At 41.8% G+C, this 72089-nt stretch overlaps 1 protein-coding gene across 1 annotated transcript; it reads right to left on the bottom strand.

Annotated features, from left to right (window-relative positions):
• Window positions 1-396: 396 nt before the first annotated feature.
• Window positions 397-45684, bottom strand: LOC134354205 (vitamin D 25-hydroxylase). The gene is made up of 5 exons (XM_063063097.1): window positions 45454-45684; window positions 29296-29437; window positions 2996-3628; window positions 1714-2043; window positions 397-572 (listed from the first exon to the last, which is right to left on the bottom strand). The coding sequence occupies exons 1-5, from the start codon at window positions 45682-45684 to the stop codon at window positions 397-399; spliced, it is 1512 nt and encodes a 503-aa protein (XP_062919167.1).
• Between the last annotated feature and the right edge of the window lie 26405 nt (window positions 45685-72089).

Genomic DNA, 72089 nt, shown 5'->3' on the forward strand with positions numbered 1-72089 from the left:
TCATTGGAACATGAGGGGAGAATTGATAGTATACACAATTCTGAGGGGTATAGACAGGGTAAATGCAACCACCTTTTTCCACTGAGGTTGAGTGAGATTACAACTAGGTGTCATGGATTAAGAGTGAAAGGTGAAAAGCTTAAGGTGAGCATGAGGAGCAACTTCACTTAGAGGATCATGAGAGTGTGGAACAAGCTGCCAGCACAAGTGATACATGTGAATCGATATCAACATTTGAGATAAGTTTGGATAGATACATGGATGACAGAGGTATGAAGGGCTATGGTCCGGGTGTGAGTCAATGGGACTAGGTAGCTTAAATGGTTCAGCATGAATTAAATGGGCCAAAGGGCCCGTTTCTATGCTGTACTTTTCTATGACCCTAGTATTCTCTTATCAGCGTCTTTCTGCTGAAATAAGATATGGATGAGGTTGTAATGTCATTCCCAATTTAGGCTTCAGATTTGGAATAGTTCCTGGTGGAAAATGAATATGAAATCTTTGTAACAGCATGGTGAAAAACAGAAATAGCTCCATTCTTGCAAGTTGTTCTCCAAGACAGTGTCTTCGACCTATAAAATATAAAATTGAAGACAATTTATCCAACTTCGTTTTTAAAAGTGAAACTTGTTAATTGTGTATTAACACTACTTCTTCTCCAAAGAGATATTATAAAATTACTTCTACTCATATACCACTAAAATCTTGAAAAACCTTGTTCATTACATGGCAGATTTTGTTGTGAAAGTAATGACAGTGGTTGCTATGATTTATGCTTTAATCTAGCAGCATCCTCTGTTAAGAAAACATACAATCACATTCAGCAGCTGATCCCACAAATGTACTGCTGCAACATAAGCTACATATTTTTCTGCTACCCATTTGAATACAATGAACAATGTAACATGTTACTGATATCATAGATATGGATTAAGCTTGCCACAGAACAGCCCTTTAATGGCATTGTAAGTCTTAGTTATTAATAAATAATCTCTCCAGCATGGAAAATCAACTCTTGCAAGTTAACTCTTACAAGAGGCGCCACGGTAGTGCAGTGATTAGCATGATGCTGTTTCACTCGGGGCATCTGAATTTAGAGTTCAATTCTGATGTCCTCTGTAAAGAATCTTTTTAGGTCCTCCCCATGGAACATCTGGGATTCCTCCTACAGTCTGAAGGCGTACCGAGTAGGTTATTTAGTCATTCTAAATTGTCCTGTGATTAGATTAAAGTTAAATCATGATTAACTAGGGTTGTCGGGGGTTGCTGGGATAGGGTGGCGTAGCTCAAAGGGCTGAACATGCCTTTTCTGTGCTGTATCTCTAAGTGAAAATGAAGTCAGGTGTCTTGCTCTTTTGACTTTTGATTTTCATTTTTTTCCTGTTTAAGTAAGTTGCTCAAAAGTAAAAGTCAAATCTTTGGAGTAATACCTAAGAGGTAGTGACCAGAAGTAATTAGTGACTGAATTTTTACTTGCAAGCTATATGCTATAGTATTCTAGTTAGTTATGTCTAAGACCTCTGGGCTATGGTAGAGTGCCCCTGAAGCACACCCTAACATGTTTCTTACTCCAGACTGAATCTTCTGCATTTTTTTCCCATCACAGTGTCAGTTCAACTGACAGAAAAAAATCTGCATTTTGGAACAGTCTATATTGATGTCTCTTGCTGAAGCAAGAAAATTTAATATTGCTAAATATGTCACACAACTTACCAATAGAAAATGGAACAAATGCTTCTTTCTTCACAAATTGCCCATTTTTGTCTAGGAATCTTTCAGGACAAAACAGATGAGGAGAATTCCAATATTTTTCATCAAAATGTACAGAATAAAGATTCGTTATAACTGTGGTTCCCTTTGGAATGGAATAGCCTCGAACAATAGTATTCTTGGAAGTTGCACGGAAAATACCAAGTGGTGCTATGTTGCAGTATCTCAGAACTTCATGCAGTACTGCCTCTGTGTATGGCATCTGTGACTTGTTTTCCAGGGAAGGTATTTGGTTTTTACCCACAATAATGTCAATTTCCTGATGGACTTTTTCTGTAAAGTAAAAGAAATAAGAATCTTAAGGATTTTGTTTCAGCAATTAATTAAATTGGAAATTATTTTTGTTCTGGTAGCACTTTAGAATTGCTACATAAACACTAGGGACTGTGGAAATAAATAAGGCAGCAATGGTCAGAATGTATATTAGATGTTTCCCCATTGTCTAAGCCTTAAATAAACTATTTTCCCTTTCCTGTTTTCCATCAATTCATCTGTTATTTAATATTACTATAAATGATGGCAACTTCTGATTTGGTGTCATATTTTATCCTCATTCCCTTGTGGCAATGATGAAAATGAGAACTCAAGATTCCCTATACCAGATAGGAATAAATATTATACAGCTTTTAATTTACAATGACTTTTATATATCTGTCATAAACTAAGTTTGCATAGGCTTAAGTGTTGTTTCAATGCAAAATCTATATTTTTTATGCCGTGCTGATATGAATGATTGTTTTTACTTCTAGGAAATTTGAGTTAAAATTAACAATGTACAGATGTTTTCTAGTAAATTAAATCAAGTGAGCCTTGGATTTTAATGGTTTGAATTTAGGTTGACAGTCATAGTCTCTTCAGCTCAAAATCCACACCAAACAGTAACCACCCATTTAAACTAATCCAGCTTCCTCTCTATACTGCTGATCATCTACACATTGCAAGATGTGACTAGCAACCTGTACCACTTTGGGATATGGGAGGAAACCACAGGAAATCTCTTACAATCACAAGGAGAATGAGCATTCTCCACACAGATGGCACCAAGGCCAGGATTGCACCTGGGTCTCTGGTGCTACAGGGCAGTAGCTAGCTCTACCAATATACGATAGGGATAAAACTTTCTCAGAGGGAAGAAAATAGTTAAAGTTCACAACAAAATTAGTAACAAAATAGTCCAACTTCCTATAATTTCTCTGAGTTATCTATTTGAATACCGTGTTCTCACCTTGAATGTTTGGATACAGTGCCATGTACAAGATTGCCCATCTAAGTGCATTAGTTGTAGTCTCTGTTCCAGCTATAATGAGTTCTCCAACAGTAAAAATTAAGTTTTCTTTTGAAAAGGAAGATTCAGGATCATTAATATTCTTTTCTAGTTCATCCAGATATGAATCAATGAGATGCCGAGGTTTTTGAGGGGTTCTGTTTTGGGAAAAACGGTGTATTATCTTCAGCAAAAAGTTGTAAACTTCAGCTGCATTTTTGAACAAACGTTGATGTTTTCCAAATGGTAGTAGCCCAATCCAAGGGAAAGCATTGTACAGAAATGTCCAAACACTGGCAGCCAATTCAATATTTTCACTAAATATCTCAATCATATGCTGATAATCAGTGTCATCATATGTGAACCGCTCTCCAAAAATGATCAAGTTTGTGATGTTGGAAACTGCATTAGTTACAAGGCACTTAGCATCAAATGGCTCTCCTTTGTAGGTGTCAATAGCATCCAAAAAAATCATACATTCCTCAGAAATTTTGTTTTCAAAGCTCTTTTTACCCGGTCCAAAGCAGCGAAAGCAATTCACAGTGACCTTACGATGATCAGTCCAACCACGACCATATTTGGAGTTCAAAAGCCCTAGGAAGTTTCCAAAATTAACAACATAATATACGTAAATTAATATACAAGTTAGTAATATTGATTTGCATAGACTTTTTTTCCTCTCCAATCAAACAGTTTCAAAGGTGTTAATTTTTTGGGGAATGACGTGAGTAATGTTCATTTACCCACAACTGAAATCTCATTCACTGGCTTCATACAGTTTGTTATATCACTGTTATTTTATTGTACTGGACATCACACTCCTGACGAGTGAATGTTGAACTTGAGTGCTACTCCATTAGGCATTTTTACTATTTTCTATTGCCATCCATGGCATTTTAATATTCTACATGCAATACAGTGGATCAAACTCTAAGCACATTTAGGTCACCACTCTTAGCTTCTTGACTGTTATTTTCCATTTTAGTACCCGAGTTTACCCGTACTGAAATTCATTAGCTCATTTACTCAATTAGTATCTCTCATAATTTAATGCTGCTTTTCACAATGCACCCCGAAAATTGCAGAGATCCCAGCATCTCTGAAGATCTAACCTGGGCTCAACATATTGATGCAATTACAAAGGCACAACAGTGGCTATATTTCATTTGGAGTTTGAGGAGATTTGATATTTCAAAAGTAAAGAGATAGTATACTGTAAAGGGCAAGACACTTAACAGTGCTGATGAGCAAAGATCTTGGGGTCTAAGTTCATAACTCCTTGAAACTGGCTACATAGGTTGAGAGGGTGATTAAAAAGGTATATGACATGCTTGGCTTTATTAGTTGAGGCAATGAGTTCAAAAGTCAGGAAGTTATGATGTAGCTTCATAAAACTCTATTTAGGCCACATCTGGAGTAATGCATACAGTTCTGGTTGCCCCATTATAGGAAGGTTGTTGAGGCTTTGGACAGGGTGCAGAAGAGGTTTACCAGGAAGCTGACTGGATGAGAGGGCACGTGTTATAATGAAAGGTTGGACAATTTGGGTTGTTTTCTTTGGAGTGGCGAAGGCTGAAGGGACACTGACAGAGGTTTATAAGGTTACATGAGGCACAGGTAGAATGGACAAACAGCATCTTTTTCCCCAGGGTTTGAAGATCTAATACTGGAGGGCATGCATTTAAGGTGAGAAGGGTTAATTTTAAGAGGTGTCGGGGCAAGTTGTTTTTTTTAAAAATAGAGAGTAGTGGGTGTCTGGAATGCATCACCTGGGTTGGTGCTAGAGGCAGATACATTAGAGGTTTTTAAGAGATGTTTGGATAGGCCCACGAATGTGAGGTAAATGGAAGGATATAGACATTATGCAGGCAGAATGGATGAGTTTAGATGGCCATTTGATTACTTGACTGGTTCATCACAACATTGTGGGTGAAGTGCTTGTGGCTGTGCTGTATTATTCTATGTTCTATGTCACCAAAGACTCCAGCAAATTTCTACAGATGAACCATGGAAAGCATTCTCACTGGTTGCATCACCATCTGGTATGGAGGGGCTACTGCACAAAATTTGAATAAGCTGCATAAGCTTGTAAACTCAGCCAGCTCCATCGTAGGCAGTAGCCTCCCCAGCTTAAAAACATCTTCGAAAGGTGATGCTGCAAAGATGCAGTGCCCATCATTAAGAACCCCTATCACCCAGGATGTGCCTTCTTCTCATTGCTACCATCAGGGAGGAAGTACAGGAGCCTGAAGACACATGCTCGTCATTTTAGGAAGAGCTTCTTCCCCTCCACCATCAGATTTCTGAATGGACAGTGAATGAATTCATGAACACTCGCTCACGTTTTTTGCACCACTTATTTAATTTTTTGTATGTTTGTAGTAATTTATTTTATGTATTGCACTATACTGCTGTCACAAAACAACAAACTTCACAACATGCCAGTGATATTAAACCTGATTCTGATTCTCTAGGTCAGTGCTTCTAAGAGTCGTATCATTTAAAGTACATTTTCCTCTTATAACTGGCTTCCTAAAGTGCAGAACTCACAGGTGTCTGGATTAAACTCCCTCTGCTATTTCTCTGCTACACTTTCCGATTGCTCTACATCCCGTTGAATCCTTTGACCACCTTCCTTGCTCTCCACAACTCAGCCCATTTTTATGACACCTGCAAACTTGCTAATCAGCTCACTTACATTTTCACTTAAATCATTTATATAACTACAGAGGTGTCAGTACTGAACCCTAGGGAATACTGCTGGTCACAGAACTTCAGTCTGAATAACACTCCTCGTCAAAAGCTTTAAAAGTCCATATATAACTCAAAAATTATGCAACCAAATTTGTAGGACATGACCTCCTCAGCAAAACGCCATGCTGATTACGTTTTTCCAGATGTTAGTAGATCCTATCCCTAAGAATTGTCTCCAATAATTTCCCCACCTCTGATGTAAAATTCACCAGCTTTTAATTTCCTGGTTTCTCACTTCTGTCCTTCTTATGGAGAAACATTAGCTATTCTCCAGGACCTCACCTGTGACTAAAGAGGGTACAAAGAAATCTGTTGAGGCCCCTGCAATCTCTTCTTTTGATTGTCTCAATAACCTGGGACGGACCTGGCCCTGGGGACATTAATGTTTTTGAAGATCCCCATACTGCCTCCTCACTGATAGCTGCATGCTCTAGAATACCAGCATAACCCTCCACGACCTCATTAGCTCAGCCATGTTGATACATCTTGGTGGTCCACTTAGTTTTGTCCACAATGAGGATGAGCTTGCTGGGAAATGTCAACAGTTCTGTATTTACTTCCCTGTAAATGTCAAATAATTTGGGTCTTCCCCATAAAATGATATTGTGAACTTGTTGGTCAAGCTCTGCGAATAATTTCAGTGACACTGAATTCCTGTAATGAAACACAAATGCTGCAACTATACAGAATTTATTGCTGGGAAATTCACCTACTGAATCCTCCCGAGATTAGACTTGAATGGGATCAGAATACACAGGAGTAACTGTGAGGGAGAAGGCATGTACATGGTAATCAACACTTTCTAATATTCTAATTTAATGATTTTTTTTAATGAGTAGTTAGTTTATTTAATTTTTACAAATTTAAAATTTTATACATACTTCACAATTTTTAATGGTCATTGAATCAACGAGAGATGCTCAACAGCTGTGGCAGGGCTTGAATGCTATCACTTCTTGCAAAGTTAAATCAAACAACATGGGAGACAGCAGGGCTTCGCTTCCAGGTGAACTCAATACCTTTTATGGTTTCTTTGACCATTAGAATATGGAGAAAAAATTGCAAACCCCCACATCCCCCATGATCCTATGTCTCTGAAGCTGATGATGCGGACTGCCTTCATGAGTGTGAATCCACGGAAAGCATCCGGACCGGATGGTGTACCTGGCCATGTACTAAAGACCTGTGCTGACCAACTGGCTGGAGTGTTCACTGAGATATTTAACCTCTTGCTTCGGCAGTGTGTGATACCATCCTGCTTCAAGCAGGCTTCGATTACACTAGTGCCCAAGCAGAATGTGATGATCTGCCTCAAAGGCCCAGTTGCACTTACATCCATAATGATGAAATGTTTTGAGAAAGTTAGTGATGAAAGAAATCAGCTCCTGCCTGAGAGACGACATGGATTCACTCCAATTTGCCTACTGGAGCAACAGGGTCACAACAGATGCCATCTCATTGGCTCTTCACTCAATCCTGGAACATCTGGACAGCAAAAACCATATGTCAAGATACTCTTTATTGGCTACAGCTCAACATTCAATACCATCAACCCTTCAAAATTAATCAATAAACTCCAAGACCTTGACCTCAATATCTGTTTGTGCAATTGAATCCTGGATTTCCTTACTGGTAGAACCCTGTGAGTTCAGATTGGTACCAGCATCTTCTCAACGATCTCCATCTGTACAGGTGCACCACAGGGCTGTCTGCCTAGCCCCCTGCTCTACTCACTTTACACCAATGATTGTGTGGCTAAGCACAGCTCCAATACCATATTTAAGTTTGCTGAATTCACCACTGCTGTGGGCCGAATCAAAGGTGGTGATGAATCAGCAGGCAGGAGGGAGACTGAAAATTTGGCTGAGTGGTGTCATAATGACAACCTCTCACTCAATGTCAGCAAGACCAAGGAACTGATTGTAGACTTCAAGACAGGGAAACCAGAAATCTATGAGCCAGTAATCATTGGAAGTTCAGAGGCAGGGAAGGTTAGCAACTTTAAGTTCCTGGGTGTTACTATTTCAGAGGACCTATCCTGGACACAGCACATAAATGCAACGTGAAGGAAGCATGGCAACACCTCTACTTCCTTAGGAGTCTGCAGAGATTTGGCACAAAATCTAAAACATTGACAAATTTCTATATATGTGTAGTGGAGAATATATTGACTGGCTGCATCACAGCCTGGTATGGAAACACAAATGCCTTTGAACAGAAAATCCTACAAAAAAATGTAGTGGATTTGGCTCAGTACATCATGGGTAATGCCCTCCCAACCATTGAGCACATCTGTATGAAACACTGTCACAGGAAAGCAGCATCAATATTCAGAGATCTCCACCATCCAGGTCATGCTCTCTTCTTGCTGCTGTCATCAGGTAGAAGGTACAAGATCCTCAGGACTTGCAGCACCAATTTCAAGAATAGTTACTACCCCTCAACCATCAGGCTCTTAATAAAACGAGATAACTACACTCACTTGCCCCAGCATTGAAATGTTGTCACAACCAATAATCTCACTTTAAGGACTCTTTATCTCATTATCTCATGTTCTCGTTATTTATTGCTAATTATTTATATTTGCATTTGCACAGTTGTTGCCTTCTGCACTCTGATCTTTCATTGATCCTGTTATAGTTACGATTCTATAGATCTGCTGAATATGCCTGCAGAAAAAAGAATCTCAGGGTTGTATATAGTGATATATATGCACTTTGATAATTAAATTTACGTTGAATTCGTTAGAATGTTACAGACATTCACAAGTTTGAAGTCTCCAACAGCTTAAACAGGTAGCTCAATCAGAGATGCAGCCTGGCCTAAGTATTTCCAGCATTTTCTGTTTTCATTACTGGCAGATTCATACTAGGCTTTTCAATTTCATTTGCAGAATATAAATTATTCACTGTAGTGAGATGTGAATTCGCATTCCCCTCCAAGTTCCACACACTTCTGATTTGTCAGTCCTTTGTTGTTACTGTGTCTAACTCGAGACCCAGCATCACTGTGGGGAAAGCCTTCACTAAAAGGTCTGCAATGGGTTAAGCTGGCAGCCTACCATCATTTTCTCAACGACTTTTGAAAATGGGCAACAAAAACTGTCTGTGCCAGTAATGCTCATTCTGAGCATGAATACCTAAAGGAATCATTGGTCACAGGCTTTAGGTTATTAGTCCAGTTCGAAAAACAGTTCAGCACACTTCATTTTTTATCTCCGTGACTATAACACTGCAGCCCTCCAAGATTGCTTCAGCTATTCTGCAGTTGAAATGCTTGTTCATGCTTTTACTAGCCCTAAACTTGATTCATTCAACAGGCTCCTAATTGGACGCTGTAATCTTGAGCAAAAGACAAATGCTGGAGGGACTTGGGGTGTCAAGCAGCATTCCTGTCTGTTTTCTCTTGTTCTAAGCTCTATAAACTAGAGACCATTTTCAACTTCTGAAGTCCTTATCCTAACATATACCTTCATCCACTCACGTGTCTCATTTGGCTTCAGATTTTAAAAACCAACTGGACTTTAAAATTCTCACCATTTGTTTTCAGATCCTTCTGTTCTCATCCCCACCCTCCTCATCTTAATAATCTCGCTGCCTAGCATCACTGTGGGAAATCCTTCACCCAAAAATAAAATGCTCCTCCAATTCTGGCCCTTTAATTATTCTCAAATTTAATCATTCCTTTATTGTGAAAGGTACATTCCGCTGTCAGGCTCCTAAATTCCATAATTTTCTTTCAAAATTTCTTGCCTCTTCATTCCTCTTTCAAGATGTTCATCAGTACTTCCTCCAGCCACAATTTCAATCATCTATTCATTGGTCTTTATGAATTTCATTGTCAATATTTTTAATAACTCTCTTGGGAACTTACTTGGTACTTGCCATATACAGTGCCTATAAAAAGTATTCACCCTCCCTTGGAACACTTCATATTTTATTGTTTTACAACGTTGAATCACAGTGGATTTAATTTGGCTCTTTTGACTCTGATCAACAGAAAAAGACTCTTGTGTCAAAGTGAAAATAGATCGCTACAAAGTGATCGAAATTAATTACAAATATAAAACACAAAATAATTGATTGCATAAGTATTCACACCCTTGAAGTCAGTATTTAGTAATTACAGCCTTGAATTTGTGTGGATAGGTCTCTATCAACTTTGCACATCTGGACACTGCAATTTTTTCCCATTCATCTTTACAAAACTGCTCAAGCTTTGTCAGATTGCAAACCCAGCAACAAATTCTCAATTGGATTGAGGTCTGGTCTCTGACTTGTCCACTCCAGGTCATTAACTTTGTTGTTTTTAAGCCATTCCTGTGTAACTTTGGCTTTAGGCTTGAGGTCACTGTCTTGCTGGAAAACAAATCTCCCATATTACAGTTCTCTTGCAGACTGCACCAGGATTTCCTCCAGGATTTCCCTGCTTTTGCTGCATTCATTTTACCCTCTACCTTCACATGCCTTGTAGGACCTGCCGCAGTGAAGTATCCCCACAGCATGATGCAGCTGCCATCATGCTTCACAGAAGGGATGGTGTGTCTTTGATGATGTGCGGTGTTTGGCTTATGCCAAACATAGAATTTAGTCTGATGGCCAAAAAGCTCAATTTTGGTTTCATCAGACTATAGAATCTTCTTTCAGCTGACTTCAGAGCCTCCCACATGCCTCCTGGCAAACCCTAGCCAAGATTTCATGTGAGAATTTTTCCAACAATGGTTTTCTCTTTGCCATTCTCCCATAAAGCTATGACTGGTGAAGCACTTGGGCAACAGTTATATGTACAGTCTCTCGCATCTCAGCCACTGAAGCTTATAATCCCTCCAAAGTTGTAATAGGTCTCATGGTGGCCTCCCTCACTAGTCCCTTCTTGCACGGTCACTCAGTTTTTGAGAATGGCCTGCTATAAGCAGATTTACAGCTGTGCCATATTCTTTCCGTTAATGATTGACTTAACTGTACTCCGAATTATTCTGTGGCTTAGCACTTTTTTGGTATCTATCTCCTGACTTAGGCTTTTCAATAACCTTTTTGCAGAGTTGCTTGGAGTGTTCTTTTGTCCTTTGTGGTGTAGTTTTTGCCAGGATACTGACTCACCAGCATTTGGACCTTCCAGAAACAGATGTATTGTTACTATAATCAATTGAAACACCTCGACTGCATACTGGTTGTTCTCCATTTAACTAATTATGTGACCTAAAACCAGTTGGCTGCACCAGTGATGGTTTGGTATGTCATTTTAAAGGTGGGGAAAATACTTGTGTAATCAATTATTTTGTGTTTTATATTTGTAATTAATTTAGATCACTTTATTTTTCACTTAGACACAAATGAGTCTTTTTCTGTTGATCAGTGTCAAATATAAAGCCAACTTAAATCCACTGCGATTCAATGCTGTAAAACAATAAAACATGAAAACTTCCGGGGGGGGTGGGGTGAATACTTTTTATAGGCACTATACAAATCACTGTTAATCCTGAAAAATGAAAAAACAAACTGCACCAATCTACATGTTAGCTTTTGTTCCCTGATAAGTAACTCTGGTTCAGCAACATCTATCTTTCATCATTTCTAAACTTCTTGTCTCAGCAAAAACACATCATATATTTCTGCTTTCGTATAAAGCACCCTTTATTGCAACCCTGTGTTTCTTTTCTCCTCTGTTCATGAAGAGATCAAAACTTACCGGCACAGTTGTTGATCATCTGCAAAAGATAATGAATTGAACATGGAACATAGTACGGCACAGTACAGGCCCTTTGGTCCACAACGTTGTGCCAATCTTTTGCCCTACTCCAACCCTTCCCTTCCACCTAGCCCTCCATTTTTCCTTTATCCGTGTGCCTACCTAAGGGTCTATTAAATGTCCCTAATGCGCCTCCACCACCACCCCAGACAGTGCACTCTATGCAAATATTACTCTCCGTGTTTAAAAAAAACACCTATTCCCCCCCCATACTTTCTTTCAACCACCTTAAAATTATGCCCTCAGAATACTGATCATTGTTTCCCTGGAAAAAATGGCACTGGCTGGCTACTCATTCATCTTATACACCTCTATTGTCTTTTCCCATTCTCCCTTGCTCCAAAAAGAAAAGCCTTGCTTGCTCAACCTTTCCTCATAAAACGTCATCTCTAATCCAGATAACTGACAGCTTTTGATGAATAACATCCACAAACCATACGAACCATCATTCCTTTTGCAGGGGAATATTTACAGTTAACAGCATTCACATACTTTAATGCATCATAGTCCAGCACTAATGATACATTTCTTTATCAAAGCTTTCACTTAGGCAGGTAGAAGTTGGATCTGACCTGCTCAGCAGCAGCAGGCTGAGCAATTGAAGATGTGTGCCAATCCATGATATTGTGGTTCACTCCAGTTTTCATAATCCTACAATAACATGTTGATTCAGTTTAGTTCAGGGACATAATTGTATCATATTAAGGATTAAATTTAGTCACCATATAAATGTATTATGATTTTGCTGTGGTGTGTTGGCACAATATGCAACAAAAACAACAACATTCAACAATTATAAAGAAAAAATAATTCATTAAAAATGTTAGACATACCAGCATGTATTTACAATGTAAACAGCATTATAAAGAATGGCTTAAAGTGTTTATAGTACCGTGCAGTGACTGAAGTAATCAATAAATGGGCTTGGGGCCAACTAGAATAGTTGATTGGATTAACTGCTTACAGGAAGAAACTTTCAAGGTGGCATGAAATTTTTGTTTCACTCGCCCCGTAGCACTTGTCGGAAGGGAGCATTAGGAAACGGCAGTTTGCTGGATGGTTGGGTCATGTCCACACTTTATTCTTTGTGGACATTATTGGCAAGGGGACCAATGAAGAGTTAGCCATGCTGGTGCATATTCTAGAGTTATAGACCAGACCATTTAATAATGCCAAATTGGGATATAAATGAAATTGGATGTTTATTTCCAGCAATCTGATAGTTTGATAGTCACCATGGGGTCTTTTAATTACAGATTTATTTGATTATTTGAGTTTAATTCCCACAGAGGTTACTTTACAACTCTGCTACTGCATTCAGATCAAAGGGAAGTATGATGCAGATGTATAATTCCTATTTTTGATTAAAATTATAGTTACGTTTAGATATATTTCTTGTTAAGTGATAGATGTTATGGAAAAAGTCAAGAGTATGATGAAATATTCTTCACTTGGGCAGATTCAAGTTAATCACCATCCAGGACAAATCAGTCCACTTGTTTGACACGACTGTAACTATTTGAGGCCTAAGTGGACTCATTCAGGCTACTTTGATGGTATCTCCCAAACCTACTAATTCTACGAACACGAAAGTCAAGGGAGGCATGTGGAGCATCACCACCAGCACATGGTTTTTCACCTTGTTTACTCGGAAATTGTTAACTGGTCTTTTATTGTTGCTGGGTCTAAGTCCAACAGCACTGTGGGAGCACCTTCATATGAAGAATAGCAGAAGTTCAGGGTGGCAGTTCGCCACCACATTTTCAAGTGGAGCAAAGAGCATGAGGAGGAAATACTCCCGTAGGGCAGCCACAGCAGTCAAACAGCAGCAACGCACACTACCAAGGAGACAAGGACACTTAATGCAGAGGAAGAGAAATCCTTTGTTGATTTGTCAAAGTATTGCTCAAGAAAAGCAGCTCTCATGCATTCCATAAACCCATCTATCACTTACTGATAAACTTATACACCATTTATTTCTCAATTTACATTATGCCCTGCATTATCATTACTTTTCAGAGGCCCGTTGACAACTTTCACAAATGTTTTCATCACCTGCTTTTTCTCGGCTTCACCTAAACTGTTTTTAATTTATTTTCTGAGCTGCTGCCTTCATCCTGTTGCTTCGTGCTACCCAATTTCTTTATCATTTTGCTTATTTATCTAAAGGTTTTGTATTCTGCAATATTTAATTCCCACCTTGATTATTTTACAACTAAAGTACGTCTCCACAACGGCCAGAGTAGTCCATGATTCCAAGTGTGTGATCCAGTTTTGAGATGGATAGAATTTTATCTAGAAAGCATTGGTATGATATACTCAGGATTTATTACATTTTTGCATGATTAACATGTAGAAAACATCTTCTAATTTCTCAGCAATAGTTGATAAGATTCAGTACAGGTCAAGTGATGTTATACATTCGAAAGCCAGAAAGAATATACAGCAACAGAGAAATATCAGGTGTATGAAACCAAGTTTTTTTTTGAAGGTGGCAGGAGGTCATCGGATGAGTTAACGAAGGACATGGGATGTCAAGCTTTATAAATGGAGATAGGGTATAGGTTGCAGTAAATTACGCTGAATTTCATTCTCATTTTTTGTTATTATAATTTAGAAAGGATATGAGGGCAACCAGAACTTCAGAAGAGATTTACTACAATAATTCCAGGGATGATGGATTATAATTCCATATATATTCTAGAAACATTCGAGTTGCTTTTCTCAGAACAGTGTTTAAGAGATCTGATAAGTGTTTGAAATCATTTATAAAAGAAAATGGTTCCAAATGTTAATGAACAATAACCAGAAGGCATAGATTTAAGAGAATATACTTTATAAGTGATTAGACTTTATAATATACTGCCTCCTAGGTAGGGTAGGGGATTAATTTTTAGCAATTATTAAGGGGTAGTGGAGGTATAATTTGTCCATTTGTGCTGATCACCCCATCCTTGACTAAGCTGTTCCACCATAAACATGATCTGTTATGAGTCAATATGATGCTTTCAGATCAGGTCATGCATAGCACATACCTCCGCCGCACCACTCAGGTGTGTTTCTGGGGTACAGGGGCTATTTTACAAACCAGTTGCTCAAAATTATAGCAAATGGTGCACATTGTTGCAATTTTACTAGTGCACCACTGGAGGGAACTATATTCAAAGGAATTCACTTTATGGAATTTGCCTCTGCAATATCTTCCTCCTCCTGAACAATGGTTTTTCATCAACATTGTCAACAAAGCCTTTGACAGTATCTCTTCCATTACCAATGCCTCTGTTCTCAGCCCCTCACCACTGGATCAGAAGGATGGAGTTCCCCTGCTCCTCACCTTCCAACCTAGTATATTATATGTATTCAATACATCATGACATCATGGAATATTGGTTGGTAAAACGGGGAAGGAAGAGGGGAGCGAGCAGGAAGCACCACAGACATTCTATAATGATCAAAAAGCCAATTGTTTGCAATCCAACGATCTTGCCTGGTGTCTCTGGGCTGGATGTGTCTGCACCCACACCACTCGCCCCCACCCTGGTATTCCTTCTCTGCCACCTGTCCCACATCTCTCCTGTAGCACTCTCCCCTCACCACTCCCAACAGCCTTTGCTCCTGCCAGATTCACAAACTTGCTCTCTGCTCCATGCGGACAAATACAGTACTGTGCAAATGTCTTAGGCATCCTAGCTACAAGACTTTTCCACAGTACTGTACAATGTCAGATAATTTGACTTATCTGTCTGTATTAGTTGCCACATGTGATATCACTTCAGATTTACCCTCTCCCTTTTCTTGTTTTATTCCTCGAGCAGTGAAGGACATGTCCAGCCAAACTTGTCAGGCACGTTTTCCTTCTCTGCATGTTGCCACTACCACATTCTTTTGTCTGCTTTTCGTCTACACTCTTGCTCTCTTACTGTTCCCATGCACTCATTTACACCTTACCACCACAGTCACCCCAGAAACTACATTTGATCTTAGCCAAAAGGCCAAGAAGTAAAAAAAAGTTACCCCAGTTTCACCTCATCAGAGACACCTCACTTCATCCCATCCTTCCTACGTCTTAACAAGCTTCTTTTGTCTCCCTCCCAGCTGCGACTGTGATGGGAGAGGATGTTTAAACTAAAACGTTAACTGTGTCTTTTTGTGCTGGTGTGGCCCGACTTGCCAATTATTCGCAGCATTTTCTCATCTTTGGGGATGGCACAGTAGTGAGGAGTTTAGCATAATACTACTACAGTACTAGTGACCCGGGTTCAATTCTGCCACTGTCTGTATGGAGTTTGTACAATTCTTCCCATGACTGCGCGGGTTTCCTCCACGTACCCCAGTTTCCTCCCACATTTTAAAGGCATATGGGTTAGTAGGTTACATGGTGTAAGTGGGCAGTGTGGCCTCTTTGGGTCAGAGGGCCTGTTAGCATCCTGTTTCTCTACGATATATAAAATCGCTTTCCCCAGAATAGATGCAGCAAAAGTTTCCTTCCCCAACTATTCTTGACAAAAGAAAACTACCTGAGAGATGTACATGGTTACAATTACAAAGCAAGAAAACTGATACTTGAGCAGTGCATACATTTATTATAGAATATAGTAATCTCTTTGGCAAATTGTGTTGCAATATCTACAAACAGTATGCCATAGTGTGATAGAATATGAGAGTATATACACTGCATGATGCCCAAAATGGGTATGAATACTCAAAAGGTGTTTTGGTAATAACAAGTGGTAGGTAGATTTGAACCCACTTAGGGAAGAGAGAACAATCTATAGATTCTCGACATAGATTTTCAGATTCTACACGGAAGATCTTAGTGGAGTGTTGGAAAGGAGGAGACTTGCATTCTATTAAGGATAGTAGGTGACCCAACAGCAACATGATGACAAGACAATGGTATCAGATTCAGGCATATTACTAGCATATGTTGAGAAATTTATTACTATGTAGCAGCAGTACAATCCAATACATAATAATAAAAAAACTATAAATGATAAAAAAAATACATAAAACATTAAATTAATTAAGTAGTACAAGAGCAAAAGAGTGAGGTTGCATACATTGTTCATTGTCCATTAAGCAATCTGATGGCGGAGGGGAAGAAGCTGTTCCTGAAACACTGAGTATGTGTCCTCAGGCTCCGATAACTCCTCAGTGATGATGGAAGGGCATGTTCTGGGTAATGGGGATCCTTAATATTTACTTACTGCCTTTTTGAGACATTGCCTTTTGAAGGTGTCCAGGATGCTGGGGAGGCCGATGCCCATGATAGAGCTGGCTGAGTTTACAACTTTCTGCAGCTTTTTCCAATCCTGTGCAGTGGCCCCTCCATACCAGATGGTACTGCAACCAGTTAGAATGCTCTCCCCGATACAACTGTAGACATTTGAGAGTCCTTGGTGACATACCAACAATCCTCAGAGTCCTAGTCAAATATAGCTGCTGTTGTACCTTCTATGTAATGTTGGGCCAGGACAGACCTTCAGAGGTGCTGACACCCATGAACTTGACACTGCTCACCCTTTACACTGCTAATCCGTCGATGAAGATTGGTGTGTTTTCCCTCGACTTCCCCTTCCTGAAGTTCACAATCAATTCCTTGTTCTTATTGACATTGAGTACAAGGATGTTGTTGCGACACCACTCAACCAACTGATCCATCTTGCTCCTACAGGCCTCCTTGTCATCATCTGAAATTCTGCCAATAATAGTTTTGTCATTGGCAAATTTATAGTTGGTGTTTGAGCCATGCTTAGCTGCATAGTCATGTGTGTAGAAAGAGTAGAGCAGTGGGCTAAGCAAGCTTTCTTGACATGTGTTTGTATTGATTATCAGCTAGGAGGTGTTATTTCCAATCTGCTCTGACTGTGGTCTCCTGATGAGAAAGTCAGGTATCCAGTTGCAGAGGGAGGTACAGAAGCCCAGGTTTTGGAACTTGTTGATTAGAACAGAGGGTATAATTGTGTTGAACGCTAAGCTACAATCAATAAATAGCAGCCTGACATACAGTAAGTATTGCTGTTGTCCTAGTGATCCAAGGCTGTAGATCCATTGTGGTGATAGGCAAGTTGCAGCAGGTCTGGGAGCTTGCTTAAGCAGGAGTTGATTCAGGCAATGACCAATCTCTCAAAACACTTTACAGACCATAAGACACAGGAGCAGAATTAGGCCATTGGCCCATCGAGTCTGCTCCACCATTCAATCATGGCTGATCCTTTTCTCCCCTTCTCAGCTCCACTCCCTGGCCTTCTCCCAGTAACCTTTGATGCTGTGGCCAGTCAACAACCGATCAATCTCTGCCTTAAATACACCCAACAACCTGGACTCCACAGATGCCTGTAGTAACAAATTCCACAAGTTCACCACCCTCTGGCTACAGAAATTTCTTTGCATCTGTTTTAAATGGACACCCCCTATCCTGAGGCTGTGCCCTCTTTTCCTAGACTCCCCCACCATGGAAAACATCCTTTCCACATCTACTGTCGACTCAATACTCTTGAGTAGAAAATGAATTTTTAGCCAACCTTTCTTGAAAAAAAAACAGGTTGTTAAAGTTTAGCTTACCTTTCTTGAAATTAATCTCTTTTCCTTTCATAAATTTTAAAACTCATAAGGCAAACATAATACATTTCTGTTACATAACTGGCTTAAACCAAAATGGATTTTAATTTTTCTAAAGGTAGGCTCGGAAGATTTAATTTAAATAAAGGTTGTAATTTTAATTAATGCCATTTACAACATGAAAATTTGTTGACATTGTTGAATAGTTAAAGTTACTAAAACCATAAGCCAAATCAATTTGAATGAAAATATAGCCCAAGACACAATTTTACACAAGACTTTGAAAAAACATTTTCTTACTAAGTGACATGATCAGGCTCAAATATAGGCATCGCATGTGAAACCTGTGCTTGCTTTTTGCTGCACAAATACTCAAATTTGGGTCTTATTTTGAGATAAGTACACACAGATTTCACCTTCAACTGAAATGAGATGACCTCCATCCTTGTTCTTGATGCTTCTTAAACAAGAAAAAGCTTACTCACACATGTAAGAAGTTGAAAACTGCAGCAAAGTGTTCATTCTTTCCTATAAATGGCAGAATACTCTTTCACAGAAATCTAGAACTTGCCCAGAGGCAGGTCAGTAAATCTCATCTTGAGCGCACGATTGAACTGCATCTCAAAGTTCTTCCTCTTCTCTCAAAGTCAAGTTCTTAGACTAAGCCAAAGATTCAGAGAAAGGATCCCTCACCCAGTCATACACTTGTGTTGAAAGGGAGGAAAAGTACTGTTCAGTTTTGTTCTGCAGTTCTTCCAGGTGCTTTTCAATAAGACTTGAAACTTTCTAATCCTTCTTCACTCTGAAGTCCAAGCAGCAGTGGAAACATTTCAAAATTTCCTTACTCTGAAGCCCAAGCAGCAGTGGAAACATTTCAAGATTTCCTTTTGCAACACGATTTTCGCAAATATTCAGTTTCCTTTTAAATCCAAGAATTTTGTCACTTGAAGTCAAAACATTTTCTCCAGGGCCTAGCAGAGACTTGTTCAACTGGTTAATATGGTAAAAAAAAATGTCTGCTAAGTAGGCTAGTTTCTGTAGTCATTCTTCATCTTCAAAGCACTCAGCAAAATCTGGCCTACTATTTTCTTGCAAGTATTCTCACAATTCACCTTTCAGCTCAAACACCCTATTGAGAACTCTTTGCTAAGCCACCGGATTTCTGTATGTAGCAGGAGATTGGTGTGCTCTTTGTCCAGGTTTTCTCTTTTTCTTTATAAACATTCTCGAGTAAACTGGTCTTTGTTTAATAAAGTTAACCATTTTTGTAGCATCATCCAGAACTTCTTTTTTTATTTCATCTCCAAGAGTTTTTGACATCAGCACCTCTCTGTGAAGAAAGCAGTGTGTTGTGACACCATCAGGATTTTCTTTTTTTTAAACAGGAGAAACAAAACCTCTTATGGAGCCAACCATTGACGGGGCACCATTAGTACTGATGACAACACAGTTCCTCCAAGACAGACCTTTTGTTTCCAGATCTGAAGACTGAACATTAAACGTATCTTGGCCTTTGCTTTTTTCGGGCAGCTGTTTGCAACAGAAAAAGTTTTCTTGAATTTCACCATCATTTACAAATCATTGAAATGCTACAATATGATAGTTATTGGTGAAATCTGTTGACTCATCAACTTGGATAGAGAAGCTGTTGTCTTTCAGTTTATCACACACAATCTCTTCAGCATCATGTGACACGTCATCAGTATGTCGTCTTATCATACTGTTTGAGAGTAGCCGCCTTCTCGCACGAACAAAATCCATGCAAGAGCCCATCCTTGAGCTACTATATGCAGATGACTGTGCTCTTCTCACGCACACAGAGGATGCACTACAGGCTGCAGTCACAGTTTGCCAAGGCTGCAATGGCTTTTGGGCTAACAGTCCGTCTGAAGATAACAATGATGTTCCATCAGAAGACCCTCATGGTGTTTACAATTCACCTTGGATCACCATTGATGATCACCCTCTCACCATTGTTGAGCAGTTCACCTCCTTGGAGAGCATCATCTCCAGTAATGCTACAGTAGTAAGAATCGTTGACAATTGAATTGTTAGAGCCAGCAGTACCTTTGGGCGGCTCCAGAAACATGTGTGGAAGAACCACCAGCTGTGCCTATCCACAAAAACCCAGGTGTACAAGGATGCCATTGTCACAACACTGCTGTACGGCTCTGAAGGCTGGGTCTTGTTCTGCAAGCAAATCCGCTTGAGTGCTTCCATCAACACTGCCCCCACCCCATCATGGGTATCAGCTGGTGGGATCGTGTTTGCAACAAGGTCCTGGAAAAAGCTCAGCTTCCAAACATTGAAGCCACTTTGCCGCTCAGGCCGCTCCTGCTGGCCAGGCCACGTGTCTCACATGGACAACTGCAGGTTACCGAAAGCAGTTCTCTAGGGAGAACTCTCTCAGGGCAAGGGAGATTGTGGTGCACCATGCAAAAGGTACAAAGACCAACTTAAGCAGCAGCTGTCAGGCAAGTATCGAGGCCAATAAGTGGCAGGACCTGGCTTGTGACAGAGACTGGTGGAGAACGCAGATCCACGGCGCAGCCAAGAATTTTGAGGAATCCAAAAGAGCAACTGCTGAAGAGGCGACTGACTGAGAAGAAGAGACGCAGGAAGGATCTTATTACCCAAACGCAATGCCAGCCACTGTGAGTGCCAGAATTAAGCGTTGCGTGAAGTTCAAAAACAAAATTTCTTAAAATCACGATCTCTCGCAGAACCCCGAGCAACCTCTAGCAGAACGCTAGGGTTCTAGTAACCCCGGTTGAGAAACCCTTGTCTAGGCCTTTCAACATTTGAAAGGTTTCAATGAGAACCCCCACTCATCCTTCTAAATTCCAGCGAGTTCAGGCCCAGAGCCATCAAACGTTCCTCATATGATAATCCTTTCATTCCCAGAATCATCCTTGTGAACCTCCTCTGAACCCTCTCCAATGCCAGCAAACCTTTTCTTGGATGAGGAGACCAAAACTGTTCATAATACTGAAGGTGAAGCCTCACCAGTGCCTTTTAAAGCCTCAGCAACACATCCCGGCTCTTATATTCTAAACCACTTGAAATGAATGCTAACATTGCATTTGCCCTTCTCACCACTGACCTTTAGGGTGACTTCTGCAAGTTAACCTTTAGGGTGTTCTGCACAAGGACTTCCAAGTCCCTTCACATCTCAGATTTTTGGATTTTCTCCCCATTTAGAAAATAGTCTGCACATTTATTTCTTCTATCAAAGTACATGACTATGCATTTTCTAACACTGTACTTCATTTGCCACTTTCTTGCCCATTCTCCTAATCGAAGTCCTTCTGCAGCCTACCTGTTTCCTCAACACTATCTGCCCCTCCAATCTTCATGTCATCTGCAAACTTGGCAACAAAGCCATCTATTCCATTAAGTAAATCACTGATATGCAGCATCAAAAGCAGTCCCAACAGCGACGCCTGTGGAACACCAGTAGTCACTGACAGCCAACCAGAAAAGGATCCTTTTATTTCTATTTGCTGCCTCCTACCAATTAGCCAATGCTCTAACCATGCCAATAACTTTCCTGTAGTACCATGGGCTCTTAACTTGGTAAGCAGCCTCATGTGTGGCACCTTGTCAATAGTCTTCTGAAAATCCAAATATACAACATCCCCTATATTTATCCTATGTGTAATCTCCTCAAAGAATTCCAACAGGTTCATCAGGCAAGACTTTCCTTTAAGGAAACCATGCTGACATTGTCCTTTCTTGTCCTGTGTCACCAAGTATTCCTTAACCACATCTTTAACAATTGACGCTAACATCTTCCCAATCACTGAGGTCAGGCTAACTGGTTTATAATTTCCTTTCTGCTGCCTCCCTCCTTTCTTAAAGAGTGGAGTGATATTTGCAATTTCCAGTCCTCTGGAACCATGCCAATGATGGTCCAATGATTCTTGAAAGATCATTACTAGTGCCTCCACAATCTCTACCGCGACCTCTTTTAGAACCCTAGGGTGTAGTTCATCTGATCTGGGTAACTTGTGTATCTTTAGGCCTTTCAGCTTCATCACAATGATGTGAGTGCACCTGGGTGATAGCCATAGAGTTAGTTCACTCTGCTCTTCTGAGGCACTGGTATGATTTTGAAGCAAGTGGGAAACTCCAAATACAGTAATGAGAGTTTGAAGATGTTCTTAAACACCCCTGTGAGTTGGTTGGCACAGGTAACAGAGCACTATTAGGTACACCATCATGGCCTGACACCTTGTGAGCGTTCATCCATTTGAATGATATTCTGATGTCAGACTCCCACACAGAGATCACAGGGTCACCTGAGGCTGCAGGGATTCACACTGGTGTACTTTAATTCTCTCTTTCAAAGTGTGCATAAAGGTATTGAACTCAACTGAGAGCAATTCATCACTACCATTCATTATACCATAAGACATAGGAGCAGAATTAGGCCATTTGGCCCATTGAGACTGGCTGCCATTTCATCATGGCTGATCCAATTTTCCTCTCAGCCCCAATCTCCTGCCTTCTTCCCATATCCCTTCATACCCTGACCAATAAAGAATCATCAACTTCTGCCTAAATATACATAAAGAATTGGCCTCCACAGCTGCCTGTGGTGAAGAATTCCAAAGATTCCCCATTCTCTGGATAAAGACATTCCTCCTCATCTTTGTTTTAAAAAGATGCCTCTCTATTCTCAGGTTGTGTCCTCTGGTCTTAGACTCTCCCACCATAGGAAACATCCTTACCACATCCACTCTGTCAGGGCTTTTCAGTATTCAATAGGTTTCAATTAGCTCACTGTTCACTCTTCTGAATTCTAGTGAATACAGGCCCAGAGCCTTCAAATGCTCTTCATACAATAAGCCATTTTTGTGAATCTCCCTTGAACCCTCGCCAGTTTCATCTCATCCTTTCTAAGGGGCCCAAAATGGCTCGTAATACTCTGGGTGAGGCCTCACTAGTGGTTTATAAAGTCTTAGCATTACATTCCTGCTTTTATATTCTAGTCCTCTTGAAATTAATGGCAACATCGCATTTGACTTCCTCACCACGGACTCAACCTGCAAATCAACCTTTAGGGAATCCTGCACAAGAACTCCCAAGTCCCTTTGCACCTCAGTTTTTAAAATTTTCTCTTCATTCAGAAAATAGTCAACCCTTTCATTTCTTCTACCAAAGTGCCTGACCATACACTTCCCGACAGTATATTCCATCTACCGCTTCTTTGCCCATTCTCTGAATCTGTCTCCGTCTGTCTGTAGCCTCTCTACTTCCTCAAAACTACCTGTCCCTCCACCTATCTTCATATTGTCTGCAAATTTTGCAACAAAGCCATCAATTCCATCATCCAAATCATTGACATGTAATGTAAAAAGAATCTGTCTTAACACAGACCCCCGTGGAACACCACTTGTCACTTGCAACGGACCAGAAAAGTCTCCCTAATTCCCACTCTTTGCCTCCTGTCAATCAGCCACTGCTTTATTCATGTTAGAATTTTTCCTGTAATACCATGGGCTTGTAGCCTGTTAAGTAGCTTCATGTATAGCAACTTGTCAAAGGTCTTATGAAAATCCAAGTATGTAACATCAATCATTTCTCTTTTATCTATCCTGTTATTTCTTCAAAGCATTCCAATATATTTGTCGGGCAATATTTGAGGAAACTATGCTTACTAAGGCCTATTTTATCATGTGCCTCCAAGTACCTTTTCTTCTGTCTCTCTCCCTTCTTGAAGAGTGGAGTGACATTTGCAATTTTCCAGTCTTCTGGAATGATTCCAGAATCTAGTGATTCTTGAAAGATCATTACCACTGCCTCCACAATCTCTTAAGCCTCCTCATCCAGAATCCTGGTCCAGGTGACTTATCTACCTTCAGCCCTTTCAGTTTCCCAAGAACCTTTTCTGGTAATGGTAACTTCACACACTTCATGGCCCCTGACATCTGGAATTTCCACCATACTGCTAGTGTCTTCCACAGTGACAACTCATGCAAAATACTTATTCAGTTCAGTTGCCATTTCCTTGTCCCCTATTACTACCTCTCCAGCATCGTTTGCCTCTGGTCTGATATCCACTCTTGCTTCTCTTTTACACTATGCATTCGAAAAAACTTTTGGTATCCCCTTTAATATTATTGGCTAGCTTACTTTCATATTCCATCTTTACCACTTAATGACTTTTTCCAGTTGCCTTCTGTTGGTTTTTAAAAGCTTCCCAATCCTCTAACTTCCCACTAATTTTTGCTCTATTATATGCCCTCTCTTTGGCTTTTATGTTGGCTTTGACGTCTCTTGTCTGCCACAGTTGTCTTCTTGCCTTTAGAATACTTCTTCCTTTTTGGGATGTATATATCCTGTACCTTCTGAATTCCTCCCAGAAATTTTAGCCATTGCTACTCTGCTGTCATCCCTGCCAGTGTTCTTTTCCAATCAATTCTGGTCACCTTCTCTCGGGTCTCTATAATGCCCTAAAATCCACTGTAATACTGATACATCTGATTTTAGCTTCTCCTTCTCAAATTTCAGGGTGAATTCGATCATAAATATAGATAGACATAGAAACATAGAAATCTGAAGCACATTACAGGCCCTTCAGCCCACCATGTTGTGCTGACTATGTAACCTACTCTAGAAACTGCTCAGAGTTTCCCTACTGCATAGCCCTCTATTTTTCTAAGCACCATGTACCTACCTAAGAGTCTCTTAAAAGACCCTATTATATCAACCTCTATCACCTTTGCTAGCATTGCATTGCATGCACCCACCATTCTGTGTGTGAAATGACCTCTGACATCTCCCTTGTATCTGCTTCCAAGCAGCTTAAAACTATGCCCCCTCGTCTTAGCCATTTCAGCCCTGGGGGAAAAAAGCCTCTGGCTATCCACACAATCAATGCCTCTCTTCATCTTATACACCTATATCAGGTCAGTGTGCAGCTCTATCATATTGTAATCACCTTCCCCCAAGGGTCCTTTTACCTTAAGCTCTCTCATCAATTCTAGTTCGTTGCACAACACCCAATCCAGAATAGCAGATCCCCTAGTCAGCTCAATCAAGAGCTGCTTGAAAAAGCCATCTCATAGGCATTCTAGAAATTTCCCCTCTTGGAATCCAGCATCAACCTGATTTTCCCAATCTATTTGCATATTGAAATCCCCCATGACTATTGTAACATTGCCCTTTTGGCATGCATTTTCTAACTCCCATTGTAGACCACATCTTTACTACCAATATTTAGAATGTTATGTTTTTCCTTGTCGTAAGTTGCGACCTGCACACCATGCCACAGCTGACATACATCTATTTTTTTTCTAGCTCCAAACAGAATTTTTTTTTGCTCTTAAAATAGCCTTCCATAGGTTGTACCTGTACTTCTTGTATACTTCTGGTCTTGAATACCATCAGTCGAGCTCTCAGCAGACTACAAAACTCCTGGTTCATCCATGGCTTTTGGTTTTAGACAAAACACACCCATCCACATGTCTGGATGAAGTCAATGACAATTGTGGCATATTTGTTCAGATTCAAAGGTGACTACCTGAATATAGTCCACTCCACCAACTCAAAGCTGCCCCGTAACCACTCCTTCACCTCCCTTGACCATACCTCCTTGGTCCTTACCACTGGTGCTGTGCCCTTTAGTCTCTGCCTCTACGCTGGGCATAGAAGTACAGCCAGGTGATCGGACTTTCCAAAGTGCAGGCATGGGATCACACATTAAGTATTCTTCATGTTTGTTTAACAGTGGTCAAATGAGTTGGCTCCTCTGGTTCCACTGCTGATATGTTGGAGGTAGCTGTTCAGAGACTTCTTCAAGCTGGCCTGATTGAAATCCCCCACAAGACTGTTTCGTGCCTGCTGATATGGTGCTCAGCAATTCCAGTTCTTGCCCAATGTTGGTCAGGGGTGGAGTGTATACCGCTACCAGGACGATGGTGATACACTTCCTTGACAAATAAAATGGACAACACTTGACAATCAGAATTGTATGCTAGATGTTCCAGGTCTGGTGGATAGAGCTGAGACAGAATCACCATGATGAGTTAATCATAACGAATACTCCGACTCCTTCACCTTTAAGTTACTGAGCTGTCCTGCCTTTTCGGTAGATGGTGAAACAGGTAAATACAGAGGTTCACACTAAATGACAATGCAATCTCAGGGACCAGAAGAAATTTAAACACCTTACACGAGTAGTTAAGGCTAGAGAATATTTTCAAATAACTGTACTAGGAAGCCTCTACACTGCTTAATTCACCAATCTGCTCTTGACCTTCCAAAAGAAAACATTCTACTGACAGTCTTCCCTCTTTTTTCAAGGAGAAAGTCGAGCACAAATGGAGGCAACAGGAACTGGGTAGGTGGGTCTAGATTTTTTTTCAGTACAGATGATCATAGAAAGTCATTGCCAAAAACACAGCCATCAGCGTCAGCCACTAACCTTGAGCATATCCAGATTTCCCCTATTCCGCTCCTTTAATCACATAGACTGAAGTTTATATTTCTTACTTTCTCCCTTATGCACGTCATTACGTATTCTTTCCACAATTCATTTTAGATACCCAAGATCTGTCACATGCCCAGTCAGCACAGGATGAGCAAGATTGGAATAGAAGTGACAACACACAACTGAAAGGACAGGTATGACTATCAGCTCAGACATGAGAATACAGAAGAGATCTCCATGAGTTGAGACATCAAAGACAAATGGACTACAGCCAGGATGGGACAGATCGAATGGAAGGGATAATGGGGATAGGAGGATGTGAGAGGGAGGGCATGCTGCAGGGAGCAGCAGAGCACTACAGTGATGACTTTAGGGGGCTAAGCTCCAGGAGAATGCTAGTAAGTGTATACAGTATATCCAAATTCCTCAATCGCCAGGAAGATTGTTCAGTGGAGGAAATTGTCACCAACCACACAGAGGGGAAGCTCAACCAATCAAATTTGAACTCATCACCTGTGCTGTCAGTCTACGAATCCAGTATTTGCAATGACAGCCAGAAGTAATTCTGTGACAACCCTAAAAGCAGCTCAAGATATGTGTCGGTTCTGCTGATAGGGTGGTGGGGCACAGTTCTTGATGCTGTAGAGCACATAATCAATAACGCGAGAGGGTAGATGTGGTGATGGAACTCCTTAATAAAAATTTTAATGTTAAATCAGTACTTGACTGTCTTATAATCTTTCAGTACACTGGATGAACTCAGCAGGTCGGGCAGCATCAGTCAGAAACGATGAGTTGACGTTTCGGGCCGGAACCCTTCCTCAGGACTGAAGAATGAAAAATGGGAAAGGATTTGAAGAATGCTTGTAGCGTCAGTTGAAAGACCAGTAATTTGAAAGACAAAGGGGTGGGGGAGGGGAAGCATTGACATCATAGCCCTGAAAACAATGGGTGGTAGAAGAAGGAGGCGGAACCATGAGGGAGCTGGGGGAGGGGGTAGAGTGAAACAGGGATAGAGGAAGGGAGGGGGAGGGAATTAGCGGAAGTTGGAGAATTCTATGTTCATACCAAGGGGCTGGAGACTACCTAGACGGTATATGAGGTGTTGCTCCTCCAACCTGAGTTTAGCCTCATCATGGCAGTAGAGGAGGCCATGTATGAACGTATCCGAATGGGAATGTGAAGCAGAGTTGAAGTGGGTGGCTACCGGGAGATCCTGTCTGTTGTGGCGGACAGAATGGAGGTGCTCGACGAAGCGGTCCCCCAATCTGTGTCGGGTTTCACCGATGTAGAGGAGGCCGCACCAGGAGCACCAGCTGCAATAGATGTCCCCGGCAGACTCACAAGTGAAGTGTTGCCTCACTTGGAAGGACTGTTTGGGGCCCTGAATGGTGGCAAGAGAGGAGGTGTAGGGGCAGGTGTAGCACTTATGCTTACAGGGATAAGTGCCGGGTGGGAGATCAGTGGGGATGGACATGTGGATAAGGGAGTCGCGGAGGGACCGATCCCTGCGGAAAGCAGAGAGGGGAGGAGAGGGAAAGATGTGCTTAGTGGTGGGGTCCTGTTGAAGGTGGCGGAAGTTGCGGAGGATAATGTGTTGGATCCGGAGGCTGGTGGGGTGGTAGGTAAGGACAAGGGGAACTCTGCTTCGTCGAGCACCTCCACTCTGTCCACCACAACAGACAGGATCTCCCGATAGCCACCCACTTCAACCCTGCTTCCCATTCCCATTCAGATATGTCCACACATGGCCTCCTCTACTGCCATGATGAGGCTAAACTCAGGTTGGAGAAGCAACACCTCATATACCATCTAGGTTGTCTCCAGCCCCTTGGTATGAACATAGAATTCTCCAACCCCCGGTAATTCCCTCCCCCTCCCTTCCTCTATCCCGATTTCACTCTACCCCCTCCCCCAGCTCCCTCATGGTTCCGCCTCCTACTACCCATTGTTTTCAGGGCTATGACGTCAATGCTTCCCCTCCCCCACCCCTTTGTCTTTCAAATTACTGGTCTTTCAACTGACGCTACAATCATTCTTCAAATCCTTCCCCTTCTTTCACTCTTCAGTCCTGACGAAGGATTCCGGCCCGAAATGTCGACTCATCATTTCTGACTGATGCTGCCCGACCTGCTGAGTTCATCCAGCATACTGAAAGTGTTGCTTTGATCTTTTACAGCATCTGCAGATTATCTTGTTTTATAATCTTCCTGATTTGCACATTTCTGGTGAATGTTAGGTGTGTCGATAATTATTCATTTACCAATTTGCTCTCTTGTCATGTTGAATCAGAATTATGTGCACAGGCATGAACAGCATCTTAAAGCTTAAAGTGGTCTCAGAACAAAGAAAAACAAACATGGAAACTGTTCAGTCCCATTTTACTCAACTTTCCATCTACTCTTTTTGCACCGCTGTGTTCTCATTCACACTCATACCTTTCAAGTGAAGTGCAAAATAAAAAAAAATGGGAAAGGTTGTTTAAGGCCAAATTTCAGATGCAGAAGCTAGTGCATTGTCTGAAAACAAATTTAGTTCCTAAAGTATGCAAACTTCTTTTCTTGTAGTCAGTATGCTGGACTTGATTTTAAAGTACTAATTTGCCACCATTGCAAGCTTTGGTGTTCTTATTTTTATCTGCATTTCTAAACTGTTTTTAAATACATCTCTAATTTAATGCTAGATTTATAAGCTATGAGATAAAGATAGACTACAAGTAATTATACATTAATAGCAAATGGTATTTGTTACATCTGCTTACCTCCCATGTTTGTCAATTTTTTGAAGAGAGGCAGAGATGGCCTATCTGCAAAATTATCACTCTGATGAACAAGGCATTCCTTGATTGCATCATACCCATTGATGATAACAGTTGATATACCACCAAGGTCAAGACTGAAAATCTGTTAAACAAGAAAGTGACATTTTAAGATTAAGTTATCAGTTAAGCATTCAGTCACAAAATAATGCTGAAAGGTACCACTTGCCATTTTAAATATACAGGCAGATTATCTTAGATTAGATTAGATTATGAGGACACGCAGTCCTCTTTTATTGTCATTTGGTAATGTATCATTTCTTAATGCATGCAATGTTCCTCCAGAATGATATCGCAGAAACACAAGACAAAAAAGACTGAAAAATTGACAAAAATCACATAATTATAACATATAGTTACAACAGTGCAAAGCAATACCGTAATTTGATAAGAACAGACCATGGGCACGGTAAAAAAAAGTCTCAAAGTCTCTCGAAAGTCCCATCATCTCACGCAGACGGTAGAAGGAAGGAAAACTCTCCCTGCCGTGAACCTCCAGCGCCACAAACTTGCCGATGCAGCACCCTGGATGTACCTGACCACAGCCAACTCTTGAGTCCGTCCGAAAACTTCGAGCCTCCGACCAGCCCTCCGACACCAAGCACCGAACACCATCCCTGCCGAGTGCTTCGACCCTGGTTCCGGCAACAGGCAATAGGCAAAGCTGAGGATTTGGGGCCTTCCCCTCTGAAGATTCTCAATTGTACAGTAGCAGCGGCAGCGAAGCGGGCATTTCAGAAGTTTCTTCAGATGTTCCTCCATGCTTCTCACGTCTGTCTCCATCAAGTCAGGATTGTGCATGGTACCTACTTACTAATACGATATCATTTCGGAGTGGCCGCGAGAAATTGATATTACCTTTTATTTACATTCAATGCAATTAGAATTTCTCCACAAGTTGATCACTTATTTCTTAATTTTACTCAACAATGGAAGGTTTATTATTCTATACTTTAAACCAAAGACACTGCATTGACCCATTTAGAAATTAAAATGATGCAACACATACCTTTGTCCTTTTTGCTTACTTTTATTGTAATTTGGCACAGGATATAGTTATCAAGGCAAGGGATCTGACATTTGAGTAATGAATGCTTTGTTCTAAGCACTGTAATCCTCAAGTAATGCTTCATAGTTTTTACAGGAAAGGCAGGTATTTGCAGTGAAGGCCCGATCCAGCCCTGTTCGATGCAACTCTGATTCCAATGACAAAGAAACTAAATATGTAAATATGAATCAAAAAAGACTTGACGATTTACATTTGAGATGATGAGTGAATCCAAGGGAAAAGCATCAAGAACTCTGTACATAATTTCATAAAACGCCATGGGGTCTAGAATTATATTAAACATAATCTCCTTCAAAGAAAGGCTAGGAATTTTATCTCTCCTGTTGATAAACTAACAGATTGTGAAACAGGATGGAATAATACTAGGGGAATCAAAAGTGCATCGGGAATAATTAGTATAGATTTATGGTATTGTTCTTATCAAACTGGAGAATTGATAAAGTGTAGAAAATAAGATTAATACAAATATTCAGAATTATTTGGCAAGTTGCAGTTACTTGCTATTAATTGGACAGTGTTAGGAATAAGGTCCTTTATCACCCATTGCCCAACCTGCCATTTATCCAACCCCCCCCCATAAAAGTTGACAATATCACCCTTGAAAATGTAGACCACTTCCCTACCTCGGCAGCACCCTCTCCTTAAAAGCAGGCATCGACTCAGAGATCATCCGCTGCCTGAGTAGTACCAGTGGAGCCTATGCAAGATTAAGGAAGAGAGTCTTTGAAGACCATGAACTACAGGTCTAAAACTTTAGGTCTATAGAGCTGTCGCCCTTCCAACATTACAGTACATGGACCACCTACAGTAAGCACTGAAGTCCCCGGAAAATAACTACCAAAGATCCTTACGAAAGATTTTGAGGGTCAGCTGGAAGGACAGATACACTGACACCAACATGAACAGCATTTCCACCATGATAAAGCAACACCAACTCTAATGGATAGGTCATGTAATTTGGATGACTAAATCACATCTCTCCAAACAGACTGTTTACTCCAAGTTGAAGGAGGGTCAGCGAGCCCCTGGCAGGCAAAGGAAACACTTCAAAGATAAAATCAAAAATCAGCCTGAAGAAATTCAAGTTGACATCTAAAAACTGGGAAGACTTTGCACACAATAGATACACCTAGAGGAAATCTGTTCAAGAGGAATCTCCATCACATGAAAACAACATCTGCTGTACTGCAGAGAACAAGTGGCAGCTATGAATGGAAGGACTGAACAACCAAAAGACCTAACCATTGACTACAGCACCATGTACTCCTGCCCACACTGTGTCAGAGTGTGTACTGCCACCAAATGACAACCCCTTCGAAGAACATCATACTGAACTTCAGTGATTGCACTACTACTACCACCACTAATCACATGGTTAAATAATTGATGACAATTAGAAACAGTAGGTTTCTACATCAAGGATAAATATGTGGATTCATCCTTGATGTTTCAAGTCCTCACAAATATATTAAGCTGTATAAATTAATAGTTCATTGTGAATTCCCTGGAAGGTGAATTTGATGGCACCTAGGGTTCACTTTCTATTTTTTAGCAACCCTTTGGAGAGGACGTAGACACACTGGAGATTAAAAAAATCAGGTAATGTGTTTAATTAGCGACCAAGTTGATGTCACTTTTTTTTACATTATCTCCCACTTGCCTGCTGGTGCAAGTTCTGAAACCCACTACAAAATCTGGCTTTGAAAAAATATTAGCTAATATAGTCATTGTTTAGTACAAATTCAGTAAATACAAGTCTTGTCTGACAGTCTTGATTGTGAGATTTGATGCAGACTGATGGGGGTGGAAAGTAGTTATGCAAAGCATTGTAATGATTGATATGATAATCAAGTTTAAAGGGCCCTTGACAATACTCCACATAATAAACTTATTAGCAAAATGAAATCTCATAGAATTAAACAGTGATATTGTGGATAGAAAATTGACTAAACAATGGAAGCAGTAGTGATGAATGATTACATTTCAGATTGAAAGTTCAATGCACAGTGCATAGTAGAGCTACTAGGACTTGATGTTTCAATCCCTATGGTAAGTCGGCACTTTCAATGTTGGCAGCGGGCTTGGAGTGGTGACAAGGAGGGCAGGTACATCATCAGGGTCATCAGGTGGGCACCCTCCTTCTTTGACGTTTCGTTGATAACCCCATGACATCTCCAGAGGGCTCAACGGTGCTACCTGGCGTCCCAGATACACCCCCCTCAGTTCCATACCCTCTTGTCTTCATCTTGCAGCCCAGTTGTTGTCTTTCCTTTTAATCCAAATCCAATTGCTGCTTTCTTCTGCTGCATTTGACAAGGACTTGATTGCTTGTTGGAGGGAGTGACCCCTCACCAAGGTCTTATTAAGACCTTTTTTTGATATTTATTAACCTACTTTATGTATATGGTGGGGACATGTATAAGTTTAGTTCAGAAAGATTTTTGGCACCTATGACCCTTCTCACCCTACTCCAGCAAAATCATCATCTGAACATAAAAAGGATGGACACACCTGCATGCATTGGACTCATAATGTAAAGGATGAAGGCAACTTCAAATTTCTACACACAACCCTGCTTTAAAATTTCTAAACTTAAAAATTCAACGAAATGACAGAATAGACAAGGTAGTATGTTTGCCAATCAGCAAGGCAATTTATAGCTGACTGCAAGTTCTGGGTCATTGTATTTATTCTGTGCTCTGCTGGAAGAATTAAGGAGATGCAGAAGGGATCTACTCAAATGCTACCATGGCTGTTGAACTGGAAATATATGGAGAGACTGAAATACTGGTGTCAGTGTACTTTGAGCAAAGCAGGTTAAAAAGATGCAAGAAATTCAAAACAAGACCTGAATATGCTGTAAATAGACAACAGGTCAGGCATCATCTAATGAAATTGAAACATACTTAACATTTCATTTTGAAGACTAGTCATCAGAACTAGGAAAGAGTGAACACCCTAGTTTTAAGTTACTGAGAGGGCAGAGTGAGTTTGGATGAAATAAGGACTATCTCTGCACAAATCAGTAAAAAGGACTTAAGCTTGGGGATCAGCATTTCATCTTCTCTGTGGGAATACCAAAGAACCTAGGACCAAATATTGGATTCAAAAGCTTCAGGGAACTCAGTTTTACTGTTTAAATCATAACTGGCCATTTTGTATCAGTTTTTCTTCACTTCATTAACCTGGACTGTCTTGTTGGGTAATTCCAAAGTCCCTGCAATTCACAGCTCTCATCTTGGTTTTTGTTCTCATTCTCCCCTCATTATCTATCAACCAGATTACTAGAACAACAGTTTTGCATAATGACAACTCTGGTCTCACCCTATAAGATATTTCCAATCCGTATATCTATAAGACCATAAGAAATAGGAGCAGAATTAGGCTATTCAGACCATCGAGTTAGCTCCACCCTTTCAATCATGCCTGATTTATTATCCCTCTCAATCCCATTCTCCTGCCTTCTCTCTGTAACCTTCGATGCCCTTGCTAATCAAGAACCTATCAACCTCTGCTTTAAGTATACCTAACGACTTGACCTCCATAGTCAACTGCGGCAACGAATTCCACAGATTCATCACACTCTGGCTAAAGAAATTCCTCATCTCTGTTCAAATGGGACATCCTTGTATTCTGAGTCTGTGTCATCTGGTCCTAGACTCTCCCACTATTGGAAACATTCTCTCCACATTCACTATATCCAGACCTTTCAATAGTCAAAAAGTTTTAATGGGTAAACTCCAGTGAGTACAGGCCCAGAACCACCAGACAGTCCTCATACATCAATCCTTTTCATTCCCAGGATAATTCTCATGAAACTGCTCTGGAGCCTCTCCATTGCCAACACAACCTTTCAAAGATAAGGAGCCTAAAATACTAAAATACTCCAAGTGTGGTATGACCAATGCCTAATGAAGCCTCAGCATTACATCCTCGCTTTTATATTCGAGTCCTCTCAAAATGAATGCTAACATTGCATTTGTCTTCCTTAATACCAATTTAACCTGCAAATTAACCATTACAGCATCCTGCAATAGGTCTTCCAAGTCCATTTGCATCCCTGATTTCTGAATTCAATCCTTCTTAGAAAATAGTCTATGCCTTAATTCCTTCTGTCAAACTGAATGACCATACACTTTCCTGCACTGTATTCCATCTGCCACTTCTTTGCACACTCTTCTAATCTGTCCTTCTGCAGCCTCCCTGCTTCCTCACCTATCTTTGTAATATCTGCACACTTCACCTCAAATCTATCAATTCCATCATCCAAATCATTTACAATATAGTTCAAGTTTCATTGTCATTCAGCTATACACATGAACACAGTAAAAAAAAAATTCCTCTAGAGCCAAGATGCAAAACAGTACCAACAGTCACACACAGCACATATAATTATGATAGTGGAAAAACATACAGCCCCAAAAAATATAGCCCAAGTCCCCGAGTGTCATGGCCTGTAGATTGAAGGTGCATTGGATGTTGTCCTGGAGCCATGTTTCTCAATGACCAAGCCCACAGCAGTACTGATCACATGCTAGGGCAACTGTAGATGAATGTAATCCAGCTCGTCTTCCACTAAGTGACCACAGGAGGGCAGCACTGACAGCAGGGGTCGGCCCCCACCTCACACAGAATCCAGTGACGCCTCTGCTCTCTCTGCCACACTGCCTCTGGCATGACCTTTCTTGGGCAGCTGCAACAGGTAACGCCGTGAGATGACAGCATGGTCTGTGCAACAACTGAAGACATGCAGCTCCCCTGCTGTTGGTTTTACCAATGAACTAGTGAATTGGACTTGAGTATTCTACATTACCAATGTCCAATAGGGTCTTGCGATCATAAGAAAAACGTCCTAGGCAATCATTTACACTATTTGTTGGACCATGCATCAGCACTGATACCTTCTTCCTTGGCTGGCTGTAGTAGGCAGCAACATGGTACGTCACAAATCCAGCTCCACCGCTATCAAGCAACTCGCTAGTGGGGTAGACCTGCAGTATGTGATGTTATAAATATCCAGCAATGCCTTGCAATCATAAAAAAAGAACGTAAAGGAGGAACAATATAATGTGAAAAGAAGTGGTCCCAACATAGACCCCTGCAGAGTACCGGTATTCACTGGCAGACAGCCAGAAGAGAGTCCCTTTAGTCTCACACTTTGCCTCCTGCTAGTCAGTCAATCCTATGTTCATGCTAGTATTGTTCCTGTAACACCATAGGCTCTTATATTATTTAGCAGCTTAATGTGCAGCACCTTGTCTAAGGCCTTCTGAATATCCAAGTAAACAACATCCACTGACTCCCTTGTCTATCCTGCCTGCAATTTCCTCAGAAAATTACAACAGTATTTGTCAGGCAAGATTTCCCATTAAGGAAATCATGCTGACTTTGCCTATTTTATCGTGTGCCTCCAGGTACCCCAAAACCTCATCCTTAATAATGGACTCTAACCCCTTGCCAACCACTGAAGTCAAGCTAACTGGCTTATAGTTTCCTGTCTTTTGCCTCCCTCCCTTCTTAAAAGAATGGAGGGACATTTGCAATTTTCCATTCATCTGGAACCACACCAGAATCTAATGATTCTTGAAAGGTAACAATTTCTTCAGCAACCTCTTTCAGAACCCTGGGGCATAGTCCATCTTGTCCAGGTGATTTACCTATCTTCAGACCTTTCAGCTTCCCAAGCACCTTCTCCTTAGTAATTGCAACTACACTCACTTCTGCCCCTTGACACTCTCAAATTTCTGGCATACAGCTAGTGTCTTCCATAGTGAAAACTGAGCAAAATACTCATTGAATGTCTGCCATTTGTTTGTCCCCCATTACTACCTCTCCAGCATCATTTTCCAACGGTCCACTGTCCGTTCTTGCCCTTCCTTTACTCATAATATCTGAAAAAAATTGTGGTATCCTCTTTGATATTATTGGTTAGCTTACCTTCATAACTTTTCTCTCCTTATTGTTTTCATTGCCTTCTGTTGGTTTTTAAGAAGCATCCCAATTCTCTAGCTTCCCACTAAATTTTGCTATATTATATGGCCATTCATACTGTATGACCCTTTCCTCTCCAAAATCCTCTGCAATTTAGAACTAATTTGTTTACCAATAAAGTGTCTTCATCTAGAAATACTAACATAGCTTCCCAGAGATGCTGCCAGATGTGCTGAGAATTTCCAGGATTTTCCTTAAGAAACAATTTGATACAGTTTTTTCCAAATCATATGTAGTATATAAGAAAGCTCTTTCCCAAGGCAGAAATGCCAGCAAACAAATGTATACATGGACTTTAGTTAAATGTCTCACAAGATCACTTATAGTGGGCTGATACAGAATTTTAAAGCATGTGGCATCCATGGAGAATGGTACATTGGATTCAAAACTGGTTTGGGCCATAGAAAACAGGGGGTAATGGAGGATTGTTATTCTGACTGGAGGTCTGTAACCAGTGTTGTTTCAAAACAACACTGATCTCCCCACCCACCGATCTCCCTCCTGGCACTTATCCTTGTAAGCAGAACAAGTGCTACACATGCCCTTACACTTCCTCCCTTACCACCATTCAGGGCACCAGCCAGTCCTTCCTTGTGAGGCGACACTTCACCTGTGAGTTGGCTGGGGTGATATACTGCGTCCGGTGCTCCCGATGTGACCTGCTATATATTGGCGAGACCCGACACAGACTGGGAGATCATTTCGTTAAACACCTACGCTCTGTCCGCCAGAGAAAGCAGGATCTCCCAGTGGCAACACATTTTAATTCCACATCTCATTCCCATTCTGGTATGTCTATCCACGGCCTCCTCTACTGTAAAGATGAAGCCACACTCAGGTTGGAGGAACAACACCTTATATTCTGTCTGGGTAGCCTCCAACCTGATGGCATGAACATTGACTTCTCAAACTTCCACTAATGCCCCACCTCCCCCTCGTACCCCATCCATTATTTATTTATATACACACATTCTTTCTCTCTCTCTCTCTCCTTTTTCTCCCTCTGTCCCTCTCACTATACCCCTTGCCCATCCTCTGGGTTTTCCCCCCCTCCCCCTTTTCCTTCTCCCTGGGCCTCCTGTCCCATGATCCTCTCATATCCCTTTTGCCAATCACCTGTCCAGCTCTTGGCTCCATCCCACCCCCTCCTGTCTTCTCCTATCATTTTGGATCTCCCCCTCCCCCTTCCACTTTCAAATCTCTTACTAGCTCTTCTTTCAGTTAGTCCTGATGAAGGGTCTCGGCCCGAAACGTTGACTGTACCTCTTCCTAGAGATGCTGCCTGGCCTGCTGCGTTCACCTGCAACTTTGATGTGTGTTGCTTGAATTTCCAGCATCTGCAGAATTCCTCGTGTTTGCGTTGTTTCAAAATGATCCATGCTGGGACTTCTGTTGTTTGATATGCACGTAATTTGGATGAAACTGTAAATATGGATAATGTGGAAAGGATATAGATCAGTTGGAAGTATGCTCAGAGAATGGTAGATGGAGTTTAATCTGGACCTGTATGAGGTGTTGGACTTTAGGAGGTCAAATGCAAGAAGAAATTGTAGAGTAAATGAAATTATCCTTTGGGTACTGAAATGCAGAAGGATCTTAGGTGAAATTCTATAGCTCTCTGAAAGTGGCAACACAAACAGCTGGGGTGATAAAGGTGACATACAGCATACTTGCCTTCTTTGGTAAAGGTGCTGAGTATAAATCAAGAAGTCATGTTGCAGTTGTAGGAAACTTTGGTTGGGACACATTTGGAGTATTGCTTGCAGTTCTGGTCGCTGTATTACAGGCTGGATGTGGAAGCTTTGGAAAGGATGCACAAAAACTTGCACCAGGATGTAGCTTAGATTAGAGAGCATTAATTAAAAGGACAATTTGGATTGTTTTCTCTGTAGTACTGGGGGCTAAGGAGTGACATGACAGAAATTTGTAAAATTACGAGAGGTACAGACAGAATAAATATTCGGAGTATTTTTTCCAGTAGGAGGGAAGTATCAAATAAGAAGCATAACTTTGAGTTAAGAGGGGTAAAAGGCAAGTTCTTTTTATATAGAGAGAATGGTAGTGCCTGGAACATGCTGCCTGGGGAGGTAGTGAAAACAGTTAGGACAGTAACATTTAAGAGATATTTAAATAGATGGTTAATGGATGGATATATAGTTGGTCATATGCTGGTAGGTGGGATTAGTTAAAATTAGCATGGTCTGTACAGACATTGCAGGTTGCTGGGCGTTTCTGTGCTGTCCTATATTCTACATTAATCAAAGGATACAGTTGTAATATAATTAGAAAATGAGTAAGAGGGAAGATAAAGGATATAAATGGTTGTGAACTGAAATACACTACCTGGAAGGCAGGCTGAAGCAGATTCAACAATGATACAAATTCTCCAGAGAAAAGCAATTAGTTGGGTATCAGAGAAGTGAAATTAATTAATTAATTGAACAGCTCTACAAAAGCAGCAATATGTAATTGATTATATTGTTCAGTGATCTAATATTCTACGGGCGGTGTTCTAATGTATTAATTGATAAATCGATCTAGCATAATTACATTGCATTAAAACATTATTTTCCTTGACATCATTGCTTATGTCTTCCATTTATGAACTGTTGTATCATCTAGTTACGAGAGAAGCAGTATCTTTTTTTAAGATATTCAAGATAGCTTGAGTGTCTCCTTCTGAGCCACCAGATCAAAGAATATGTTTAAGCCTAGATGATGGTTTTGAATAATACAGTACGTCTTTTGCGTAACTATAGCCATGGTGGTGTAGCAGTTAATATGACGTTATTACAGCTTGGGGCGTCAGAGTTCAGAGTTCAATCCCAGTGTCATCTACAACGATCTGTAAAGTTTATACGTTCTTCCCGTGGAATGCGCGCATTTTCTCTGGGTACTCCGGTTTCCTTCCACAGTTCAAGGACATTCTGATTAGTAGGTTAATTGGTCATTGTAACTTGTCCCATGATTAGGGTAGGGGGTTGCTGAGTGGCTCAGATCTCTAAATGAATAGCAGGCATGCTAACTGATTGCCTCTTATCCTCTATGAGGGAGCCATTTATGATCAAAGATTTGATATAACAGAATCAATTTCTAATGTGAGATATGCCTCCATCTTCAATATTTGCAGCTAACAGATGTTGCTACATAAATGCATAATCCAGACAGAGTGGAATAATAAAGCAGGAAGCATATTTCAAGAGTGCAAATATTGGGAGGAGGTTGAGGATTTGTGAGTCGTGTTTGTGGTGGTGTCAGGGACACAAAAGCTCAGAATTTCCTCTCCTTGCCTGGCAGACGTCTCATGCTCTCTCTAAGCCCCTGAAGAATGTTTTTGGATGGTCCTTTACTGGGCTTATGAATGGGTATACTATGAAAATCTGATCTGTCTTTTCAAACAGTAAGCCTCCCAGGATTCTTAACACAAAACTTTTCCCTCAATAAAAATCGAGAATCAGCAGAAAACTGGGCCATTTCAGTTTAACTGCTTCTCTCAGCTCTTATCACAATAATCATGAAGAGTTAAAATCTTCATTTACATCAGAAAATGGGTAATATCTTTATTTCATGTGTAAAATAGAATAAATAAATGTATCAGTATGTTATACTGTTGTTTGTTCATTCATTCAGCCCTGACGAAACGTCGACTCATCGTTTCTAACTGATGCTGCCCGACCTGCTGACTTCATCCAGCGTACTGAAAGTGTTGCTTTAATCACAGCATCTGCGGATTATTTTGTGTTTACTCCTCATTCACTTATACAAGTAATTGTTCCCGATTGATTTATTGTGTAAACAGTTCAGAAAATTCTGCCCATAGACTTTTGAAGAAAGTAGTACCATACAGCACCACAAAATACATCTTATAGCCAATGTTTGGAATAAAGGGTCATAGGGCACATTACCCTGTACAGTGATCATACTTGTGGAGAGTCAAAAGGCTTTACTGTACTGTGTCAAGGAACGCCCATTCTGTCATAAGAATAGGGTTTATACATCTGATCCGGTTACGCCAGATTAATGTTGGTCCACAGAATATGATGTAGGATTTCACAAATAAAATGACATGAGGCATTTTATGTTTAAGAAAAACTGTTAACTCATTTATTGTACTCCAAATACGGAACATCAACAGTACAGTAACAGAACTTCATGCAATACGTCATCATGTCAGACCAGTCTCTTAAAGTGAACCCCATCTCAATGTTGGTGGTTAAGAATTATGTACGATTCCTCTAATTACATTATCCTACAAAGATACTAGAGAACTGTACTGGTAATGGAATTTAAATGTCATGAGAAAAAGGTGAGAATCTTCCTCTTTGGTGAAGGCCACTGCTTTGCACTTAGGTTGCACACATTCATCCACACACATCAGTTCAGATTGTTTATTTCTTGCTGCATTAAGCCTTGAGCAACTGCCTTTTATAAACAGATGCAGATGTAATTAAACATGTATTGAGCTACCAGAGGAAGTGGCAGATATAGCTGCAGTTACAATGTTTAAAAGATACTTGGACAGGGAATGTTCAGAGGAATACAGGCCAAATGCAGCAAAGGAGACGAGCTCAGGAAGACAACACGGCCAGCATGGATGAGTTAGGTCACTGGGCCTGTCTCCATGTCGTACAACCCTGTGAATCAGAATCTAAGCACATTTACTGAAACTGTGATGGAACAAAAGTCATTAACGAAACAACTAAAAACAGTTGGACTACACTAGGGTACTTTGGGTAGGCCAAAAGGTTTGACCTTCAACAACCACAACCTCTCCTTTGTAAATGGCTTGACTGCCATCAGGACTAGACTCCATTGGCTCTGAATCTGGAAGCAGCAATGAAAGAATAAAAGAAAAGATTCAAGATTGTTTAATGTCATTTCCAGTACACAAGTGTAAAGGAGAATTAAATAATTGTTATTTTCGATTCGATGCAGCACAGAAAACTCAATAAAGAACACTATAATAAAACCACAATAAATATAAATACACCAGATAGCTTACTTATATATATATATATATATATATATATCTATATAAGATTGATGGTATGTCCATAAAGTGACACTAGGCACAGGAGTGTCTGTACAGAAGGTGACTCTGACAGGAAATAATAAAGTAGTGGTGGTGGGGAGAGTTAGTGGGTGGAAGTGTTGGTCAGCTTTACCACTTGGGGAATGTAACTGTTCTTGAGGCTAGTGGTCCTAGCGTGGATGCTATGTAGCCTCCTTCCTGACAGGAGTGGGATAAAGAGTTTATGAGCAGGCTGGGTGGGATCCTTTAGGATGTAGCTGGCCTTCTTTCTGGCACCTTTCAGTATACACGTTCTTGATGGTGGGTAGGCTGGTGCCACTGAAGCATTGGACAGTTTTGATTACCCATTGTAGAGCCCATCAGGTTCCCCCTTCTCCAGCCCCTTATCTCTTTCACCAATCAACTTCACAGCTCTTTACTCTACCCCTTCCCCTCTCCCGGTTTCACCTATCACCTACCACCTACCACCTTGTACTTTTTCCTCTCCTCCCCCCACCTCCCTGCTCTAAATTCTCATCTTTTTTTCCCCCATTCCTGATGAAGACTCTGCATCCAAAACATCAACTGTTTAGATGCTGCCTGGCCAGCTGAGTTCCTCCAGCATTTTGTGTGTGATGCTTGGGAGAGAAAAAAGTACTTGATGGTGTCTTGTTCACAAGTAAGGAAATTTAGGACTTCCACGTTCAGGTGCCAGTCCTGAACTTGCTAGCCCAGCTTTTGTTAATAATTTCCTGGCTATGCTCTAATGTTGAGCAATAGAGCATGAACTTGTTGCAGTTCCTCAGCAGACACTTATGGTGAGTAACTCATTCAAAGGATCTACACTGGCTGTAAACAAGCCCATTCATTTGAATGAACTAGAACAGCTGCAGGCAAGAAGTGCAAAATTCTTCACATTGCTTAAAAGTTTTTAAATGCTTTGAGGTGTTATTTAGCCTTTTAATTTTTATGTATGTTCAATAATTTTGAAGATATTTTTGTTTTGATTCTATTTAAAAGGTTTTTCAATGTCAGAACATTCTGAAACATTTGGTTGGTTTATCTAGGCATGACAAAGCCAGCTGTTGAGCAAATTGATGTGCAAGGCTTGATCTGGCGGTAACTTGATATTTATACAGGTTTGCTTCTGCCAGTTAACAGTTGCAGATTTACAAAGAGTAAGTTGTGCTATGTGTAGTATTGGCAGCAAGTTCTACTCAAAGTGTTATTTGTTTTTACACAGAATCCTTCATTTTCTGAAGCGATCATGTTAAGAAATTAGAATACACTGATTTTTTTCAGGACCACATTCTGCTAAGCATGAATTATAGCTTTGTGCAACTTTAGAAACTCATTTGAACCTAATGATTTTTGCATAGTAGGGAAGTAAAGATTCTGGGGAAAAGGTTGGTAGCTGCAGATGAATCCATGGCCAGATCAGCCATGACTTTATTGACTGGCAGAGGAGGTTCAATGGACCAGATGACCTACTCCTGCTCCTACTTCCATTATTCTTATGTTACAAAGCACAGGGTTTCAATTTTTCAAAGCAAGTCTAGATGGCAATCATAGTAGTTTGAGTTCAAGTCAATTCATGTAATTTCCTTTATTTGTGCTGGAGGAGGCTACAAAATGCATAGTATGTGGAAAAGAACAGAATCCAAATGAGAGCAACTTTGACATTTTTTACAGCAAATTACATACGTGCAGAAATGTCACAGTTTCATGGAAAGAATGCTCCATGTATGTGTAACTGAATCACTTTGTGAGGAGAATAACCAGTCTTGGAACACAAATCTTCAAGACTTTGCACTGCCATTTGCTTTCTTCATTTCAAAGTCATGATGTGAATTGAATTGGCTGGATAGGTTTCTCCAAGTTTGGGAAAAAAAATGGAGGCCAAATTGATTAAAGATGCCCGTCAGATATTCAAATTTGCATTTTGCACACACATGCTAGGCTGCAGCCTTATAGTGGAAGGTGATGTTCACAGCAACCTTTTCAGTCTGATACCCATTTAATTATCCAAGTTGGTTTAGGTCAACAAAGCTTGATTTCATCCATTAATTGTGATTATTACTTTATCCATAGCATACTGCTTTGAACTTTTATATGGTTATGTATTGGAGATCCTGGAGAATAACACTTAGCTTTCAGGTACAATATTATTATTCCTGCTGAGCCCTTTTACACTGAACCAGATTTGGTCCTGTTACATGACAGTAATAACCATTAGGGATTGGGCAACTCTGTCAAAGGTTGTGTTACAAACCATTCTTAGTGACAGACATTTAATTCCATTGTTACTCTTAAAGCTTCTTTAAGGTGTTGTTCAGCAGGGTGAAGTACTGAACTAACATTTCAGGGAAGGAAGGAAATGGTAATTCATGTGAAGTTTCCATGTTGGACTGTGACCTAATTGTTTCAGTAACTATTGAGGGCTCCCACATCCAATCTCTCTCTGATGTATATTACTGTATCAATACCTCTGGTGGGCCTGTGCCCTTTACATCCACCCTCTTCCCACTCCCTGTCGGAAAAGATGGACATGGAAGAAATTTTGGATGTTGTAGAAAATTATGATTTTGTGTGACTACTGCATGATCAGTCTGTCAGACAACTCTCTGTTGTTCCTTAAACTTACATTGAGTCTTGATGTAATAGAGCAGGAGGCTACAGGCAGAGAGATCAGAATAGGAGTTGGATGATGAATTAAAATGGCCGCAACTGAAAGACTGTTTTGCAGCCTTTCAGATAATATTGAATTATATAACTTTAGTTAACATGTCCTTCCTTATATATAAAAACTTTTACCACCTACCACTTGTTTTTATTATGCACTCCGTGCCTAGCCTGGCCTTCTGAACACATCCCAGTGTGCCTGAACTCCATCACCAACACGTTGCTTAACCATGGTACAGTGTCCCAACTGCCCGAGTTCATAGGAGAAATTCCTTTGGTTGTGCCATATTTCATCACAACGTCAACTTGCTTCTCCTTCTCAGGTCCGATAAGAGTCTCTCATCTGAAACATGTTTGTCTTTCCACAGATGCTAACTGACCTGTTCAGTTTTACCAGTTTTATTTCCATTTTATGATTTTATATTATATTGGCTCTGTTTTTCTTATCCCACACATTTCAAGCTGCTAGGCTGCACATATAGCCCCTTTGTTCCCTGCATCTCTCACTATCATCACTCCTACTAAAAACTAATTCACAGCTCCATGTCACCTCTCAGTCTCCACCCAGATGAAAGGAATCACCTGCAGTCTATTTAAACCCCGCTCTCACCCATTGAATCAGTCAACCTCAATAAGTTGCTCCTAGCTTTCAGTTACCTTGATGTGTTACATATCTGTCCTCTCTTGTTCTGTAGCCATTTGTGGCTTGTTATTTTGTAGTTTATTAGTAAAATATCATTTACTGCCAAATTGTCTCTAATACTTTGCGTTTGGGACAAGCCTCCTCTACATTTCCAGACACACTCTTTGCAGTTTTGATGAAAGATTGCAAACTTAAAAGTATCCTGGGCTAGAACATATTCATTCCATTGCAAAGTGTTTTAAAAGATTCTACTCTTATTGCCTTCATCTCTTTTGTGTTCCACTTCCAAGGCCTTGAATTTTCAGGAGAACCTTTAATCCTCCAGGTCTTCCATTGCTGATTATTCTGCCCTACCTAATTTCCTTCCTTTCTCCGCCATTCCCCTTTAAAAACTCTACCCAACCTATACCAGTGACTTAAGTTTCAACTACGACTTTTTTTTCCCCATTAAAGGCCCTAAAATACACGAGACTCGACATCACACGGATGCCATGGACTTGATCATCACTTGGCAGCAAGATAAATAAAGTACAAAGGTCCTTCCAGATTTTTCTCCGAAGTTCGCTCTTGCGATCGGACCAAGGGTTCTCAACAGAGGATGAAATCGGCAGTAATAAGGTAACAATTTTGGAACGAGAAATGAATTAGAATGATTAACCTACAGTGACCGAGCACACCTGCAAAAAAGTTCATTTGTTTCAGTACCTGCCCATGAACTTCACTCTGTTTTTTCATGAAGACATGCGGCTCGGTGATGAGGGAGAAGACGCTTCCTATAAGAGGTAGGGCGGCGGGTCCAGGCGGGAAACCCTGGGGTCTCTTCTGCTTCAGCAGATGGCGCATCAACAACAGACTCAGCAGCAACAAGAGCAAGGTACCCAGGACGGAACAGATGTCCGAAAAAGAGGGCGCGCAGCCCGGCCACGGAGCCGACATCACTCAAGCGCGTTCCGCAGGCAACTCGTTTGCAGACAGATGTCGCTTTCGCTCTTCATCTGTCGCTAGTCCCGCCTCCGCGCCTTCATTGGATAAATTCCCAAAGGCTGCGTCTTTCTGATTGATCGACAATTGTTGTCAATCCACCTCGCCGGTGTGTTGGTTTTCATTTGGATTCTCCTCATGGGGAGCTTTCTGCGGGAGTTTGGTCCGCGTGGCCCTGGGAGTCAGTGCGGCAGTCCAGGACTGTTGACCGTTTGTCAGAGTCTTCCTCCTTCTCAGCAGTCAAGCACGATGTCCACTTCTGTCCGAGGTGACTAATGAGCCGAAAGTGGGAACGGAAGACTACTGCAGATGGAGCAGAGGTGGTTGGCGGTGTAAACGGTTGGAGCACCCTTTCTGCCATTTATAGAGGGCTTCTGTGTGCCCTGCATAGACCAAAGTTTCTCAATGCTGTCCCAAATCCCCCTTCTCTAGTAATAGCCAGGAATTCCCAAGAGTCAGTAAGGATGCGATATTTTTTCAAGGAAGCGCCATCCTTCAATCTTTTCGCTATCAACAGCCACTCCCTTTCCATGCCGTGCCAGAGTGCTCACATCTCTTAAACTGCCACCATAAATATCAATCAAGATATAACATAATTCCTGTCGATGAGCTGAGCACTGTTGTCCAGAATCATAGTAAGGGCAAGTTGAACCCATGCTTTCTGTCTGTGCTGCATTAGAAGCAGAGACATAGATCTACAGACACTGCTTGATGAAAGTATTAACGTGGAGCTGTCTATTATTACTGCCTATAAGGAAGAAAGGATGCCAGACCTGTATAACCCTTTGTGGTTGGTTGGATTTGGTAGACCCATGACCTCTTTCATAACAGGCATGCATATGAGGGCAGTGAGAAACAAAACCTGTAAAAGACCATATCCCATCCTGACCAAAGAATTCTAACGGTTATGTGTACTTTTTAACCTCTGTTAGCATAAACTAACATCCAATGTTATAACATGAAATGTTATATCTGATGGTAGCCCTTAACCTGTGACATATGAGCAATTAGGAACACTGTCACAACTTAGTGTTCAATGTCCTGGTTGTCACAACTCATCAAAGGTGGATACAATGGGAGAAATCTGTTGATTTCAATTGTTTAAGTCTTAGAGCATGGGGTCTCCAGAGAATTTTCAATGCAACAAATCTAGTGGAGCTGTCGGGTGCAGTCTAGGTGCACCATGGTAGGGAACTCTAGGACAAGAGGGCATGACTTCAGGATTGATTAGAACAGAGATGTGGAGAAATTACTTTAGTCAGAGGGTGGTGGATCTGTGGAATTTGTTGCCACAAGCAGCTGTGGAGGCCAAATTTCTCTGTGCTTTTAAGGCAGAGATAGATTCTTGATTAACCAGGGCATCAAAAGGTATGGGGAGAAGACAGGGGAGTGGGGATGACTGGAAGAATTGGATCAGCCCATGATTGAATGACAGAGCAGGCACAATGGGCCGAATGGCCTACTTCTGCTCCTATATCTTTTGGTCTTATGGATTCCTGCCGCATTGGCCGTTCCCTTTTATCCCTTCTGCATTTTAGGACAAGATACAAAAGCTTAAAAGCCAGATGATCAAACTCAAGCACAGTTTCTTTCTTCTGAAATAACTACCACTCTTACACCTACGTATTTCCTGGTGGTACTGCCACCTTCTTAAACCTTTTGTGTACCTCTTCTGTTCTTGTCTCTTCAGTACTTCCTTTTACACTACCTCAGTTTGCACCGTTGTTTTGTTTTGTACTCATCGGTGTATTTATTGTTACCATATACAGTGGATTCCGGTTAATTGGGTCATCAGTTAATCAAGGCAGCCATTTATTTGGGACAACTTTTAAAGAACAAGAACTAATCGAGAGAATAGCCAGGATCCCCTTCATTTATTTGGGACTCAATGCCACTTAATTGGGCAGGAGACTGTAGCTGAACAGTTTCTAATTAGCATCAGTCACGTGCAATGTGTGGCCATTAGGCACCACACCATGTTTCGAGTGAACAATATCTAAACAGCATCAGTTTCATTTGTTTATCTTCAAATAGCAGTGAATGTGGTCACTGATATTTAGTGAGAAATAAGCAGTAAGAAAATTCTGAACTGTGTTGCTCACTGCAGTTTCAAGCAGTCAGGTTCAGAGATGCCAGAAAAGGCTAGGAGTGAAAATGAAACAATTTCACTCCTTCAACATGTCAGGGATTACAAAGAATTTGAAGGTATTGACAATCACCTTGAATGTTATAATGAAAATGAAGAGTTGGAGGATGCAATTGTCAAAAGCATTGCATGAAGGCAGTCCATTATCTGTACTAGGTGTCTGTGCTAATTTTCTTCATTCACAGTCAAAAGAATATGATGCGGAGGAATTCCTCCATCTGTAAGTATTAGGAATTAATACATAATTTTATAGTATCATAGTAGTATTGGTAGTGTTCTAATTTGTTCTGTATTTCATTTAAATACATAATTAGTTACTCAGTTTCTCTTTTTGAACTATTTCCATGAAGCTTTAGCTAATTGGGGTAGCTGCCTAATTGGGCCAAAATGTCTCAATTAACCAGAATCTAATGTATAGTATTTAATCTGTGTACTTCATGCAATCAAGGAATGTCATTGCCCACTGGTGTATATAACAATAAATTAATCTGGTTGCATCAGTTGAGTTCTTTAACCATGTAATATACTATCACCAGTGGAAAAGTTATCAGCTCCAGTGATATCAGTCAGTTTTTGCACTTGTAGTAAGTTCTGTCATTAAAGCTGCAAACTAAAATCTAACTTCTTAGAATGATTAACTGTCTATTTTGAGAGAGGAGAGGAGTAATTTATGTGAATCAACAGTACCATTCCTATTTGAGGACCTTATCCTGCCGAGAATGACAGAATTTAATTTACCCTTTGAACGTACAATTCAATTGTTCCCGAAAGGGATTGCACCCAATACCGTGGCATGGCCTAAATTGATACCGAAATCCACATTTGAGATCCTGTCAATTCAGGGTGAAGTATGTTTGTGTATACTTTGACCCAATGTAGATTTTAGATGATGTTATGATAATAGCATGTGCTATCCAAATACTACATTTGTAGTGCCCGTTCACGAACTTACTGTTCAAACAGAGCAACTACTGAAGAAGCTCGTACTAATAATTTCACTAGCATTTGCATTGAACTTGGCCATGATACCAAAGTGACAGTGGACACACTATTTAGTTCCATTAGTCTCCCCTCAAATATGAACAAGACAAAGGCCAATAATTAGGCACATTTTCTGAATTATTCTTCACTTGCACAAGAGAATATCTTGGTAAATCCATTTGAACTGGTTAGCAAGACAAGCCTGATGTCCATCTGAAATCTTTATTAGAACCCACACTCAATAGGACAGATCAAAGCTGAACAGACATTTTGCAGTTTTGTCAAGAAGGAATCTCCGGTCGTTTCCATTACATCTCAGTAGAGATGTCCAGTGATCTCAAGGTGATGACAAGTCATCACAGGTTACATTGACTTTGTATTATATAATTCTGAAGTACACAATGATATGCCAAATGGTTTCTAGCTATTTGTTGGGTTAATTCTCAACAGAATTATCTTCTGTTTTTGTTAACATACTAGATTAGATTAGATTATGAGGACACGCAGTCCTCTTTTATTGTCATTTAGTAATGCATGCATTAAGAAATGATACAATGTTTTTCCAGAATGATATCACAGAAACACATGACAAACTGACTTAAGAACTAACAAAAACCACATAATTATAACATATAGTTACAACAATGCAAAGCAATACCATAATTTGATAAGATCAGACCATGGCACGGTAAAAGTCTCAAAGTCTCTCGAAAGTCCCATCATCTCACGCAGACGGTAAACCTCCAGCACTGCAAACTTGCCGATGCAGCATACTGGAAACATCCGACCACAGTCTGACTCCGAGTCCGTCCAAAAATTCCGAGCCTCCGACCAGCTCTCCGATACCGAGCACCGAGCACCGAGCACCATCTCTGCCGAGCGCTTTGACCCCGGCCCCGGCAACAGGCAATAGGGAACGCCGAGGATTTGGGGCCTTCCCCTCTGGAGATTCTCGATTGCACAGTAGCAGCGGCAGCGAAGCGGGCATTTCAGAAGTTCCTCCAAGTGTTCCTCCGTGCTTCTCATGGCTATCTCCATCAAATCCGGATTGTGCACGGCCCCCTAGTTAACACTATGATATTCATTCGGAACGGCCACGTGTGCTGCGTCGCGCCGCCATCTTCTCCTCCCTCTGCTCAATTTTCTGTATGGATACCTTTGTGGTCTTTTGGAGGTAGCTATGGTAACTGGAGGATGAGACTAAGTTGGGAGCAGTGAGCGGTGACATTGCCCAATCTTACCCTGATGCAGGGTTTCAACTCAAAATGTCAACCAACACTTTGCTTTCATAGATGCAGCTTGGCCCATTGTGTTCTTCCAGCAGATTATTTTTTCCTCTCCATCTTCCAGGCTTCTAAGGCTTATTGCTGCTGATTTAAAAAAAAACTGTTGCTGGTAATGATAAATGCTGTTGGTTGTACAAATGAAAGTTAAAGGAGCCCATTACAAATAAAACTGTAAACAGTTATGCTTTATTTGCTTCTGCTTTGTCTTAACTTCATGAGCCATATAATTCTACAGAGTTTTTGGTATATACCTTGTTCAGAAGATACGCTAAGCACTGAGTTCCAGGAACGAATGGAATTCTATCTTTCCACATATATTTACCTGAGAATCACAGGATTGTGAATGAACAATGGACATTGGAATGAGGCCAGATTGTCCTTAGGCAAGAATTAATTCTATTCATAACCAACCTTTCATCATAATAGATGTGAATGCTAATGGACAATAGTCATTGAGGTAACTCACCCTGCTCTGCTATGGCAGTGGTATGATTGATGCCATTTTGATGAAGGTGGGAACTTCTACCTGCAGCAGTGAGAGACTGAAGCTGTCCTTGAACACTCCAGCCAGCTGGTTGGCACATATTTTCAGTATCCTGCCAGTTACATCATTAGGGCCTGGTGCGGGTGTGTGATGAACTTAGAGCATGAATCAATGTAAGGAACTATGATGTGGGTTGACAGAGGGACAGAAATAGATTGTAAGGCTGAGTACAGGGCTACGGTAGGAAACTTTGTCACATGGTGTGAGCAGAATTATCTGCAGCTTAATGTGAAAAAGACTAAGGAGCTGGTGGTGGACCTGAGGAGGGCTAAGGTACTGGTGACCCCTGTTTCCATCCAGGGGGTCAGTTGGACATGGTGGAGGATTACAAATACCTGGGGGTACGAATTGACAATAAACTGGACTGGTCAAAGAACACTGAGGCTGTCTACAAGAAGGGTCAGAGCCGCCTCTATTTCCTGAGGAGACTGAGGTCCTTTAACATCTGTCAGACGATGCTGAGGATGCTCTACGAGACTCTGGTGGCCAGTGCTATCATGTTTGCTGTTCTGTGCTGGGGCAGCAGGCTGAGGGTAGCAGACACCAACAGAATCAACAAACTCATTTGTAAGGCCAGTGATATCGTGGGGATGGAACTGGACTCTCTGACCGTGGTGTCTGAAAAGAGGATGCTGTCCAAGTTGCATGCTATCTTGGACAATGTCTCCCATCCACTACATAATGTACTGGGTGGGCACAGCAGTACATTCAGCCAGAGACTCATTCCACCGAGATGCAACACTGAGCGTTATAGGAAGTCATTCCTGCCTGTGGCCATCAAACTTTACAAATCCTTCCTTGGAGGGTCAGACACCCTGAGCCAATAGGCTGGTCCTGGACTTACTTCCTGGCATAATTTACATATTATTATTTAATTATTTATGGTTTTATATTGCTATATTTGTACGCTGTTCTTGGTTGGTGCAACTGTAACAAAACCAAACTTCCCTCGGGATCAATAAAGTATGATTATGACTATGACTATGAGATGCTTAAAGTTACAGGGTTTTGATATTTTTGAAAAGGTAGTGGAGGTAAAAATGGTGGTGATGGGGGAGGTGTAATGCAGTATCATAACTGCACTCATAGAGAACATTGTCACAATGGCGGGGGCATTGGGAGCAAGGGTGGACCCAAATGCAAGATACATCTTGTGAGGTTACTTAGATTTAGTTTATTGTTCGATACCAGGAGAGCTAGGCAGGAGCAGGAGTAGCGAACTGGACAAAGACTCAGGACTACTACTAGGCTGGGACTAGGGGTCTGGGCTAGGACTCGGAATTGGATCCCAGAACTAGAGGAGACATGAAGAGGCTAGGGTATGGACTCTGAGCCAGAGACTGGGCAAGGACCCAGTACCTGGGTCTTGCCTCGGGCTCGGACTCCAGAACCAGGCATGGACATGACATGGGCTAGGGGGAGGAGGAACATGGAAAAACAGAGCCTCGGTCTCGGGAGAGCAGGTACATGGAACCATGGACACATACACAGAACACAGAGCCAGGACCCCTCCTTGGAAACAGGACATAGGGCCGGGACTCACACACAGAACAGAGAGCCAGGACCCCTCCTTGGGTACAGGACATAGGGCCAGGACTCGCACACAGAACGGAGAGCCGGGACCCCTCCTTGGGTACAGGACATAGGGCTGGGACTCATGACCCCCCCCGTGGAGCAACGGCAAGATGGCCTGACTTACCCCACGGAGGCAAGGACAAGACACGACAAGGCATGACCCCCCACGGAGTAACGGCAAGACAGCCTGACTTACCCCACGGAGTTGAGGATAAGACAAGACAAACACCAAAGAACAACACAGTTCCTATCTAGCTCCAGCGATAGAACTAGACCGAGATGCAGGCGAGGGCTACAGATGAGGGCTAGAGGCGAGAGGGGCAGGGAAGGGATTCAGACAGGGAGGGTAGGACAGGAATCACAGACTGCCAGGGACAGGACTTGACTAGGTACTCGGATGCCGCCAGGGCCAGGACTTGACTTGGTACTCAGATGCCACCAGGGCCAGGACTTGACTGGGTACTTGGATGCCACCAGGGCCAGGACTTGACTGGATACTCGGATGCCACCAGGGCAAGGATCTGACTGGGTACTCGGATGCCACCAGGGCCAGGACTTGACTTGGTACTCGGATGCCGCCGGAGCCAGGACTTGGACGTGGTACTTGGATGCCACCTGAGCCAGGACGTGGTACTTGGAACCTCTGGGTAGTGGCGAGCTCTAGACTCGGCCCAGGAACGGTAGACAGCGGTGCCTGATTCTCTCCGGCGGGTTAACTGACAGACCCACCTTGATGAGGAAACTTTGCAGGCTGGCTTCGGCGGGGGTAACTGGACAGGGTTGCTCTGGTGAGGAAGGGCGAATTACTGGCACTCGCTTCGGCAGAGACTAGGCTTGCTCCGGCCAGATGACAGCGGCACACCGTACCTTTGATGACTTTGCAGACGCTCCCGCGCCGAACGGCTGAAAGCCGGAGACTATAAACTACCAGTTCAGCCGAGCGTTAATTGCCTCTAATCACCAAAGCCGAGGGACACGGGAAAACAGGCAATCAACGGTCCGGATCGTAACATAAACAAAGTAAATTTAAAGGGAACCCAATCCGGACCATGACTAACATATGGAGGGCTCATCCATTGAGTCTATATGGGTCGAGCTCAAAAATAAGAAAGGTACAATCACTATTTGGGACTATACTACAAACCTCCCAATAGGAACAGATCACTTTGAGGAACATGTTAAGAAGGAGCTGGATTTGGTAGTGCATCCAAGAGGGTTTCTTAAACGAAAATGTAGACAGTGTCACCAGAGAAGTGGCTGTACCGGACTTGATGTTGGGCAATGAGCTGGCCAGGTGAATGAACTTTCAGTGAGAGCATGGGTAGGGAACAGTGACCTAAACTCCTTAAATTTTAAGATAGCTATAGGTAACGATAAGTATAAACATTGTGGGAGAACATTAAATTGGAGCAGGCCAAATTATGAGAGTCGCAAACACGAGGAATTCTGCAGATGCTGGAAATTCGAGCAACGCACATCAAAGTTGCTGGTGAACGCAGCAGGCCAGGCAGCATCTATAGGAAGAGGTGCAGTCGACGTTTCAGGCCGAGACCCTTTGTCAGGACTAACTGAAGGAAGAGCTAGTAAGAGATTAGAAAGTGGGAGGGGGAGGGGGAGATCCAAAATGATAGAAGACAGGAGGGGGAGGGATGGAGCCAAGAACTGGACAGATGATTGGCAAAAGGGATACGAGAGGATCATGGGACAGGAGGCCCAGGGAGAAGGAAAAGCGGGGGAGGGGTGAAACCCAGAGGATGGGCAAGGGGTATAGTCAGAGGGACAGAGGGAGAAAAAGGAGAGTGAGAGAAAGAATGTGTGTATATATAAATAAATAATGGATGGGGTATGAGGGGGAGGTGGGGCATTAGCGGAACTTAGAGAAGTCAATGTTCATGCCATCAGGTTGGAGGCTACCCGGACGGAATATGAGGTGTTGTTCCTCCAACCTGAGTGTGGCCGTGTTACAGTAGAGGAGGCCGTGGATAGACATGTCAGAATGGTAGAGGATTACAAATACCTGGGGATACGAATTGACAATAAACTGGACTGGTCAAAGAACACTGAGGCTGTCTACAAGAAGGGTCAGAGCCATCTCTATTTCCTGAGGAGACTGAGGTCCTTTAACATCTGCTGGACAATGCTGAGGATGCTCTATGAGTCTGTGGTGGCCAGTGCTATCATGTTTGCTGTTGTGTGCTGGGGCAGCAGGCTGAGGGTGGCAGACACCAACAGAATCAACAAACTCATTCGTAAGGCCAATGATGTTGTGGGGATGGAACTGGACTCTCTGACGGTGGTGTCTGAAAAGAGGATGCTGTCTAAGTTGCATGCCATCTTGGTCAATGTCTCCCATCCACTACATAATGTACTGGGTGGGCACAGGAGTACATTCAGCCAGAGACTCATTCCACCGAGATGCAGCACTGAGCGTCATAGGAAGTCATTCCTGCCTGTGGCCATCAAACTTTACAACTCCTCCCTTGGAAGGTCAGACATCCTGAGCCAATAGGCTGGTCCTGGACTTATTTCATAATTTACTGGCATAATTTACATATTACTATTTAATTATTTATGGTTCTATTACTATTTATTATTTATGGAGCAAATGTAACGAAAACCAATTTCCCCCGGGATCAATAAAGTATGACTATGACTATGACTATGACTATGAATGGGAATGGGATGTGGAATTAAAATGTGTGGCCACTGGGAGATCCTGCTTTCTCCGACGGACAGAGCGTAGGTGTTCAGCAAAATGATCTCCCAGTCTGCGTCGGGTCTCGCCAATATATGGAAGGCCATATCGGGAGCACCGATGCAGTATATCACCCCAGCCGACTCACAGGTGAAGTGTCGCCTCACCTGGAAGGACTGTCTGGGACCCTGAATGGTGGTAAGGGAGGAAGTGTAAGGGCACGTGTAGCACTTGTTCCACGTATTTCACGCACATCTGCTCTCCCTCCCACTAGGAATAGGGTTTCCCTAGTCCTCACCTACCACCCCACCAGCCTTCGGGTCCAACATATTATTCTTTGTAACTTCCACCACCTCCAACAGGATCCCACCACTAAGCACATCTTTTCCTCCCCCCCTCTCTCTGCTTTCCGCAGGGATCGCTCCCTACGCGAATTCCTTGTTCATTCGTTCCCCCTCCCCCATCCCTCCCCACTGATCTCCCTCCTGGCACTTATCCTTGTAAGCAGAACAAGTGCTACACATGCCCTTACACTTCCTCCCTTACCACCATTCAGGGTCCCAGACAGTCCTTCCAGGTGAGGCGACACTTCACCTGTGAGTTGGCTGGGGTGATATACTGCGTCCGGTGCTCCCGATATGGCCTTCTATATATTTGCGAGACCCGACGCAGACTGGGAGATCATTTTGCGAAACACTTACGCTCTGTTCATCAGAGAAAGCAGGATCTCCCAGTGGCCACACATTTTAATTCCACATCCCATTCCCATTCTGACATGTCTATCCACGGCCTCCTCTACTGTAAAGATGAAGCCACACTCAGGTTGAAGGAACAACGCCTTATATTCCATCTGGGTAGCCTCCAACCTGATGGCATGAACATTGACTTCTCTAACTTCCACTAATGCCCTACCTCCCCCTCGTACCCCATCCGTTATTTATTTATACATACACAAGTTCTTTCTCTCCTTTTTCTCCCTCTGTCCCTCTGACTATACCCCTCGCCCATCCTCTGGGTTTCCCCCCTCCCCCACTTTTCCTTCACCCTGGGCCTTCTGTCCCATGATCCCTTCATATCCCTTTTACCAATCATCTGTCCAGCTCTTGGCTCCATCCCTCCCCCTCCTGTCTTCTATCATTTTGGATCTCCCCTCCCCCTCCCACTTTCAAATCTCTTACTAGCTCTTCCTTCAGTTAGTCCTGGGTCTCGGCCCAAAACATCGACTGTACCTCTTCCTATAGATGCTGCCTGGCCTGCTACGTTCACCAAATTATGAGAGTATTAGGTGGGAACTAGGGAGAATTAATTGATAACAGCTGTTTTTGGGCATTCCACATCTGGAATGTGGAGGGTGTTTAAGGACCATTTCCACAGAGTACTGGACAGGTACCTTCCTGGAAGAAGGAAGGACAAGGTTGCCAAGGCAAAAGATTTGAGAGAGGTGGTGAATATAGTCAAGAAGAAGATGAAAATGTTTGTAAGATTTATGAAGCTAAAATCAAATCAAGCATTTGAGAACTATAAAGAAGCCAGAAAATAACTCAAGAAGGGAATTAGGAAAACCAGGAGGGACCATAGGAAGTCCTTGGTAAGTAGGACTAAAGCGAATCCCCAAAGTATTCTATGCATATAACAAGAGCAAAAGGATAAGGCGGAAGTGAGTAGGACCACTCAAGTAAAAAGGAGAGAAGTATAAAGGATGTGTTTAGAGGTGGAAGATGTGGGTGAGGTATTAAACGGTACTTTTCATTAAATTTTGCCAAAGAAAATGACATGGAGGATAGGGAGATCATTGTGGAGCTAATTTGCTGAGGCATTTTGAGATAGAGGTTGTGTTGAGTCTCTTAAAGATAATTAAACTGGACATGTCCCAGGGACTGATGAGATATACCCCAGGATATTGAAAGAGGTAAGTGATGCGATTCATGTCCTTTCTAGCCACAGGTGAGATCCCAGTGGATTGGTGAGTGGCACATGTTATTCTATTATTCAAGAAGGAAAATAGGGATAGTCCCGGAAATTATAGAGGTTTTGGAGAGGATGCAGCAGGATGTAATCTGGATCAGAGGGCATTTGTTAAAGGAGAAATTAGACAAACTTGGGTTGGCTTCTCTGGAGTGGCGAAGGCTGAAGTGAGATCTAATAGAGGTTTATAAGATTATGAGAGGAATAGATTGGACCCAATATTTATTTGCCAGGGTTGAAATGTCTCACAATGGAGGGCATACACTGAAGGTGAGCAAGGGCATGTTCCAAGGAGATGCATGTGGCACCTTTTTGCATGGCGCGGTCATTGCCAGGAATGCCCTGCCTGAGGTGGTGATGGAGGCGATGAAGATGCTCCTAGATAAGTATTTACAGTAAATGGATAGGAAATAGAAGAATATGAACATTGCATTGGCAGAAGGGATTAGTTTAGTTGAGTAGTTGATTACTAATTTGATTAGTTTGGCACAACATTGTGGGCCTGTCCTATGCTGTACTGTTCTATCAGTAGCACGTCAAATGACACATTTACTGAATGTGCCTGCTTGTGGAATTTTTTTTTCTCAAAATTCTGAACAATTTCAACATTTCATCAGTTGTCAACAACTTTTGGCAAACTATTGCAAAATACAGGGTATATAATTGCAGATGAAACCCTTGTACTTATTATCTGTTACATCTGTTTTGTTGGAATATTCACAAAGCTATGTACAAAGAGCAAGGACACTATTTGTTGTCAAATTATTGCAGAAATTGTTTTAAATGTGAGTGGTAAAATAAGCTTAAAATGAGCGAAGTTCAGAGCTATTTGACTGAATTGGGTGACTCATAGCATTAATTTTTATCTTTTTGAGATTAGAAATGACTCAGAACTCCAAAACACATTCTAGGCTTTTATTTTACACTTTTTTGTTTTTTCCTTTTATCTGACAACTTTGAAGGGATAAATAAATTTCTTTCCTAGTTGTTTTTTCCTTTGGTTGCTGTTGCAGGAGGTGACCTTCTGACTTTATTATCTCTCTTTTTATTTACTAGTGCCATGGAGTAAGGGATCAAATAATGGACTTGTAGCAAGGTTTACAAACAGAGATGTGTCATTAAAAATGAAAGCTAAAACTTGGCCGAGTCGAGGTAAGGGAGATCATGTCTCAAGAATGTTAATACCATATGTTATGAACAAATGCTGAAAAAAAACAGCAATGCTATGGAGAACAGGCAAAATGAAAGCTACATTTAGTGATCTATATCACACACTACTGAACATCTGCAGTGATGCATCTTCAGACTGTCAAAGAAACTGCTAATGTTGATAACACAGGTTGAGTACGTGTCAGTAAGCCAGTAGTTTGCTCAAAACCATCTTGTGACTTTACAGTTTAAAGTCAAAGTAACATTTATTATCAAAGTACATATAATTTACCATATATAACCTTGATTTATTTTCTTTGCAGCATTTACAGGAAAATAAAGAAATGCAATAGAATTTATGGAAAACAATATATATAGAAACAAAGCCTGATGAAAAACCCCAGGTGCAAAAAATGATGAATTATGCAAATAATAAAAAAACTGAGTATATGAGTGATAAAAAGCCCTTGAAAGTGAGTCTGTACGTTGTAGAATTCACTCAGTTGTGGTAAGTGAAGCTATCCATATGAGTTCAGGACACTGATGGTTGCAGGGTTGTAGGACATAGGACATCCTGCCAGATGACTCTGAGATAAAAATCAAACTCTTGTAGTTTGGATGATGGCAATGCCTCAACAGATCCTTCATATGCAGTCAGAGTCTCAGTATCATGGACTGCTGTTCTTCAGGATACTATGACAGAGAAGAAACCATTAGCCTGGAGTGCCTATTTGCAGAACAGGTCGAAAAAGAAACAATGTTTATTCATGATGTTCATCCCATGAAATCTTGGAAGATAGGAATCTGTGTGAATACTGTGTAAATACTGCCCCCATGTAATCAGCTACTGGCAAGAAATAACAGATACACTGCATACAATTATAAATAAAGTATATTTACACATTTCAGCTTTATTGAACAGCAGACATCCCACCTCTCCCGGAACTTCCGGGAGTCTCCCGCAACTTCCGGGAGTCTCCCACATATGAATAGTGGCTCCCTGATGCCCGCAAATTATATACAATATCATGGAAATCAATTTTTTTGAGAGCAAGTGAGAGAAAAGCAAGAGAGAGCGCTAGAGCAACTACGAGAGAGAGAGTGCGTGTGAGAGAGAAAGTGAGAGTGAGTGAGAGAGAGAGAGAGAGGGAGGGAGGGAGAGAGCGAGAGAGAAAGCAAGCGAGAGTGCTTGAGAGCGTGCGAGCGACCATGAGAGAGTGAGAGAGCGAGAGAGAGTGCGCCATGGCGGAGTGTTCCAAAAAAAATATAAAACGTACGTCACCCCAGACTACACTAAAGTGTACCCCTGCCTAATAGGGGTCAAAATAATGACAGTGTTGCTCGCTGCACTGTTTGCAACAGTGACTTTTCTATTGCCCATGGTGGGTTAAGACTGTAAAAGACATGTTGAGGTGAGTTTAACAGGTGTTATTCATTCATTAGCATAGCTAACGTTATTTAAACTAGCTGGCTAGCTGCTAAGGAGCTACTCTATTGCAGACATCCCGCCTCTCCCGGAAGTCTCCCGCAAATTGATGGTGCTACCTCCCCGAAATGAGTCTTTGCAGGGTGGGATGTCTGGAACAGTTAGTAGGAAAAAGAAAAGAAAAAAAAATAAAAAGGGCCCATTCCAATTAATCCAGTCCAAATGTGCACATAAGTTGGAGCTCATCTTGAATTTGTCTTTAATTCATACACTGGACCCACAGTCTGCATGAAAGCACACACCACCTTCTGAATGTTGCTCGAAATCCATCTTGAACAAATGGGCTCCCCCATGGGAATATTGGCCCTTCCTCCTTGAAGCCATTTATCTGCACAAAGCACCTTGTGCAACAGGGATGGCATCCTCAGCCATCTTTCATAGAACATAGAAAATAGAAATCTACAGCACATTATAGGCCCTTTGACCTACAATATTGTGCCGACTACGTATCCTACTCTAGAAACTGCCTGTAGTTGTTGCATAGCTCTCTATTTTTCTAAGCTGTATGTACCTACCTAAGAGGCTCTTAAAAGACCCTGTTGTATCCACTTCCACCACCACCGCCGGCTGTGCATTCCGCGCACCCACCACACTGTGTGAAAAACTTACCCTGACATCCCCTCGGAACCTATTTCCAAGAATCATAAAACTACGCCCCCTCATGTTAGCTACTTCAGCCCTGGGAAAAAGCCTCTGGCTATCCGCATGATCAATCCCCCTCATCATCTTATACACCTCTATCAGGTAACCTCTTATCTTCCGTCGCTCCAAGGAGAAAAGGCCAAGTTTACTCAACTTTTTCTCATAAAGAGGTGTATCCAGGCAACATCCTTGTAAATCTCCTCTGCACTCTCTCTATAGTATCCACATACTTCCTGTAGTGAGGTGACCAGAACTGAACACAGTACTCGAAGTGGGGTCTGATCAAGGTCTTATATAGCTGTAACATTACCTCATGGCTCTTGAACTCAATCCCATGGTTGATGAATGCCAACACACCATATGCCTTCTTAAAACACTGTCAACCTGTGCAGCCTCTTTGATCATCCTATGGACACGGACCCCAAGATCTCTCACATCCTCCACACTGCTAAGAGTCTTACCATTAATATTATATTCTGTCTTCAAATTTGACCCACCGAAATGAACCACTTCACAATTATCTGATTGAAGTCCATCTGCCGTTTCTCAGCCCAGTTCTGCATCCTATCGATGTCCCACTGCAACCTCTGACAACCCTCCAGACTATCCACAACACCCCCAACCTTTGTGTCATCAGCAAAGCCATGCTGACTATCCCTAATCAGATTATGTCTCTCCAAATGCTGTAAATCCTGCCTCTCAGGATCTTCTCTAACAACTTGCCCACCTCTGAAGTCAGACTCACTGGTCTATAATTTCCTGAGTTATCTGTACTCCCTTTCTTGAACAACATTTGCAACCCTCTAATCCTTCGGTACTTCTCCCATACCTATTGATGACGCAAGGATCATCGCAAGAGGCTTAGCAATCTCCTCCCTTGCTTCCCACTGTAGCCTGGGGTATATCTCATCCAGTCCCAGTTACTTATCTAACTTAATGCTTTTCAAAAGCTCTAGCACATCCTCTTTCTTAATGTCTATATGCTCAAGCATTTCAGTCCACTGTAAGTCATCCTCACAATTTCCAAGGTCTTTTTCCCTGGTGAATAATGAAGCAAAGTATTCATTAAGTACCTCCGCTACCTCCTCCTGCTCCATGTACACGTTTCCATTATTACACCTGGTTGGTCCTATTCTCACACGGCTCATCCTCTTTCGCTTCACATACTTGTCGAATGCCTTGCAGTTTTCTTTAATCCTGCTCACCAAGGCCTTCTCATGGCCCCTTCTGGCTCTCATAATTCCATTCTTAGTCTCCTTCCTAGCAATCGTGTAATTTCCTAGAGCTCTAACAGTACCCAGTTTCTTGAACCTTTCGTAAGCCTTTTTTACTTCTTAACTAGATTTTCTACATCCTTTGTACACCATGGTTCTTTAACCCTACCATCCTCTCCCTGCCTCAATGGAACAAACCTATGCAGAGCTCCATGCAAATGTTACTTGAATATTTGCCACATTTCTGTTGTGCATCTCCCTAATCTGCTCCCAATTTATGCTCCCTATTTCCTGCTTAATAGTATCATATTTCCCCCACCCCAATTAAATGTTTTCCCAAATTATCTGCTCCTATCCTTTCCAGTGCTATGGTGAAGGAGATAGAGTTGTGGTCACTATCTCTGAAATGTTCTCCCACCGAGAGATCTGACGCCTGACCAGGTTCATTTCCCAATACCAGATCAAGTACAGTCTTTCCTCTAGTTGGCTTATCTACATATTGCATCAGAAAACTTTCCTGAACACACTTAATAAACTCCACCCCTTCCAAACCCCTTGCGCTAAGGAGGTGCCAATCAATATTAGTAAAGTTAAAATTGCCCATCACAATAACCCTATTATTATTGCACCGTTCCAGGATCTCTATCTGCTCCTTGATATCTCTGTTACCACTGGGGCGGGGGGGGGGGGTCTACAAAAACACCTTTCCTGTTTCTGACTTCAACCCACACGACTCAGTAGACCATCCCTCCATGACTTCCTCCTTTTCTGCAGCTGTGATACTATCCCTAATTAGCAATGCCATGCCCCCACCTCTTTTGCCTCCCTCTCTGTTCTTTTTGAAACATCTGAAGCCTGGCACACTCAGCAGCCATTCCTGCTCCTGAGACGTCCAAGTCTCTGTAATGGCCAAAATGTCATAGTTCCACGTATTGATTCATACTCTAAGTTCATCCACCTTGTTTATGATAGTCTTGCATTAAAATGGACACATTGCAAACCATTAGGCTGAGTGCATCTTTGTTCTAACATCTGCCTATCATTCCTCACAAGCTCCCTACAAGGTGTCTCTACTTGTGCTCCCACCTCCCCATCCTCTTCACTTCAGTTCCCACCCCCCCACAAATCTAGTTTAAACCCTCCCCAATAGCATTAGTAAACCTCCCCACCAGGATATTGGTCCTCCTCGAATTCAAGTTCAACCCATCCTTATTGTACAGGTCACACCTGTCCCAGAAGAGGTCCCAATGATCCAAAAATCTGAATCCCTTCCCCCTGCTCCAATCCTTCAGCCATGAATTTATCCTCCACCTCATTCTATTCCTAGACTCACTGTCTCATGGAACAGGCAGCAATCCCGAGATTGCTACCTTCGAGGTCCTCCTTTTCAGCTTCCTTCCTAACTCCCTGTATTCTACTTTCAGGACCTCCACTCTTTTTCTCCCTATATCGTTGGTACCAATATGTAACATGACCTTGGCTGCTCACCTTCCTATTTCAGGGTATTGTGGACACCCTCAGAAACATCACAAACCCTGGCACCTGGGAGGCAAGCTACCAACCTTGTTTCTTTTTCGCGCCCTCAGAATCACCTCTCTGTCCCCCTAACTAAAGAGTCCCCTATTACCGCTGCCATCCTCTTCAGTTGCCTACCCTTCTGAGCCACAGGGCCAGACTCATTGCCAGAGGCATGTACACTGTTGCTTCCCCCAGGTAGGTTGTGCCCTCCAACAGCATTCAAAATGGAGTACATATTGTTAAGGGGGATAGCCACAGGGGTGCTCCACTACCTGACTCCCTACCTTCCTTCTCCTAATGGTCACCCTCTTACAGTGGCATGCAAAAGTTTGGGAATCCCTGGTCAAAATTTCTTTTACTGTGAATAGCTATGTGATTAAAAGATGAACTGATCTCCAAAAGTCATAAAGTTAAAGACGAAACATTCTTTTCAATATTTTAAGCGAGATTAGTGTACTATTTTTGTTTTGTACAATTTTAGAGTGAAAGAAAGGAAAGGAGAACCATGGAAAAGTTTGGGCACCCCAAGAGATTTGAGCTCTCAGATAACTTTTACCAAGGTCTCAGACCTTAGTTTTCTTGTTAGGGCTATGGCTTGTTCACAGGCATCATTAGGAAAGGCCAGGTGATGCAAATTTCAAAGCTTTATAAATACCCTGACTTCTCAAACCTTGTCCCAACAATCAGCAGCCATGGGGTCCTCTGAGCAGCTGCCTAGCACTCTGAAAATTAAAATAAATGATGCCCACAAAGCAGGAGAAGGCTATAAGAAGATAGCAAAGTGTTTTCAGGTAGCCATTTCCTCAGTTTGTAATGTAATTAAGAAATGGCAGTTAACAGGACCGGTGGAGGTCAAGTTGAGGTCTGGAAGACCAAGAAAACTTTCCGAGAGAACTGCTCATAGGATTGCTAGAAAGGCAAATCAAAACCCCCGTTTGACTGTAAAAGACCTTCAGGAAGATTTAGCAGACTCTAGGGTGGTGGTGCACTGTTCTACTGTGTAGCGACACCTGCACAAATATGACCTTCATGGAAGACTCATCAGAAGAAAACCTTTCCTGCGTCCTCACCACAAAATTCAGCATCAGAAGTTTGCAAAGGAATATCTAAACAAGACTGATGCATTTTGGAAACAAGTCCTGTGGACTGATGAATTTAAAATAGAACTTTTTGGCCGCAATGAGCAAAGGTATGTTTGGAGAAAAAAGGGTGCAGAATTTCATGAAAAGAGCACCTCTACAACTGTTAAGCATGGGGGTGGATCGATCATGCTTTGGGCTTGTGTTGCAGCCAGTGGCGTGGGGAACCTTTCACTGGTAGAGAGAAGAATGAATTCAATTAACTACCAGCAAATTCTGGAAGCAAACATCACATCGTCTGTAAAAAAAGCTGAAGATGAAAAGAGGATGGCTTCTAAAACAGGATAATGATCCTAAACACACCTCAAAATCCACAATGGACTACCTCAAGAGGTGCAAGCTGAAGGTTTTGCCATGGCCCTCACAGTCCCGACCTAAACATCATCGATAATCTGTGGATAGACCTCAAAAGAGCAGTGCATGCAAGATAGCCCAAGGATCTCACAGAACTAGAAGCCTTTTGCAAGGAAGAATGGGTAAAAATCCCCCAAACAAGAATTGAAAGACTCTTAGCTGGCTACAGAAAGCGTTTACAAGCTGTGATACTTGCCAAAGGGGGTGTTACTAAGTACTGACGATGCAGGGTGCCCAAACCTTTGCTTCGGGCCCTTTTCCTTTTTTGTTATTTTGTAACTGTAAAAGATGGAAATAAATAAATAATCTTGCTTAAAATATTAAAGAAATGTGTCACCTTTAACTTTATGCCTTTTGGAAATCAGGTCATCTTTTACTCGCTTAGCTATTCACAGTACAGGTAACAGAAATTTTCACCTGGGGTGCCCAAACTTTTGCATGTCACTGTATCTGTCTCCTGTAGCCCCTGGGAGATTACCTACCTGTACCTCCTGTCTATCACCTCCTCACTCTCCCTAACAAGCCTAAAGTCATCGAGTTGCAGCTCCAGTTCCCTAACACGGTCTCTAAGGAGCTGCAGCGCGATGCACCTGGCTATCAGGGAGGCTGGAAGTCTCCTGGACATGCCACATCTGACACCCAGAACAGAAAACTGGCCTCACAGTCATACCCACTATTCTTGTTGGGGGGGGGGGGGGTGGAGAAAAGTAACTTACCTCACCTAGGCCCATCCTCACCAAAGCCTCCTTCTTCCTGTGTTCTCCCAGCTCCTGCCAAAAAGACCTCAACCCACAATAGTGTCTGTCACAAAAGTCTCTCCGCCCAGCATTCTCTAGAACCTTCTCGCAATTCCACCATCCTGATTGGCTGACACAACATTCCTAAGTTGAGTAACATAGCCCCTTATTTTTAACTCAAACCCAACCATGCTAAAAGCAAAATAGTCTGCTCTTACAGAACTGCTATAATGAAATACCCACAGCATAGCAGCAAAAATCTTAACCAGGGCATTACATAATAGCTGTAGAAATTGAAAGCTCTCTTTTTCCATCCTCATCTGCAAACGAAGTTTTCATTGAGTATTGGGTAATTTTATACAGAAATCTCTCAATCATGAACATTTCTAGGATTTAATTTTGGTTTTCATTATCAAAGATATTGACATCCTGCTCATTACAGATAACCAGCCTTTCCATTAAGAATTATGCACAGTTGACCACCAAGATCCTTGTGATGTCTTCAAGATTGTCCTAGGAAAGATGAGAGGCATAAAACTGGGTACAGATGATGTGTGGCAAACTAGTTCAGCATGAGCTAGTTCTCTGTCAGCCTTTGGAAACAAAGTACACCTTGTAAAATGATTAGAACCCTCTCTGAACGTCATACATCTGTTGCTCCTAGACTTTAATCCACCTGCAGAACTCTTATGACAGGAACCTCAGTGATCTCGGCCTGCACCCCACCTTGTGCAGCTGGATCCTGGACTTCCTATTGGATCGTTGGCAGGTGGTAAGGATGGGCTCCCTCACCTCTGCCCCTCTGACCCTCGACACATGGGCCCCCCCAGGGTTGTGTCCTGAACCCCCTCTCTACTCCCTTTACACCCATGACTGTGCTACTACACACAACTCCAATCCGCTGATCAAATTTGTAGATAACACGACATTGTTCGGCCTTATGTTTGGCAGTGACGAGACAGCCTACAGAGGAGAGTTTAACACCCTGACACAGTGGTGCCAAGATAACAACCTCTCCCCCAGTGTCCAGAAAACAAAAGAGCTGGTCGTGGATTACAGGAGGAATGGAAACAGGCTTGCCCCAATCAACATCAATTGGACTGCAGTTGAGAGGGTGAGTAGTTTCAAGTTCTTTGGTATACACATCACCAAAGATCTCACCTGGACTGTACACACTGGCTGTGTGGCAAAAAAAAAGCACAACAGTGTCCCTTCCAACTCAGGCCACTGAAAAAATTCAGCACGAGCCCAAAATCCTCAAGAGCTTCCATAGGGGCACTATTGAGAGTATCCTGACTGGATGTATCATCGCCTGGTATGGGAACTACACCAACCTTGATCGCTGGGCACTGCAGAGAGTGGCACAGACAGCCCAGCGCATCTGTGGATGTGAACTGCCCTCCACTGAGGACATGTAAAGCAGCAGGTGCAGAAAGAAGGCCCAGCTGATCATCGGGGACACCAGTCACCCCAACCATAAACTGGTTCGGCTGCTTCCGCCTGGTAAATTGTACCACAGCATTAACAAGCTATGGGACAGCTTCCTTCTACAAGCCATTAGACTTATAAATTCACATGTCTGTATATTGCGACGGAGTCATAACACAAAGATTTTTACTCCCTCACGTTGTGGGATGGATGTAATATATAATAAATTCAATTCACTATGGATGGTGATTGTTTACTTTATGACCTCCAAATTGATAAGTATGCCTCTCTCAACAAGTACCCTCACCAATTATTTCCCAGAAGATCCAAGAGAGAAACTCCTCTATCAGTGCTCTTGCTCCTTAACCATTCTAATGTTGCTCATAGCTGGCTATTTCATTGACAAGTATAGAGGAATTACATTGAAATTATTGTCAAAATAAAGCTAACTTCCTTATTAGGTTGACTGTCATGCCTCTCCAGAGTAGATGCTGAGACCAGAATACAAAGGATTTGTGGTAGGTAAGAATTGGATTTCAACTATATGATAATTTTAACTGCCACAGATACCCTTCCTTTTCTTCTGCCATCTCCCCAATGGTTTAGTGTTGGTTCTAGTCTCTTAGATTGCATTACATTTTTATTTTGAATTATCCACTTGTGCTTTTGTCCATAAGGGTACATATATATCAAAAAAATCCTGATCTTTTCATAATTATGCATCAGTTTATAAAGAACTTAAGCATTACCTTCCAAATATGTCATATTTTTATGTGTAAAGGGCTGCTCAGTGACACGTCTACTAGCGCTGCTGCTTCACAGTTTGAACCTGTGCTGTGTGAAGCCATAAACTACGTGAAATATTTGTGAAGTAAATATGCCTCCAGGTTAAGAAAGTCAGTCTAACAAATGTAAATGAAATGAGGATATATTCACCTTATATTGTTCCTATAATCACCCAGGATTTTACTTTCCACAATGAGTGTGGAATCAGCAATGTTATCTTTTGTAACGTTAACTAATCAGAAGAAAAACACACAAGCTGGGAAACAGATTCTTTTCTTTAGTGAGGCATGCACATATAACATGTAATGACTTATATCATTGTCACGTACCCCGTGACGGGAATAAAGAACCAGTAGAGATGGAAAACACTTTGGAGTCCAGAATTGCTATAAACTACTAATATTTATTAGTATCTACACAATACAATAATATAACTGAAGATAAATCAAACAGGTTAGCAATGATTATATATAAAAGTAAGTGTGGAATAGATATGTATGAAAACCAAGCTTCTTTAAGTCTAGAGGTAAAAAGATACAGTCTTACGATGTTGAGTAAAGTTCAGTTCAGTTCAGTTTGTGGTATTTAGTTGAGTAGTGATGGGGAGAGAGGGAGAGAGAGAGAGTGAGAGAGAGAGAAAGAGAGAGAGAGTGAGTTGAGTCTTCAGGTGAGCTGATGCCGTCAATCTTCTCGTCGTCCTCCGAAATCCTTTACAAGTCACCGACTGTGACTTTAACCAGGGGGACCAGTTTTCATGTGGTGGAGCTATCACCCCGGCAAGGGTGGACATACAGACAACTCCCCACCAGTCAACGGTGGAATAGCAATTTGGATCGATCAGCCTGATTGATCCTCCAAAACCCACTTTCTGTGCTCATTCAGTGTCTGGATCATGTGTCCCAGGTCTGTATCATCTGACCTCCCATTTATTTCTCTGTGCTGAGCATCACCTGTCATTCAAAGAGTCCCTCCTTCCTTTGTCTGTAAAGGAGTACACAAGCAGGCAACAAGTCCTTGAAAGTAACATCAACAATCTGCCTTTGGTCACCATAGCAACTTTCGAGCTGCTCGGTGCTGTCTCCAACTCCAACTCAGTAGAAATCCAAAGTTACTTCCAATGCCTTAAAGTGACAGTCCAACCATTGATCTTCGTCTCTCTCTATCCTTTCAAAAGCAACATATCGGTGGTAAATAACTCTGTCTCTCTCTCTCCTTTCCAAACAAACCATCAATAATAAATGTCTCTCTCTGTCTCACTTCAAACAGTTAATAGGGGCACTCCTGGATCCCCTCACATCATTCATATACTTCTTACATAAAAACAGTAAACAAAGAATGCTTAATCAAACAATATATTTACTATATTACTTAAATATTACTGAAATATTGAATACACTTCTGTCCTCCTTGCTTAGCTATAAACTCGAACTCGGTATAGAATGCATCTCAACTTAAGTATGCAATGTGGTTTTTATTGAGATACAGCATGGAATAGGTCCTTCAAGCCACGCCACCCAGCAATATCCCAACTTATTCTGAGCCTAATCACAGAACAATTTACAATGGCCGATTAACCTACCAACTGGTACATCTTTGGACTGTGGGAGAAAACTGGAGCACCCGGAGGAAACTCACACAGTCATGGGGAGAATGGGTAAACTCCTTATAGAAAGTGGTGGAAACTGAACCTGGGTCTTCTGTACTCTAAAGCATTGTCCTAACCACTATGCGAGTGTGCCATCTCACCGTGGTGGTTGTGGGAGTTGCCTCTGTGACTACAAGAATTGTTCTGACAGCTCTGGATACACTTCTTCTCTAACAGTTGATTCTGCTCTCCTCAACTGATTGAAGTGTCGTTTCCAGATGACATCAGACGCAATCTCCACTGTGTAGGTGAGTAGTCCAGTTCTGTCCTTAATCTTTCCAACTACCTATTTTTGGCCATTTCTGTAGTCCCTTGCCAGGACAGCTTGTCCAGGAGTGAAACATCGAACCTCTTTGCTTGGGGAGCCCTCAATTTGTCTCAGCTGTTTGTCCTGCATACTCCTTCTGAGATTGGGTTTAAGGAGATCCAAATGTGAGCACAAAGGAGGGCCTAGGAACAGCGTAGCTGGTGAGTTGTTGGTTGTGGAGTGTTCTGCATTGCAACATGCAAGGAGGAAATTTGCAAGCTTCTGATTCTGTCTGTGTAGTATATTCTGCTAACATTGCTTACAGTGCATTCCTTAGACTCTGGAAACATCTTTCCATCAAGCCATTTGTAGCTGAGTGGTCATTTCTGGCCACTTTATAGCTGCACTCACTACTACCAAGAAAGTCTCCCCATATAGGTACTGGTTGAAATGTTTTATACTGTAAATCAGACTCTAGGCTGCTCTGTCAATCTGTGCATATTTCTTTTCTGTGATGCAAAGGCAATGGGGTGTTCACTTCCATCAGTCATAACATGCGACATGACTGCACCTGTATCATAAGGCAAGGTGTCACAGGCAAGCTTCACTGGACTATGTAGATTATAATGTGTGGGTACAGTCTCCGATATCACCATTTCCTTTACATTTTGGAAAGCTACTTCACAATGCTTTGGCTATTGCCATTTCTTCCTGATCTGTAGTAATGATTTCAAGGGATGGAGCATAGTAGTCAGATTTGGCAGGAATCTGTTATAGTAATTGACAAATCCTAAAAAGGACTGCAACTGTGACTTGCTATTTGGGTTTGGGCATCCAACACTGCTTGAATTTTCTCAGCACACTTATGTAATCATTGTGTTTTTATCATGTGACCACAATAAATGATGGTTGGTTTGAAGAATTGAACTTGTCGCATTGTGCTCTGAGCCCATAATCTTCTAATCTTTTTGGCACTGTCTTGAAATTTTGGAAATGTTCCTTGTCATCCTTGCTGGTAACAATAATGTCATCCTGGTAACACTGAGTGCCTGGGCAGCCTTGCAGCACCTGGTCCATGACTTCCTACGTATTACAGCAATAAAACCCTTTGTGAGTGTTTATGGTGAGAAACACTCTGGACTCATCTTCTATCTACCTCTGGACTCATCTTCTATCTACAACTATAAGTACACCTCAGCTAAGTCACTTTCCTGAAGTGTTTCCCTCCAGAAAGGTTTGCAAAGATATACTCTATCCTGGGCAGAGGATATTGATCTATTTTCAGTGCTGGGTTGATGGTGACCTTAAAAACACAGATCCACACAGACCCATCCTCTTAGCTACTGGGACCATTGGCATTGCCAATGGACTCCACTTAAACTTGGAAAGAATTCCTTCAGATTCACATTGTAAATCTCAAGACTCTCCAGCCCTGTGACGCTCTCATCATTATCAGAATTTTCATCAGTAGCATGCAGATTAGTGCTCCTTTTGAAACTATGTTTTCTTTTTATATTTATCTGTTCCCTGTGCAGTCCATTTATGTTGCCTGCCCAACATGTTCTTTGTATGTGTCCTGCTTTGTTGCATTTTCTGATTTTCTGGAAGTTTTGCCTTTAAAGATGCATTGGCCTGGTTTATGTGAGCCCCTGCCGCAATGGTGTCATAATGTGCTCAGCCAGACAGGTTTCTGTTTAGAAGTTTTAACTTTGTTCATGCTCACTTTCCTTCCTGACTGCAAGGCAATAGAATTTCTGTCTGCTGTTTCCATTGTTGCAATGATTTTGACTCCTCTTTTAAATGTGAGTTGTGCTTCAGTTAGCTTTCATTTTTGAATGCTTTCTTGTAAGGTTCTACAAACTAAACAATCTCTCAGTGCATCATTAAGCCGTCACTGAACTGATAATACAACCACAAACAAGAGAAAATCCAAGCAACACACATAAATTGCTGGAGAAACTCAGTGTTTTGGAATAGAGTACAGTCAGCGTTTTCGCCCAAAACCCTTTGGCAGGACTGGAGGAAACAAGGTGAGGAGTAGATTTAAAAGATTAAGTGGATAAGTAGATTTAAAAGGGGGGGGGAGGGGAGAGAGAAATGCCAGGTGATAGGTGAAACTTGAAGAGCTGGGAAGATGATTTGTGAAAGAGACAGAAGACCATGGAAGAAAAAAAGAGGGGAGGAGCACTAGAGGGAGGTGATGAGTGGGCAATGAGAGAGGGAAAAGAGGATGGGAAATGGTGAAGGAGAGGGGGGTGGAGGCATTACTGGAAATTTGAGAAATCGATGTCCATGCCATCAGGTTGGAGGCTACCTAAATGGCCATCCTTAATTTCATGGCCTCCTCCACTGTAGTGATGAGGCCCCATTTAGCTTGGAGGAACAACACCTTATATTCTGTTTGGGTATCCTCCAGCCTGATGGCATGAACATTGATTTCTGAAATTTCCAGTAGTGCCTCCCACCCCCTTCCTTCACCATTTCCCATTCCATTTCTCATCCCTTCCCCTTCAGGTTTCACCTATCACCTTGTGTTTCTCTCTCCCCTCCCCAACATTTTAAATCTATTCTACAACTTCTTTTGCTCCAGTTCTGCCAAAGGATTTTGCCCTGGAACTTCAACTGTACTCTTTTCCATAGATGCTGCCTGGCCTGCTGAGTTCCTCTAATGTTTTGTGTTTTACTGAAATGATAAAGCTCAACTACTTCAATTCAGCCATGTAAGCTGAGATGGATTTCTCTTCTTTTTGATTCCACATATGAAATCTAAAGTGTTCTGCAAACAACAATAGTTGCAGTTCTAAATATTCCCGTATTGCGTTC

This window comes from Mobula hypostoma, chromosome 11 (genome assembly GCF_963921235.1).
Source record: "Mobula hypostoma chromosome 11, sMobHyp1.1, whole genome shotgun sequence".
In the NCBI taxonomy this organism is placed as follows: Eukaryota; Metazoa; Chordata; class Chondrichthyes; order Myliobatiformes; family Myliobatidae; genus Mobula; species Mobula hypostoma.

Coding starts and splice junctions, on each gene's coding strand:
- LOC134354205 (XM_063063097.1), bottom strand. CDS start 45,684: ATGTCGGCTCCGTGGCCGGGCTGCGCGCCCTCTTTTTCGGACATCTGT. Junction 29,438..45,453: donor AGAGTGAAGTTCATGGGCAG/GTACTGAAACAA, acceptor CTTGTTTAACAG/ATTTTCAGTCTTGACCTTGG. Junction 3,629..29,295: donor AAAATTGACAAACATGGGAG/GTAAGCAGATGT, acceptor GAAACTTCCTAG/GGCTTTTGAACTCCAAATAT.